Genomic DNA, 72,089 nt, shown 5'->3' with positions numbered 1-72,089 from the left:
AGATGCAATGTCAATCATCATGATGTTATGGTTCTTCTTCTCAATAATATCTTCAACTGATAATGTTCCAGTGGGAGTTTTATATTCTTCATCAAGATATTTGCATCTTGAATCACTAATGATAGCTAGGTGAAGCCTCATAAGTCCTTACCATTCAGAAAAGTTGTCTCTGTTTAGCTTTGGAATCTCTCTCTTGTAAGACATCCTGATCTTTAACTTAGGTCCTTAAAACCTTCTTTGTAAGCACCAAAAGCTCTGATACCAATTTTTGGAAATATAAGAGGGGTAACTAAGAGGGGAGGGGTGAATAAATTACTACTAAGATGAATATGAGATCCCTTAGATGTCAATTAGAATTCAAACTAGTAAAACTAATTATTGCTGATACTAGGTAAAGACACAGAAAATTGTTGTAACTTGGTAAATGTAGAGTGTGAATTACTTTAGCAGTTCTTAAGATGTTATCAATAATTACTTGCAAGTATGAAATAAATAACATGAACAAAAAAGACAACATGATTTAACATGGAAACCCAATTTGGAAAAAATCACCAATGTAACTAGTTACTATTTTTCACTCTTCTAAAGTGAGCCCTGTTAAGAGCCAACCCTGTTAAAGGTTGCAAAACACACTGTTAGGTGTGACCCTATTAAAAAATTTAATCCCCATGTTAGGAGTGGCCTTGCAAAAGGTCTTGAAATAATTTAATGGAATTGCTACCTTGTTAGAGGATTTACAAATGGTTGTTAAACCAACTTTGTTAAGAGATTTTAGATCACTGCTACAATGGTTAGAGAGTAACAATGAAATGACCTAATTGTGGTGCAACTAAAGTGCTGATTACAGATCTCTACTCTGGTTCATACACTATCCTTCTTGATCGAATAACACTTTTTTTCTCCACAAGGATATCTGCTTATCCTTCAAGTTTGCTTCCTCTCTTTTTATCTCTTTCAACTTATTTAACTTGCATCTCACACACATTGAAATCACAACTTGACCTTTTACTTATACCTTCTAGATTCTCAAGTTGGCTCAAATACAAATTAGAATAACCAATATTCATCACCATAGTTGGCTAGAATCAATAGGTACAATAATTAAGCTTTACATGCCAAAATAAAAAAATCCTTTGGTAGCCGACCTAGCTCGGTAGAAATTGATTCTGAAGTGATTTTCTATGTTAACCAACAGAAGCTTAGTTAACACTACAAACTTAGTAAAGTCCTTTGGTAACCAAGTGAACTTGGTTAACACTAACTCTATTCAACTTTCCCTTCGTTAACTGAGTGAGCTCGGTTAACACTCTTTTTTGCGTAACTTCCTTCAACACCCAAGTGAGCTCGGTAGATACTGCCTTCTGTACATAGAGTGAACTCAAGAACACTCAGTAGACTAGGAAAACTATCTTCATCGACCAAGTGAGTTCGGCATGCACTGAATATCAATTGATATGACATTTGTGTAACATCAAAGACAACACACAATTAATCAATTGTATCCAACAATAGGTTAACCTATGACCCCTTCCGATGTATTTCATGACAACATATTTCTTTAGGTGCCCTAGGACCCTAGGCACCTATTTGGTTGGTTCAAATGCATCGAAAGAGGGCATAGGTTGATGCATTTCATGACAACATATGTCCCTAGGGGCCCTAGGACCCCTAGGGACCCATTTGGTTGGTTCAAATGCATTGAAAGGGGTGATAGGTTAACCTATGACCCCTTTCAATGCATTGCATGACAATATTATATTTAATAATAATAATATATTACCAGATTATATTTAATAATAATAATTATCATATATATTACTATATTATATTTATTATAATAATAATCATATTTATTACTATATTATATTTAATAATAATAATCATATGTATTACTATATATAATAATAATAATCATAATCATAATCATAATCATATATAATAATAAAGTTAATAATAATAATCATAATCATATATAATAATAAAGTTAATAATAATAATCATAATCATATGTATTAATAATAGTTAATAATAATAATGCCCACACTTCCAAAATTTTGGTTTCCCTCCAAAATTTGGGTGGTTTCTCTCCAAAATTTGAAAAATTTGGGTTCGGCTATGAATGCTTGAAAGAATTTTGGTTGCCACTTTTTGGTTACACAATTTGATATCAAGTATCTGATCCGATATCACATACCTGATTTGAAATTAGGTACCCGATTATGCTTGGTATTTACCAAACTTATTTGGTCAACTCAAAAAATGTGTTTGAGAAAGGTTTCACTAACATTTAGACTTTGAGTAGCCATTTGATAGTATTAGTTTCAATCAAAATTCAATGAAACAGAAAAGGGTTTTTTTATAACACTCTCAAGATTCCATCGATATAATTGCTATCAAATTCTGAGTTTGATAATATTTATTAGTTAATTTTTAATGAAGATGATTATAAAGTGTAGATTGACATACTGATTGAAAAATAGCTATAACTTTCAAATGGTATAACATTTTTGAATTCCAAAAGTTGCATCAAATTCTATGCTTCACATAGTATAAGGAATAAAAATTAATTTGATAAAGTTTTCAATTAGTTAAGGTGCTTAGACATGAGAATTTTTTTATTCTGGAAAAGTTATAGTAGAAAATTTATATTTAATTATTTATTTGGAATAAAAATACCCAAAAATATGCATCACATCTGGGCTTGAGTCTACTTTTTATATCTATAATTATATTAAAAAATATTATCATTTGTTTTTGATTAAGGTGGTTAGACATACACCTGCTTTTTATTTTGCCCTATAATTTTTCTAGTACTACATTAAAATCCAAACTTTTGACCAATCAAATTATTTTTTCTCTAGATAAGGCCTTGTAGTTTAGAAACCACATTCAATTTCTTATAGATTATTTTATTACAAATTTTTGATATAAAGTCTAGAACCACTTTAAAATTATGTGTCAAGTTGACATAACCCTATTTTGTTGGTTTTTCACTACCAGTTAAGGCCATAGTTTGGTTGACCATGATCCTACACATACCCTATATTTATGAATTATATCCTAGATATAATAATATAAATATTTATATGTTATAATTAAAATATAATTCTAAATTAGTCAAACTATTAAATTAATATTAAATATACTAAAATAGATCTAATATAAACTTATATTACACATGCAACTAAATGAGTAATTGTGACCCTTCACCTAGGCACATTTATTAAGAAAGTCATATACTAGGAAAAAATGGAGGAGGAGGATGATGAAAAGCAAAGGATAAGGGGAACCATTCAATTTAGAGGTCAGATAAATGAAGACCTAGGCATCCATTAAAGATGAGTGGAATGGAGAATTCACATACACAGACAAAATCCAATTGGCAAGTACAAAATTCACATTAGCTGGAATGGAAAGATAGGAATATGAATAGAAGATGTCAAAACATCTAAACAGGAGATGAAACTAATCGAGGATATATATTGTGGCTTGGAAACACTCTAGTTGTTACTACTACATACCATCATAGGCACATATTGATTCAAGAACATGAATGTGAATGCTTGGATACTAGCAATTCATTTTTTATCGATTTAGATAATCTCATATGTAGATGGAATGGTGGGATGAATTAGAATGACAATATTGAAAATAAGAGTATCAAATCATCTAAGGATTAAAGACCCATCAAATATAAATAACTTAGAATATCATGGAACTTAATAAGAAGATAGCAGGAGAAAGATTAAGAATAAATTTAATTGACTATACTAACCCAAGTAGGGAGTCATGGATAGCAATAAAAACAAAAAAATGATGGGAGATTTGATTTTATTATTTATTGAACACGCTATGAAAATTAACACTATTGTAGTCACTGATTATTAATCTCCTATCGTAAACAATTATTAAACTACCAAAAATAAATTCCTAGCTAATATCAAAAAATAACACAACTACAACTTAACCAATAAAATACAGAAAGAAATTCAGAACACAAAGAATACAATATTTTTGGACAAATTGTCCCTGAAAAAAACCCCTAAGGGAAAACTAGTTCTGCAGATGGAAAATATATTAACTTTAGCAAATCAAGAGATACAAAATTTCTTGCTCCTCACTGGCAGAATTTAGATAACCTCCTAATTTCTCCCACTAATATTCCTCTACTGTTATCCCCAATGCTATCACTTTGCCCTTGCTAACACTTCACAACTATTTGCTATCACTGCAAAATCATTTGCTGACACTGCAAATGCTTTTGCAAATCTTGTTATTCTCTATTCTATTCTATTCTCCAAATGCCTCCCTTGACCCCCTTTTATACTACTTAACCAAGAGGTTTCTAGCTGCTTCTTGATCAAGACAACTCAACCAAGAAGCTTTTAGTTGCTTCCTAACCAAGAAGTTTCTAGTTGCTTCTTGATTAGAACAACGTAACCAATAGGTTACTAGTGGCTTCTAGAAGGAAGCAATTAATTACCAATATTTGTCATAATTAACAATTATTTTACAATTAATCACATATGGATGAACAACTATCCAGGTTACCTAAAAGTAACACTCCCTCTTAATGAGGAACCTATTCTGCATGACACTTAACTTATCTCTAAAGAAGATGAATTTTTCCCTCCCCAATGCCTTTGTCAAAATGTTTGCTACTTGCTCCTTGGTAGCTATGTACTATAGCTGGACAATACCTCATTGTACATAATCTCTAATGAAGTGATATCTGATGTCTATATGTTTAGACCTATCATGAAACACTAGATTCTGAGACAACTTGATGCAACTCTCTTTGTTGTAGTGTACCATAGTAGTCTCAACCTTCTGACCAAACAAGGCTACTAATGACTTCTGAAGCTATATAGCTTCACATATCACCATGCTAGCTATTATGTATTCTACTTTTTTTGAACTCAGAGCCACATACTTTTTCTTCCCGCTGAACCAAGATACAACTATTGATCCCAAACTGAAACAACACTCTTAAGTGCTCCTTTTGTCCTTTGTACTTCTTACCCAATTTGCATCAGTATAGCCCATCAACTTGATACCTTAAGCTTAGATATATTTAATCCCATACTAAATTGTACCATGTAAGTAATGCAATACATGCTTGGCTACTATCCAATGCATTCTCTTTGGTTCAACCATGAACTGACTAAGAGAGTTTACTGCAAATGTTATATTTGGCCTAGTCTTGACCAAATACATAAGCGAACCAATCAACTATTTATATAACGTGGGATCTAAATCCTTCTTAGATGTATTTACTTTCCTCCAATTCATGATCATAGGTGTAGACATGGCTTTGCAATCCTCCATCCTGAATATCTTCAAGATTTGAATGCAATATTTCCCTTCACTAAGGAAAATCTCTCCATCTATATGTCACACCTCCATGCCTAGAAAGTAGTACATAAGTCCGAAGTCCTTCATCTCAAGTGAACTTGTAAGAAAAAAGTCATCCACATAAATAACAAGAATGAGAATCTCACCACCAACCACCAAATAGTAGAGGTTAGCATTTGCTTCACTCTTTACAAAGCCTATTTCCTACAAGTGTGGGTCAATGCGCTCATACCATGCTCTGGGAGCCTGCTTGAGTCCATACAATGCTCTCTTCAATTTGCACATGTGGGTCTCTTTGTTGTGTGCTACAAAGCATTCTAGTTGTTGTATGTATACCTCCTCCTTTAACTCACCATTAAGGAATACTGTTTTGACATCCATTTGATAGATCTATCATCTCATCTATGCTGCAAACAAGATTAGAGCTCATATAGAAGTATACTTGGCCATTGAAGAAAATGTCTCCTCATAGTCTATTCCCTCCTTCTGAGAGAACCCCTTGGCTACAAACCTTGCCTTGTATTTCTCGATACTACCATCTGCATCGTGCTTTATCTTATAGATCCAACATAATCCAGCTATTTCTCTTTTTGTTGGTCTAGGAACTACCTCCCACACATCATTTTGCATTATTGAGGAATACCACTCAATTGTAGCATCTTGCCATACCTGATGCTCTATAGCCTCCTGATAGTTGGAAGGTTCACTATCCATCAACTAACTAACTAATGCCACATAGTCATTGAACTTGGTTGATTGTCTCTGCTCTCTAGTACTCTTCCTAGGAGCTCCCACAAACTCCTAAGTATCCCTTAATGTCTCTTAAACCTCACAGTTCCTACTACCAACTATAGAGGATGAGATATCAACCTCTAAGTCTTCTAGATGAATTTCTTATTGTACCTATTTCATCATGCTCTATGAAACTTCACCACCTAATCCTACACTTATACTGATAACTGTACTTGTGCTTTTTTGCCCTTGACTAGGCCTTGGAGCTTCTATTGGTTACTCACTCTAATCATCTACTAGCACATCTCTAGATCTTATAAATGCCTTGTCCTCTATGAGATTTACATCACACTTGATAATAATTCTTTTGGTCCTTGGGATAAAAATCCTATATGCCTTTAAGTTTTCATTGTACCCAATAAAGTACCCCCTCTCCGTAGTCTAATCTAACTTGGTATGTGTATTAGCTAGAATATGAAAATATGCCAAACTCCTAAATACTCTAATATGGCTAACATTAGGCTTTTTTTCTATGAAAGCTTCATATGATGTCATCCTCCCTAGTACCTTGCACAAAACCCTAATTTGAATGTAGGCTACTCTACTACATGCTTCTACCCATAAGTAGCAGGGCATATCCTAGTTATGTAGAATAGATCTTGCCATCTCTGATATAGAATGGTTCTTCCTCTCAGCAACTCCATTCTGTTGTGGATTGTAAGTAATATTCTACTGTCTCTTGATTCCTTCCCTGGTACAAAACTCCAAGAAGTTATTTCCTTTATACTTGCCTCCATTTTCTAACTGAAGAATCTTTATCTTCCTTCCTGTTGAGTTCTCCACTAGAGCCTTGAACTCTTGGAACCAATTGAAAACCTCATCCTTGGTCTTCAAGAAGTATATCCAGGGCTTTCTAGAGAAATTATTGATAAAAGTAACATATTACTCATATCCTCTGATAGACTTTGTTGACATTGGTTCACATACATCTGAATGTACTAGATCAAGAACAACTTTAGATTTGGTGTCACTCCTTGGAAATGATGCTTTAGAAAACTTTCCCAACACACATCATTTACATACATCATCATACTCTATGCTCACCTCTGGAATACCTATCACCATCTCACAAAGCAATTTGAGTACTCCATGATGAATATGGCCCATCCTCCTATGTCATAGCTCTCCAAGATCTCTAGAATTACTATTGCTCATGAGTGCCTTAGGAGAATCAAATTGCAACCTATAAAGGTCACCACTCCTGACTCCAATAGTTATGACTGATTTCTAATTCTTGTGCTTAATCAACACATGTGTCCCTCTAAAGAGTAAATTATTACCCATATCCTAAAGAATAGATATAAATATCAAATACATACCTAAGCCTGGCACATGCAATACATCATGAACTAGAATTGTCTTTCCATTCTCCCTCTAAAACTGAACAACCACTTTCCCAATTAGGTTGAATTTGGACAATTTTTGCATAGAAATATGGATATTGGTGTTCTCCTCCTTATAACTAGAGAACTATTCTCTAACTCTTGTCATTTGAAATGAAACCCCACTATCTATATACTAGATAACCTATGAGGTTGGGCTTACCATACAAGCTATAGTGCAAACTCATCTTCCATTCTACTAGAAAGTTTGTCTACACTTACTAAAGCTTCCACCTACTTCTTTGCCTTCTTCCTTTCAGGGAAATGAATGATATAGTTGTATATGCTACTTTAGTATGTTAGAAACACTAAATTAAAACAATCAAAAAGCATTTGCATAGAAATTTATCATAACTTCATGAGAGACAAAGTGAAGTCCTCAAATGAGAATATGAGCCATGGATAGGCTCTCTCAATGAGGATGATCACTTGATGTAGAGGTGTGTCTAATAGCTAAGATGGCTTGATTATGTATGTATGCTCAAATGCTCAAATGGGCTTCAATGGAGGATTTTGGATAGATTTTGGTGAATGGATTTGATGTAAAAATGGCATTATGGCTTTACTTTCTAGATTGTGTTGTTTTTGCAAAGGGGAAGGATCCAATTTATAGGCAAGAGGCTTGAGGGATGGAGGGCTAAGATGGAAGGAAAGGAGAAAGCTTACGGAGGGCTCAGATTGAATGAGAGGAGAGCACATGGATTGTGCTTTTTTACAACCAATCAGGGAGTGACACATGTCAAAGGGTGAGAGGATGGAGGAAAGGGCAAGGATGAGTCAACAAAGGAGGCTCAAGGGATAATATCTTCATAAAGACCCTTCATAAGTGCTTTGTAAGAGCATTGAAGGAGAGTGTAAGAGATATTTGAGGGTCATTTATGTTGGAGGGTGAGAAATTTCGACTTGGGTTGGATTAGGAAGGTTTTAAGCTTGCTTAGGATTGTGCAAATGATTAGAGGATGGATTAGGATGGTTTAGGATTAGCTTAGGGATAGGCAAGTGGATGGAAATAAATGAGGGTGGGTGAAGGAGGAGATATTTGTTAAATTTGGCTTGGGTTAGCAAGTCTTAACCCATGTTTAAGGAATGTGACAAGGTTAGGAGGGGATTAGGATTAGGATTAAAGATAAGGATTGACATCTTCTAGAAGAGTCTAGAACTTCCTAGGATGAGGATAAAAAAGGTTTTTTAGAAAATAAATAAAGTTTTATTTATTTCAAGGGTTTGGGTTGAGGAGATATTTATTAAAACATTTTTAATAAACATGAGGATTAATATTTAATCTTAATTAAATATTTTGAGTTGGGATTAGGGATAGGAAATGATGGGATTAGCCTTTAATTGAAATTAAAGAAGGATTAGAAGATTTTGGAAGAGGTTAGTGGTCTTAAGGAAATTGGCCAAGTTTTGGGCAAAAAATAAATTATTTATTTATTTTGAGATTTTTGGTCAATTTATTAATTAAATAATTAATAAATAAGGAAATAATGTTTAAATAAGATTTAAACATTTTTGGGAGGGATTCCTTAATTAAATATTTTTAATTAAGATAAAAGGGATTTAATGGCATAAAAAATTAATTAATTAATTAAATAATTAATTAATAAATGATGATGTCATCAGGGACTTTTTTCAAAAAATAAAAATATTTTATTTTCTAAAGGATTTTTAGTTGTCTACAATAGTGACCATACTCGTGATAGCCAAAGAACTTGACCTTAGAAAGGTCCTTCTTCTTCTTTTCACTTTGTGAATTTGATCCTTTGCTAGATATCTTCTTTGCTTTCCCTTTCCTTGCTATGGCTACATTCTCCTATTCCACTTCACTTTTCTAACTCTTGTTGGCCCCATTGACAAGACTTAGTCTAAACTCCTCCTGAGTGAAATTAGTCCATAGTTGATCCCAAATTGGTAATGTATCTCATCCACTAAAAAGTTGAACAAAGACACTCCACTATTTAGAAATCCCTTTTAGGGCTATTCTCACTAGGTCATCATCACTGGGACTATCTCCAATAGTTGCTAACTCATCCTTGACAAGTATAAGCCTAGTGAGATAACTTGTAACATCTTCTCCCTAGTTCATCCATGTATTCTTTAGCTTCTCTTTGAGAATCATCTTCTTGTTGGTGGTAGCATTCTAGTATAGATTCATAATGACGTCCCACATCTTATTCACTATATCTAGCTTCGAGATATGTGTAACAACATGATCCTTGACACCATCAAGGATTATCCTCCTTGCCTTGGCATATTCTTTCTTGTATGTTGCAAGCTATGTAGCATCTTTAGGTACAACTATACTAGTGGTAGCATAATCTTTGATACCATTCTTTTCCAACAATAAAGAAATTTTGGCCTTTCAGACACCAAAATTTGAGGCACCATCCAATCTATCCGGATCTCTCAAACCAGTTGAAGCCATCTCAAGGGATTAAAGCAATAATTTTGAAGAGATCACACTAGGTTATATAAACCCTTAATTTCTTTCCTAGAGAAAAACTCTTCTACCCTCAACACCACTTTGATACCATGTGAAAATTAACACTATTGTAGTAACTGATTATTAATCTCCTATCGTAAATTATTATTAAACTACTAAAAATAAATTCCTAGCTAATATCAAAAAATAACACAACTGCAACTTCACCAATAAAATACAGAAAGAAATTGATAACACAAAGAACACAATATTTATGGACAAATTGTCCCTAGAAAAAACCCCTAAGGGAAAACCAATTCTGTAGATGGAAAATATATTAACTTCAACAAATCAAGTGATACAAAATTCCTTGCCACTCATTGGCAGAATTCAAACAAATTCCTAATTTCTCCTATTGATATTCCTCCACTGTTATCCCTAATGCTATCACTATGCCCTTGCGAACACTGCAAGGTAGTTTTCTATCATTGCAAACTCATTTAATAACATTGCAAATGCTTCTACAAATCTTATTTTTCTCTATTCTATTTTGTTCTCCAAATGCCTCCCTTGACCCCCTTTTATACTACTCATCCAAGAGGTTTCTAGTTTCTTCTTGAGCAAGACAGTTCAACCAAGAAGCTTCTAGTTTTTTCCTAACCAAGAAGTTACTAGTTGCTTCTCAATTAAAACAACCTAACCAATAGGTTACTAGTGGCTTCTAGAAGGAGTCAATTAACTAACAAATATTTTTTGTAACTCTAAGAATTATTTTCCAGTCAATCACATATGGACTAACAATTGTCCAAGCTACCTAAAACTAATACATGCCTATAAAGATCAACAAAAATTGTATCTGAAAGTGCATTCACTCTTACAAACATTTAGCTAGATGAAAAGTTCTGGTGAGAAATGAGAATAAGAACTATACTGGACAAAATTATTTATCACCAAGAAGAATATATGCATTTCAATTGGTTCTAGAATGATACATAAACACCACATATCATCTTTGTATTGCTAAATGAATTTTGATCCATTTATTACCATTGTTGACTTCTAGTAGGCATGTAAAGTCTATATTTCTCATTTAATATGTAGTGGAACTTATACTATCTAGAAACACAATCAGGAGTAATCTTGTATGTAATCATTGACATACCTAGCTGGAACCCCAAATAAGTATACTCAACATTCTCAATCATTCTACAACATATCTGCACCACTAAAGATATTAAAACAATGATATTTATATGGAGGGTTTATATTAGCAATTCAAAACAACACTATCTCATATACGTCTAGATTTGGATTTCCTAAAAAAGGTTATATATTAGCTTCATCCATTTTAAAAATCCAAATGCAAGATGGTAAGAAACAAAAGGATAAAAATCTAACCTAACAAGGGCATCATATGAGCATATTCTTTCCTTGCACATTCCATCCATATTTTTTAATAATATTATAGAGTAACAAAATCAATAAATAAATTTTTCCAAAGTTAATTAGTCAAATTGCAAAGAAATTTTAGAAGGGATCATTACATTATCTTAATATAAGAAGATATTAAAGAAGGGGATATTACAATGGTATCAAAGCATGATCCTGCTATCCCAGAGGGTTAAATTCAACATACAAAATTATTCGTGATGCAAAGAGAAAAAGAATAACTCAAACATAAAGTGTTTTAACCTTGTATAATTACATTTAAAGAACATAAAGTGGAATAATATACATGGTACATAATGAGGCTCATATAGTTGTAATACAGATTGGAAGCAGAAATAAAGATAGTTAAGAGAATAAAATATATATGAACACAAAGATAAGATTTTAGAGATCATTTAGAGAGCATATAGTTAAATAGATAAAAATAAATTTATACATTAGTTGTTCAATTCTTACAATAGAAAACAAAAAACCAGTAATGATTGGATTCAAGGATAAATCATCAGTCCAAATTAGAAATGAACTTACATACACAAAAAGAAAAATGATGAGCTCAAGTTCAAGAATTTGAAAACAAAGAATTAGTATCAAGATATATTACGTATCAAACCTATCAAAGATGAAATTGTGATATATTTATGTGGTAGACATATAATGAAGTCATTTTATTTCAAACCCAGTAACAGAAACATTCTCAGACCCAATTAAGTGACCAAGATGTATCATCTATTGCGGATCAAGCAAGGTACATGCAATAGAAGATATTAGATCATATTACGACTTGGTTATGAATCACTACATAAATGAATCCTCATTTGGATCAAATTGGAAAGAAATATTAAGGGAAGAACATTCTAAATTGAATTCCATAATTCATAGTATGGAATCAAGGAAGGGAGCCAACCTCTTTGAAGGACTTCACAAGATATTCTATAATTGAATACTCTTAAAGAAATGAGGTAGGGATATCGAGTGTTCTCTAAAGGATAGTATATACTGTTAAGGAAAATCACATGCATATGTAAGGATGTATACACCTAGAGTGGGTATCCATAAGGCCTAGGATGAGGAAGAGCTCCCTCCTAGGAAGAATGGATATATCAAGATTGATTGTCTGTAAGGTCTTAATGAAAGGAAGTAATGTGAGAAGATGGTGCTTAGTGGAGAATAGTTCTATTAATTAGAAACCCAAAAGAACTCCCCCAAGAGCTAAGCATCTCATCACAACTCCTCCTTAAGAAATGGCTCAAATTAGATTACGATCTTATATTTTATTTTTAATAAAATTTTCTTGTTGTAGTGCTAATACATGATGTAGGTTATTTGATAAGGAACTAGTCACCACCAACTTGGGTAGTAAAGACAACAATCTATACTTCGAGTGTATGATGAAAAATATTTTTCTAAAATATCTCCTAACCTAGGCTTATTTCAAATTGTATGATTAATTTTTTTTTTGTGAAATATCTCCTAACCATGAAAATATTGTGTAGTAGAGCGTGAAATGAAATCTACCCCACCAAATCTTACATGACACAATTGTGGACTATTCTTTGTTGAGACAACTAACAACCTAGCATGGGTTTTCTGCATCAAACTCACCTTGAAGCAATATATACTTCTAAAGGATCTTCAATTATTCTCTTTTACTGAGTAGCAAATCCAAGGGCTCTCCACATCACAACCCATTTTTTGGGTCTATGGTTTTAAGGATATTTAATAATTCTCTTCAAAATAAGGTCATATATTTATTCATTATCAATAAATATATATGATATATTATATATAACATGTAAATTGGAAATTAATCAATGAAGAAATCTAATGTAAAATAATTATTTAAAATATGATGTATTTTATCATAATATGAATTTGAAATATATATAAAAATTAATATAGTATACTGATCTATCATAAATACGATAAAGTGAAGTATATGTATATTTAGGAATACATCTTCAAAATATAATAATATAAATATTTATATGTTATAATTTAAATATAATTCTAAATTAGTCAAACTATTCAATTAATATTAAATATATTAAAAATACCTAATATAAATTTATATTACACTAGCACCTAAATGAATATACTAGGAAAAAAGGGAGGAGGAGGAAATGAAAAGAAAAGGATAAGGGAAACCATTTAGTTTAGAGGTTAGATAAATGAAGACCCGAGCATCCATTAGAGATGAGTGGAATGGAGGATTCACATACATAGGGACAAAATCTAGTTGGCTAGTACAAAATTCACATTAGCTGGAGTGGATAGATAGGAATATGAATAGAAGACATCAAAACATGTGAACAAGAGATGAAACTGATCAAGGATATACATTATGGCCTAGAAATGGCCTAGAAACACTCCAGTTGTAACTACTGCATACCATTAGAGGCACATATTTATTAGAGAGCATGAATGTGAATGCTTAGGTATTAGCAATTCATTTTTTATTGATTGAGATAATCTTATATGTAGATGGAACAGTGGGTTGAATTAGAATGACAATACTGAAAATAAGAGTATCAGATCATCTGGAAATTAAAGACCCATCAAATTTAAATAACTTAGAATATCATGGAACTTAATAAGGAGATAATAGGAGAAATATTAAGAATAACTTTAATTGACTATACCCACCTAAGTAGGGAGTCACATATAGCAATAAAAACAAAAGAATGATGGGAGATATTTATTGATTTTATTATTTATTGATCATGCCCATAAAGATCAACAAAAATTATATCTGAAAGTGCATTCACTCTTACAAACATTCAACTGGATGAGAGGTTCTAGCGAGAAATGAGAATAAGAACTATACTAGACAAAATTATTTATCACCAAGAAGAATATATGTGTTTTAGTTCTATCACATCTTGCCCTTGAATTATTTTCTTTTCTTGCTTATGTGGCAAATAGCCAAATGTTGACTTGGTCAAGATGGTCTAAACTTGATTTAAGATAAATGAAAGTTAACATCTTAGATTACACCAAAAATTAAATGAATTATTTTAATATGGAATACATGGTTTGTTATGTTATGATGATGATGCCATAGGATGTGTTCTTAAATGTCATGATTTAATAGAAATGTGATTATGCTAATGTATTTACTTCCTTACTAATGATTATGTAATTAGGATGTGATATATTGATTATGATGGGTATTGACTCATTGTTGGTTGCGAGTGTCTGAATAGATGTAGGAATCATCATGACGAGAGTGTGGTTGAGGTAGAGAGGGCTAGCCTCTTGGAAGGGGATGCATCGGATGACCATGCTGCCACACACACACACATCACATAGGATCTCATGTTATTTTTCACTACATTTACTAAAGTTAACCTTGAAAGTTCAAAATGAATTCTAGACATTTCATTCGATTGGTTTAATGAAAGATGTTTAGATAGACTATTAATATATTAAATCACTAACAAAGGACTTTGATGTTTTATTATGATATATAAATAAAATTTCTATTTTCATTTCTATGGAATAGGAACTTAGAAGTAATTTTTTTAAAATATGTGTGTGTGTGTGTGTGTGTGCGCGTTCGCACGTTTGCATGCGCTCATAAAACAAAATTTGTTTAAAATGTTTCATTCTTTTAAACTTTCAAAAAAAAAAAGAAGACAATTTTTATTTATTTTACAAAAGATAGAATTAGGTCAGTTATTTTTTTAGGGACTTTTTTTTAAAGAAAGGAGTTGGGAAGCATGAACGATAGTGATGGACTAGAGACAATGAGGCTTTGGTTAGGCATGAAGTCTTGCTTAGTATGCAAGTGGCACTTTGTATCAATTCTCTCTCTTTTCAAGGGAACATACCACAAAAAAAAGAAACACATTTAAATCTAGACCATTCCTTCATGCCAAGGTGGTAGCTAGACTTGGAGAAGAAGGGCATTAGCAGTGGACAAGAAGTAGTAAAACTAAAGGAAACTTTAGAGGAATTGGAAGCATAACATTCTAGGTTCTTTTCTTTAGTGGAAATTATTAATTTCTCCTTGTTGTAGAGTATGGATGGTTTTGTTTAAAAAAATGCATGATTCTTGTATGGTTGCATTAAAATAACTTCTCATAAATTCTTTGTGGATTATGTGTTTGGAGTGTTTGATGGCACATGGTGTTTCTCCATGTATATCTGCTCATAAACCTCTAGCTAGGGTTAGCCTCCCTTAACACAAGTGCCTAAAATGAAAATGAAAAGGGTTGAAAGTAAGAATGGGAAACCTTTTGTTATTGTAAGGAAATTATAAGATGTAATGACTATGGCTTAATACCATTGTAGATTGGGACTGTATCTCTTTAGCCGATAGGAGAAAAAAAACATAGAAAACCACATGACATCCAAAATTGTTGGTGATGTACACATAAAAAAACTAAAAGGTCAATCTCCTACTATACATAATATGAAGTGAAAAATCCTATTTCCATAATAAATACAAAAACCCTAATATTTTTTCTACAATCTAGCCTATACAAATATGTCTAGCAGAACCCAATAGTGTCAATCAAAAGTTGCATGTTGATAAACTATTTTTGATTGTTCTCTTATGTGTGATATCCTATCATATATCACTACTTGATATTCTACCCTGTCATTTCTCACCGAGGTTTTATTCTTAAGTTTTCTAAATTTCAATTTATAGAACTGAATAGTTTAAAGGTAATTTCAGTAAGCGAGTCAATTTCAATGCTACAACAAAATTCCCTCTAATTGTTGTAGAAGACCCCTTTTGACCATAGATTTTGATCCAAAAGTTTTTGGAAAATACCACTATGCCAAGAGTAAAAAAATGAAACCATCATCACAAATGAGTTAACCAGGCCATTTTAACAGCTTAGTTTTAGATAATTGTTTCCTTCCTTTGCAAAATCGTCAATTAGTTATTCTACCGAAATATTATGAAACAAATATTCATTTTATTTTTATTTCTTCCATGATGGATTTGGCATGTTATTGTAGAGCACTTTTAACAGTAAGAAAGATACCTTAGCAAACTATTGTTTTGTTCCAAATAGTTTCAGCTTCCAAAATGAACTGTTGCCAGTGTTTTTGGTTGAACCAGTCTAATTTTAGCATTCATAATGTTAATTAAACTATGGTATCTTTCCTTCATTTATTTATCTACAATCGAGTGTTTAAATGAAATTGTAGTTGATTCTTTGAGACTTAATAGTATTTCTTTCAGCATTGTTGTGTTTGATTGTACCATACAAAAAAATCATATGTGCTTCAATTAGTCGCAATAGTTTTCCTTTCAATATCTTAGTGCTTAACTAAATCATAAAGAAAAAGAACATATGAGTGTTATACTGTTGCAATAATTTAATCACTAGAAGACCTATACTAAAATTCTATGATCAAAACAAATCTTTAGTTTAGAAATGAAAATATTGGTAAGTCTCTAGCCCATCATCTAGAAGTACAATACAATCAACATTAGTTCAAACCTCTTGTTGTAAGTCAATATGTAAACATGTGTTTTCCTTCATGGCTAGGTGCGATGTAGCAATATTGGGAAAGATAGAATAGATACTTCATGTTTAGTTTCTTCTATCTACCAGTTCTATAGAATGGATACATGTTGTTCTTGTTTCTTCTACCATTAAATCTAGCTCTATAAGTTCTTGGCCAAGCCATTTGATTTTCCACATTTAGTTATGTGGCCTAGATAATGCATATATGTGTTTGACTATGCTTATTTGGTTTTACTACATATGTGTAGATGTGTAGTGTTATCTTTTATTCCCTGCTACATTTTGCGTTTAGGATGCTAGACACATGGTTGCATGTAGTATGTTTCATGGCTGCACTAGATCCATCTGATCCATCTTGTTCTAGGAAGCTAGGCTTCTCATGCCAAGGTTAGGGCACTCTTCATGTTAGGAAGAATCCTAGGGGAGTACTCACTCTGTGGTTGGTAAGGTAAAAATGTCTGGGCCACACTTTCATCTTAGATAGTAGATGGATGATATCCTATGGATTTGGAGACATGTTATGTTGAAGGACACAACAGGAAAGGACAACTTAGTTATTATTGTATCTTTCATCCTTGAGATGAACTAATCTAAGTAATTGTATATGAGAGCAATGCAAATTATAGAAATTGATGTAAAATTTTGCACTATAATAGATGTATGTTGGATCAGCAACTTGGTCTTAAATGATAATTAGTTCTATGACATAACATGACATGTGTTAATGTGATTAATCATCACCATCATGATGTAATTATGAACATTCTTTGCATATTCTAAAGATGTAAAATTGTAGATCAGCATTTTAATGTTACATTGTGCTAATAAATTATTTGTTAAATTAAATAGTTCATGGATAAATAGTTTGACTTTTCCACATTGTTATGATTGGTTCTTTTCCATTCTTTCCATGATTTTGATGATGTGGCATCTTTAAGTAGGATATGGTTCTTACAAGTTGGTTCTGGAATGATACATAAACACCACATAGCATCTTTATATTGCTACATGAATTCTGATCCATTTATTACCATTTTAAAATTCCATCAGGCATGTAAAGTCTATATTTCTAATTTAATCTGTAATGGAACTTATACTATTTGGCACACAGTCAAGAGTAATCTAGCATGTAATCAATGACATACCTAACTAGAACCCCAAAGAAAAACATTCAACATTCTTACTCAATCTACAACATATGCACACCACTAAAGATATTAAAACAATGATATGCATGTGGAGGGTTTATATTAGCAATTCAAAATGACACTATCTCATATACGTCCATATTTGGATTTCCTAAAAAGGGAATATATTAGGTTCATCCATCTTAAAATCCAAATGCAATATGGTAAGAAAATGAAATGATGAAAATCTAACTTGACAAGGGCATCATATGATAGTATATATTTGATCATATGAGCATGTTCTTTCCTTGCACCCTCCATCCATTTTTTTCAATACCATTATAGAGTAGCAAAATTAATAGATAATTTTTTCCAAAGTTCATTAATCAAATTGCAAATAAATTTTAGAAGGGATCATTACATTTTCCTAATATAAGAAGATATTAAAGAAGGGGATATTATAGTGGTATCAAAGCTTGATCCTACCATCCTGGAGGGTTAAAGTCATTATACAAAATTATTCATGATGCAAAGCGAAAAAAGATTAACTTAGACATAAAGTGTTTGAACCTTGTACAATTACATGCGAAGAACATAAATTGGAATAATATACATGGTACATAATGAGGCTTGCATAGTTGTAATATAGATTGGAAACAAAAATAAAGACAATTAAGATAAAATATATATGGACACAAAGATAAAATTTCAGAGATCATTTAGAGAGAATATAGTTAAATAGATAACAATCAATTTATACATTAGTTGTTCCATTCTTAGAGTAGAAAAAAAAATAGTAATAATTAGATTCAAGGTCAAATCATTAGTCCAACTCAAAAATGAACATATGTACACAGAAAGAAAATTGATGAGCTCAAGTTTAAGAATTTGTAAACAAAGGATTGGTATCAAGATATATTAAGTATCAAACCTATCAGAGATAAAATGGTAATATATTTTTGTGGTAGAAATATAGTGAAGACATTTTATTTCAAAGCCAGTAAGAGAAACATTCTCAGACCCAATTAAGTGACCAAGATGTATCATCTATTGTGGATCAAGCAAGGTATAGGCAATAGAAAATATTGGATCAGATTATGATTTGGTTATGAGTAACTACATAAAGGAATCCTCATCAACATCAAATTGGAAATAAATATCAAAGGAAAAACATTCTAAATTTAATATCATAATTCATAGTATGGAATTAAGGAAGAGAGCTAACCTCTCTAAAGGACTTCACTAGATATTCTATAATTGAATATTCTTAAGGAAGTGAGGCAGGGATATCAAGTATTCTCTGAAGGACATTATATATTGTTAAGGAAAATCATATGCATATGTAAGGATGGATACACCCAGAGTGGGTATCCATAAGGCCTAGGATGAGGAAGAGAACCCTCTTAGGAAGAATGAATATATCAAGATTGATTATCCGTTAGGTCTTAACGAGAGGAAGTAATGTGAGAAGATGGTGCTTAGTGGAGAGTTTTCTATTATTTAGAGACCTAGGAAGCACTCCCCCATGAGCTAATCATATGATCACAACTCCTCCTTAAGAAAGAGCTCAAATTGGGAATTACGATTTTATATTTTATTTTTAGTAAAATTTTCTTATTGGAGTATTGATACATGATGCAAGTTTATTTGACAAGGAACTAGTCACAACCCACTTAGGTAGCAAAGACATCAATATAAACTTCAAGTGTATGATGAAAAATATTTTTGTGAAATATCTCCTGACCTAGGCTTATTTTAAATTTTATGATTAATTTTTTTTTTTTTTTGAAATGTTTTCTAACCATGAAAATCTTATCTGTAGTAGAGTGTGGCATGAAATCTCCACCACTAAGTCTTACATGACATGATTGTGGACTATTCTTGGTTGAGACACCTAACAACCTAGCATGGGTTCTCTACATCTAACTCACCTTGAATTAATATATACTTTTGAAGTATCTTCAATGATTCTTTTTTACCTAGTAGCAAATCCAAGGGCTCTCCACATCAAACCATTTTTTGGTCTATGGTTTTAAGGATATTTAATAATTCTCTTCAATATAAGGTCATATATTTATTCATTAATCTCTATTACTTAAATATTTGAATTCATTATCATTGATAAACTTTAGCCTCTAATCAATGTAGTAGTTTGCACGTCCAAGTCATATTTTTGGGTCTCATTAATCCCTTTTTATCTCTTATTTAGAGGATCACTAATGAGAAAATATGTCTTTTACTCAGTATGCGACACATATGAAATTATATCTATCCACATTAATTAAGATTTTTAATCATTTATAGCCCTGATAAGATGTAAATATTAATTTCAATAGTTAATTACTTTAATTTTGAATCTTGTTAGAACTCCCTAAAAAGTGTTATAAGTTTTGATTAAGATAAAAATAAGTTTTGAAGGGGCCCCAAAACCCTATACAGAAGACCAAAAATCCTACATATTAGCATTACATGTCTAGCAACTCGACATAGATCAACCATGGATTGTCAAGGATAGCTCTATCCAAGACCAACAATAGTTAAAAAAAGATAATCATTAAGTCCAAACTATCTAAAAGGGATAAAGAAATCCCACCAACAAAAATACTAAAAGGAAAAACTAAGTTTTTTCTTTACTTCTCCTCTTTTTGGGTCAAAGTATCATATTAAGATGAGGAGAAGACTTCTTCAAATGCTTTCCAATAAATAGGATCCAATCCTCCTCAACCATCACCTTATTCAGCTAGGAATGTGGCTTCATAGATCCAACACAAGGCTACAATCCCATGATTGGACCAAACCAATACCACCAACCACAAGACTAGGGCCAACCTTGGCCTTTTTTATTACTGCTTTAGTTTCTTCATGTTGGACAGAATGAGCATCATCAATGCTCCATTGTTTAGCTATAACAAGTCTAGAAATTGTTGTAGCCTAAAGATTTGAATCAGTCATATTAACCAATACCTCTTTTTGCAAAATAGAATCAACAACCACAATCTCATCCTCATTTCAGATAGCCTGCTCCTAAACCAAACCAATGGATCTTTGCATCCCATTTGTAGGATTCACCTCTTCCTAAGCTATATTTTTATAATTGGATAGTGTTTCAAAGATGCTCCCTTCCACCATGAAGAGAGCCTCTTAGATTTAACTTTGAAAGTGTCACACTTTTCACCAAGTGACCTATCTTGTAACATTTTCTACATCTATAAGGAAAACCTTCATATTCTAGTTTATGATGGAACAACACTTTTGTGTACAAATTTTAATCTCCATCAAAAAACCTTTGGAGGCATCAATGTCAATGAGAATCCAAGAAAGGGTAGAATTCAACATATCAAAAGAGGTTGGACTATGCATTAAGAAATATCCTAAATCTTTACCTACTTCCTCAAGAACAAAATCCATTGATAGATGTAGAGGGAGGAAGGCAGACCCATATAGGTATCTGATAGAAAGCTTGCTAGAAGGATTGAAACCCTTATGCTAGGGCTTAATCATTAAGGAAAATTGACAGAGATTGATCCTTCTATCCTTTGGATTTCAAATCTTGCAATAAAGCACCCATTAGCTAAAGGATAGATCTACACTAAATTGGTAACATGAGGTTCCTAGTACATCATTAACCAAGCATGAAGCCCTACGAGTGATGGAAAAAACCATTTGAATTGACAGATCACAACATCCTCAATTAGAGACTCTATCCTTTGTTCAATATCTGATATTATTTTCCTCACCAAGATTCAAAAAAATAGAGTAGTTAACTAAAAAAGGTTTAGATTCAGTCCTTCTAACAACATCCTCCAAACCTCCTCCAATAGTTAATATTTGGGCCAAAGATGATCCATTATTACTAAGATTAATCACAAAGGTCACCAGAATCTTAGAAACTAGGCATTTCATAGTTGTTGGGAAAGCATTGCCCTTCCCATTGGTCGACATCTCAGAAACACACACAACAATCCCCAACCCAGATCCAGTCTAGCCATCTCTACTCAAAGTGGGTGGATAACAACCCATAAGGAGACATACATAAAATGCACTAGAGATTTTTTCATCATTTAGATGTTGCAAAGCCTCTACACTAGAAGCCTTAACACACACTATGATGTCAACTTCAGGAACTCTATTCAGCAAAATTGGAGATGTAGTAAGAGCCCTAACACATGCAACATGCATCACTAGATTTGTTAATAAATTAACTCACAACAAAATCTTGCATCTCTAAAAAGTGTTATAAGGTGTTCATATCAATTAGTTTAATTTTATGTCATAATGAATAGTGTATAACAATGTAAATAAAAATAGTTGAGAATTATTACTTGCTAAAATGAGTGCTTTGTTGATTACCTCCTTGATGTTAATGAGGGAATTAGTTGATTCCTTCATTAATAAAGATAAAATCTACTTTAATATCATGCAAAATTTTCTTCATATTATTAGCATGGAAGATTCTTGAGATAACCTCTAACAATATTTGTTTACCTAGAAAAGTACTCTACATGTTTGGCTATTATACCTGATAAGAAATCAAATTAGTTACTATAACTCTTTCCTCATATATCCTCACCCTACCTTTGGATAAAATGTGCCTAAGAATGTTACCTTCTTCTACATAATATTTGTTTCAAGGATTTAGGGAAATATTGTACTATAAACATCTTAAGAAAATCAAGTCAAATAAAGTGCAGTGATATCTATCCTTAGAGTATGTAGCATGATCATCTTGTATGCCACCAATATTTTGTTGGGATCATTTAGAGATAAAATAATAGTTACATACACATATAATTAATAACATAAAGGAATAAAATACACATAAATTTAACAAAAGACACAAATATTTAATGTGGTTTACCCAATCCTAGGCTACATCCACCAAACACAGAGTCCAAAATTATTATTTAGTAACTTCAACCTATTAAAATTTTCAATATCCCTTACAACTCAATATTGTTGCAAGAAGGTATATGTTCTCTTAAGAAAACTCTAACCCTAAGTCAATATTACATGACTTATGTCATCTTAACAAGTTATTTTTGAAAAATCATGGATGAGTCAACCTTAGAAATTACTTAATGAGTCAACTCTAAAATGCTTCATGAGCTAACCACCAAAATTCATAGTATTTGTACAATACTTCTAAAAAGTGCATAATACTTGCCTGATTAGTCACCACAAATAAAAAAAATATTATATTAAAAATCTAGATCCAACATTTATTCACTACAACATTTGGGGTCAAATTGCAATGATGGTGTAATTTGTGGTGATTTTCATGTTTTTTTTTTGCAATTGTCCTCAGCACTATTGCAATACCAATGTCAACATCGTAATTGCAATGTTGGTGTGATTATAAACAAAAAAAAAGAAACATGACATTAATCATTCCCATTTGATTAATTATGAAGAGGTGCATGTGAAATATTGTGGAGAGCTCTGAATGAGGGTATAAAGAAGTTACCTAGATGTGCCCTACAATTGCATAGTTGTGCCCTTACTCCACATTTTGCCTTTCTATGTGAAGATCTACGATTTCCTAGTCGTGCCCTTGCTCTACACTTTTTTGCCATGGTATTTTTCTTATAATGCATTCTCCTCATTATTTAGTCTTTCTATTGTTTCATGGTAACTTTCAATATCTTCCTCCCTATATGAGATCTTAAACTTATTAAAATGTTTTTTTGTTTTCCATGACATCAAATGAGCTTGACTATATTGTAATGTTATTTTTAGTGACCTTTGATTCACCTTATTATTTAGAAACTTTCAATGCACTAATCTTGAAGTTGTAAAAAAAAATGATGAGGGATAAAATAATGTTTTCCTATGGGTTCCTCCTAAAATTGCAAGCAAGCACATGGCCTCTAGGGTTCACTTAGTATGAGCGCAAAATCCCTCAAAACATAAATCCATAAAAGAACACATTCAATTATGACCACATACAACATAAGGGTTTGGATTCTTGGTGCTAGACAAATATAGTACCAAAGACAAGATTTTGGTCAAATTCTTCAATGGGGGAGAATTATCAAACCAAAATAACAAAGCTTTATGAAAATGTCAAAAATAAGGAAGTGCATGCAGATATCCTTAACAATCAAGGCAATAGAATGAATAAGGTAATAATAAGTAATAGACATTTAGAAGAATGTTGGTTCTCATGTAAATATTTTGGCATCTTTTCTCACTAGAGTAGCCCTAGTAAATTGCATCTAAAATTTCTCAATTGGCTCCAAATTTCCTTCTACGAACATGTGAATATCTCACCAATAGCTATTAATTTATGCTACATTCAATGCAAAGATAGGAATATTAGAAAGGAAATTTAGATGGACATATGTGTTTTACAAAGGGCACAACATCAAATTCATGGAATGGAAACCTAATTAGATAGTTTAAACCAAGAGTTAATACTGACATGGGTAATGATTAGAAATTTGCTTGTAGAGTTGATTCATAGACAAATCTTCAAATGGATAGGCAATGCATTAGGTGGTATTTTAGGGCTAGAAATCAATAGAATAGATTCTAAAGAGGTTAAACTTCTTATTAATCTTTGAGCTAATAGTAAAAAGATTGAACCTATTAGAATTATTAACAACAAATCCATCCATGTAATTTCCCCTAAACTCTATCAGGAACATCACTTTTAGTAAATAACATTATATGAGGAAGATTCAAGGAACACTAATGACAGAGCCAATCACCTATGTTCATAGAACATCATGATTGCAAAAGATATTTCCACTGTACACATCATGCATTAAATATGAAGGAAACTATTAATAGGGGAGGGAAAGAAAAAGTTTTCAAACAGACTCAATTAGCCAATCAAATTAGTGCTCCACAAAGAGACATTGGAGAAGGAGAAAGTATTGGGGAGGACCAAGATATTATACATAAGTCCCTACTAATCACCACAATATCAAAGAAAAATGGGGGGTGACCACACAAGAAAGAAATGCTATGCATATGAAACAACAAAAAAATGAGTTAAGGATAGTGGATGCATTAATGAAGTCCAACCAGATAATAACATTGAATAAGATATAGAAATATTAGGGTAGTGTACAATATGCCAATAACAAAACAACTTCATTGAAGAAGTGAGAAATAATATAAATATAATCCATACACAAATGAAGGATTTATTTTTTGAGATAAGTATAGAAAGAAAATTAAAGGGAAGCATAGGAGTAGATGTAGCACTCACAAATATAAAAAATCACATTTTTCTTTAAACAAAAAGAATTGCTCTTATTTGTGAGACATTGCAATTCTTTAATCAAATTATAGTGGCCAAAGAATTTACCTTGTGTATTTGTTTGTCTCTTCTCATGGCTAAAAATATTCTCTGCTTTTGGTTCCCTTAAACCATAAAGATTCTATCAGAGATTGCACATTTATGCTCTTCCCTATCAAACATTTTTCTAGTGGTGTGATGATTGTCTACTCTATAAAGTAACTCCATACTAGATATGGTCATGCCCAGTGGTCAAAAGTCTATTTTAATTTTCCCTATTGCAAGATAAGTCAGCTCTATCTTTCTTTTTGCAGTTCCAAATTATACATTTTTTATATGGACCTGTGAATAGGGGCATACCAATTATGAGAAGTGTGCCCTATTGTAGTTCCATGTTCCAACTACATTTTACACTTTTTAATACATACTAATAAATCATGTAAAAGTTTTCAAATCAGTGAGTGTTTTTTCATGGACAAGTTGAATGAGACTATTTCTTTGATTTTCTTGTTGGGCATGCATCATGTTGCATAATTAGGCATAAGTCTTTGGGTCTAATCAGTTATAATAGGTATCTCATAGATAATAAAGTGTTTTTTTTAAAGGCACACCTTGATTTCTAGGTTTTTTTTAAAGGCAACTCCTCCACACTGGATGCTTTGCATTAAGTTGAAGCTAATTTAATGGTGACATGTGCTACTCCGAGGTCATTGAGATCAAAATTATGGGTCACAGTATTGTAGATCATATCCACTTTCATCACTTTGGATATGAGTGAAAAATCAATCTATGAAATCTCCATTATGGACTTTGCCCTGTGATTTATCGATTTTTGTACTCCACTAACAATTCGATTAAACTCGTTATTCATGCAATGCCCCCTATGATAGTGCATAGATTATAGTTCAAAATTTGATGTACATTAACCTATAATCAAAATATATGAGAACAAGATATTTGGAATGCATATTCCTAGAGAACATAAATAAATTAAATCTTATAGAGAAGATATTTTAGGTCTACAATCACTATTTATAAATCCTCTTTTATTTACTTATAGTGTAGTGAGAATAAAATTTGGACTTGATAAAGACATGAAAAAATAATGCATTTCTTAAAATTTATTTTTAATTTCTCACCACATTATTTAATATAATTTTTAAATATTCAATTCATCACAAAGGAAAATAAGTGCTTCAAATATATTTAATGATTAAATAAACAAATTTAGATTGGAAAAGTATTTAAGCCTTCATCAAATAAGTATACTTATTTCTTCGAAAAATATATACAAAATCATACAATTTTGAACTCTCTGCATTACGATAAGGTTATGCACAAAGAAATTAGTAGATGATCACTTTAGTAAAGTTTTTCAATTGTAATCTAATGTGATTAATGAAATATATATTCCTCAACTTTAGAAAAAAAAAGGCAATGATATTTTATTATGTATAAAATATAGTAAGGTAAATGAAATCAAATATGAAAATTTATGGTTTGAAAACACAAACTTGAGATGCTTCAATATACATACCTAAGGAATCTTCCAACATATTTCCTTCTAAACATGTATCTCTTTATATATACAGAGAGATATTTTTTAAGGTGCTTATTACATCTTAGCACAACAAAAAAAATTGATCTAAATACATACATATTCCATAATCCAAATAATAAAACAATAAAACTCACTCAACTTATGCTAAGTGACTTACATCAAGATTCTGCACAAAAATAATGCAGACTAGGAAAAATGGGCAGAGTTCACAAGAAATTTTAAAAAAAAATCATAGAAGATAATTTTAGAAAGAAACAAGCCATAACCTAGTTAAATTGGTCTAGTTGTTGATTAGCTAGGTTGATTACAAATTCCCATAGAACTGTCATCAGATTAGGTACAATAAAATGAACAATCAGTTGTTCCCAACTAGCAGGATTAAATACAATTTTCCAACATGATAAAATTACATATGTAGATGCATTACTTGCATGCCAGGCATGAAGCACATTCCCCAATTTATGATGAATGGTTGGATATTAAGGCTCCACATTCCCCAATTATAGAATTAACTTTCTAAAATAAAACCTAGCATAAAATTATCTAAACTTTATTAATTCCACCATAAACAAGACCTCTAACCTTGAAACACACTTCGATATCCTACACCCAATTAATACTATCTATTATTTAAAAAGAATACTGGTTCATTATGATTCACTAACATTAATATATCATCACTACCCTAATCATGTTCTACTCCCAATTATAATCCTAACGCTTTAATCATACTAACAACTTTAATACATACTAATTTATAATATTTAAAGTGCATCTAAACTAGACAAAAGTGCATTGAATACTTAAATTTAAACTAGCATAACTAAAACTACATACCATTTCAATTTATGATCTATTCAAAAATAATAATAATAATGGTGATAATAATAATATAGCTAAAATTAAATTAACTAAAATCTAAACTATTTTATACTAAGATGACATATATTTAAAACATAATAATCAACTTTCTTCATTCAATAAAGCTAAATTTATATTAGTAAAACTTTTACTAATATTAATTTAAAATCTAATAGTTATTACAAACTAATATTTATTAATGTATAATTTTTTTATTTTACTAACTATATTCTAACAAATTTTAATATTAACAAATGCTATTAAAAATAGCATGCTAAAACAAAACAAAACCAAAACATATTAAATACTTAAATTTAAACTAATCTAAACATTAAAAGGATACTAAAGAAACTTATATTTAAATTAAATAAAAATTTGAACTTTCTAATTTTTAAAACTAAACATAAAACACATACAAACCTACACATTAACTTCTAACACAACTAAAATATCCTAACCTCTAATTGCCCCCTATACTAACCTAACCATCCTAACCCTTTTCACTCTACCCGTCACATCCTACCACCCTAGGCCACTTGGCCACTAGCTTTTCCCCTTCCCCAAATTATTGATGCGCTTTTCGAAGTCTGCCCACTCTTTCCAGGGTTGGAAAATGCAGCCAACAATCCTCCAAAAGATGAACCCCTCGACCAAGGGGAGATCAAAAAAGGTTGAAAAGAAATAAGTTTAAAACTTTACAAAGAAATGTGCACACCCTCCAATATGATTTTCTTTGTAATTAATATGAGAACATGCCAAGGAGCCCACGTAATCCAAGGCAAGTCAACCACTTGTTGCAAGGAGGAATTTTATGGGAGAGGTTTATGCTAAGCCGCTTGGGTGGTTCCCAAGGCTCCATGCTGACTAAGAGATGGAATGTGCAGGGATTGGTTTAGACTTGTTTGTCAGGCATAAGCATGATTTGCTACCCTCCCTTAATTTCATTCCTTCACACGTACTCTCAAGTCAGATCTTGGGGGCCTTATTCAATAAGGAGGTAAATGATTTGTTTTATAAGTTTTATAGGTGAGATAGGCTAGAGATAATTATGACATAAAGTTTAGTAGATAGGCCTAGAAAAATAATTAGGATATATTTGAATACTTATGTATAGCTTCCTTTTTTTTAATTTAAAATTCTAATATTAATAAATTTTCAAATGAAAATTTAGAGAATCTTCTAAGGTTCTTTGTTCACAAAAAGGGAATGAATTATTTTTCCTATACAAAGTTGAGCATCCTGGAGGTGGATGTTTGGAGAAATTTTCTTGTTTCCTTTCTCTTTTTTTTTGAAAGTATAAGTATTATATATTTTTTTAAGTGTCTCTTTTTTTTAACAATTATGTTTTAACAAGGAATGCATATATTCTTTCCAAGTTTGATTTTCCCAATTGCTTAGTTTAACAAGGGAGATTAAAAATTTTAGTTTATCAACAATGCACAATTTATTTGTTTTAACTCCATATATATATGAATCAAATTCAAAACTTCAACATAACGTAAGTTCTTCCTTAGCATAATTGAACTTGAAAATTTCATACTTGAAACATCACCATTTTTTCTATTCTTCATTACGCATATGCATAAACAGAAATAACATAAGATTTGAAAGCAAGAATGTTACTAAATCTTTTTCCTTTCTATTAATCAGCCTGGTTCAAGGCTCCATTGGGAAAGAACCAGTAAGAAAATTTGACGTCCTTGCCACTACAACAAGAGTTTAAAATATATTTTTACATCATATTGCACTACAATTTTGAATTCTCTTCTTGGCCCTTAACAAGGGATCCTTTTCAATATCTTCAATACATCACATTGATCATGGAAAAGATGAGAACTGACCCGAGAACAAATCAAACATATCAAGAAGAACAAATCAAGCATTCATTCCCACTCTGATTTGCACAATTGATTCAACATTGAACCAGACTAGGAAGAAGGTGGATTTTTCTAATAAGAGACATCAATCACTATACCACAACATAGCCCTTTCAAGGCTAAAAATTCAAGAACTTCCATTCTTTCACAAATTTCCTTTCGAGGCCAATATTACAAAGATTTTTATTCTTCCATTTCTTCAATTTTCAAAATTCCAAAACATTGTATGTGATGACAAGTAGGGGCCCATAACACCCTACCCTCTTTCCCTCTTCTCGTCATGAGAAGAGACTCTACACTATTGTGGTCCAACTAAAGCCCTTCCCCCATACATGGCCACTTCTTCCCTATCTAAGGGTGAGTAATGCCAAAACAACCCACAAAGTCCCTTCAAAAATCAAGCAAAACATGAAAGAAAAACCATTCAAGAAAACATGTTTCAATCCCTCCCAAGCACACTCAACACATATACAAGCATATAATGAAAAAAACAATGACTTATGCATGAACAAAGCATGAACAACATGAAAAACATGAACAAAAGAGATGAAGGATTCCTACCTACACAATAAGGTTATGCTAGAAAGATCAAGTTTGAGATGAGCTTTTCCCTCCTTTCCTTCAATCTTAAAACTACTCTCTAAAACTAGAGATTGGGAAACAACCAAAAATTCTCAAAGATGCCTCTAAATATGATCCTAACTCAACTAGACATTAGGTAAACCTCAAATTGGAGTCAAGGTTACCAACTCAAGAACGAAGCAATCAATTTTTGCACTCAAGCAAAAATGGGGTTTTTGAGTGACCATAAAAGTCAACAAAAGGGGGTAGGGGAGTGGAAAATTCTCCCAACCCATACCCTTACCACTTGGATACTTAAATTTAATGTTTTTAGGCCTTAAGGATTAACTAGGGACCTATCGAAAGCTTGAAAATTTTAGGACTTACTAACAACCTTCAAAATATAGATTACTCACTAATCCTAATTAGGATAATTAATCTTGATTACTAATTGATTAGCAAAAAGGATCACTAATCTAATCCAACTTAGATTTTTAGGTTACTCAGTTACCTCTAACTATAATGCTAGAATGCATATACAATTCATAAGTGTCAAGCGACACTATAATAACACTATTATGAAACATTAACATTTACTAATTACAAAGTGATACATTCATTCAACCCGTTACACAAATAAAATGTGAACAACTGGGTTTGCATCTTTCATCAGATTTAACCTTGGTTTCCACAATCGATACATAGGGTTCAGTTTTGTTTCTCTATTTAATTTTTCAACTTAAAATATCCTACACACTCATTGCACACATCAGTAGTTCATGAAAATCACATGCACATATATTAAAAACCTATCTAGATAGTCTCATAAATCAGAACATGAATCTTTCATAAAATCAACTATTTAATTCATTTCTACCCACATTTAATCATCTGAAATCACCTAATCAATATAACATAACTTATTCATTAATTTAGATTAAAGTACCAAATTAATCATCATTAGGCATGCATACACCTAATCACCATAGCAACACTAATTAAATAATACTGAACTATCTAAAGCATAAAACTTAATCATTGAGGCATCAAATCAACACCCTTATCATAAGGTGAAAATACTTTGTATCATCGTTAGTGAAATTTTAATGTTTTAACTATTGAGATAATGTAGTAGTTCTTGAATCACTAAGTATTAAAACATGGATATATCAACTACTCTAAATTTCATTAGGATATTCACAACATAAAGCATAACTTCATATCCATTCAATTCTCCTACAATAGATTTAACAAGGAAATTCATATTTAATAAGTATGTGCAAGGAGGGACCTTACAAAGACTCTCTCAAGGGGAAATGGAGATTAAAAGTCAAGTGTAAGTTCTAAAATCTCTTGTACCAGCTACTGTTTTGGAAGATTTAAATGGAGTTTATAGAGATCCAAAGTTAGACAAGAGTAGACCTACTTGCATAACTTGATTTAGTGAGAGGGGAATGTGGAAATTAATGTGGGGTTAGTGATTAAATTATAGAAGAAAAGATTTGAATAGAATAGTAACCAGATAGTCCCACCAAGGGAGGTAAATTCACAAGCTTTACATAGCTTATGCCCTGCATCAATCATGGTAGATAAATACATTTAGCATACTAAAATCGAGAAACAAAAGCACACTAAGACACTCACACAAAGAACTTCCAACACAAAAATCTCTGATGATTCTATGAATATCTCGACACATAGTTCATACAACAATATAATCAAATAAGACCTTCCTTAGGAATACAAGAAGGAATCAAATAGTCTATTTTCTCAAATGATCAAATGTGTGAGGGGATATGAATGGGAGAAAGATAATCCAAATAAGTAATCAATATGAAATGGGAGTTGTGTTGATGTGGTAGATGGAGATATAAATGGAGCATATTTATTGCGGTGAGGTGGGATCATTGGGTGAGAAACGTAAAGAAGAAAGAGTGATAAAATATATTTCATCTTTATATCAAGTTTTCCAACTTACTTATTGGGATTCAAAAAAAAAACATATATTAACAACAAAAAGTACTCAAATGATACCATATGGTCAAATTGTGTTTATATGTCAGGTGCCCTGTAGCTTGTAAGCACATTTTAATGTAGTTCATTGAAGAAATACATGGTGATTTTAATGTAGTTTAGTGAAGAAATACTTTGTTCAATAATTCCACCATCTTCAAAACCATATGTGGAGATATAAAATTAAGTATAACATGTCCAAGATTTTTGTAGATATACATATTAATTACACCAATTTTTTCTTTCAAAACCATATGTGCAAATATAGACATTAAGTACAACATGTCCAATATGTTTGCAGATATACACATTAATTATGCCAAAATTTTCTTTCAAAACCATGAATCATGAATTTTTTAGCTAACATAAGATAATTGATTTACATATGTTGAAACCCAAAGCCCTTTCACGAGCATCCCACATAGCCTTACAGATCATTAGGTATAAGTTAATACACCCCATAGAGATTAATGTCTTTTACCAGTTGTAAAATATCTCTCTCATTGCCACCTATCTCTCTTATTTTATGAAGTGCAATTACCAATGAATAGGTATTTGTCAAATTTGTTTTCCTTGAAAGAGGAAAATGTAGGAATGGAAGAAGGAAGTGAGACATTTAGTATGTCTAAATCAAGAAGATTGACTTGCAGTCAAAACATTAGAAAGAAATTCAATAACCACATGATATTTTTCCTTTCTCAAGGGGGGTCATGTTCTTATGATGATGAGAGTGAAGAAGAATCTGATGTTCCCTTTAGGTACAAACATCTATAGAAACAATGGGTCCCTAATGAACTTCCTCCAGTAAACACTAATTATTGTGTTAGATAGAGGATATATCACATAGAACCATCCTCATTACATGGTATGGGCCAATTTTCCATGGATGGCATAAAGGTCTCTTATAACAAGGTTGTTGAATTCATGGAGTATGTTAGACCTTTCTATTATTACAATAGTTGGATGTTGATTGTTAGATATATATAAAAAAAAGTATGTGTAAATATGCACTCGTGAAAAATTATATGCAACAAAAACTTAGTGAACAAAGTAAAACAATAGCTATATAAATTGATAGAAGGCCAAGAGCATCAAGGAATATTGTGGGATTATAAATAGTACACAACTTGCGTCAACTAAGAAGCAATCCAGTTGCATATTTGAGGTGTGCAAGGGAAGTTGCATATTTTTATGTGTGATAAAATCAATACATGGAGGTGAAGGGCTTCTTATTGATTACAATTTAAATCCCATAGATACAAACAAAGCCACTATCATGGGTGAGGTGGTACACACTATGCACATTTAAAATCAACTCCAATCAATAAATCCAACACACAATTATATTTTTAATTTATTTTTTGCTAACTTAGAATAATAAAACATTTGTTTTAACATGTCTCAATGATTTTTAAAAAAATACATGGCTGTAGTATGGATCAATAGCCATAGGATATGCACAACGATGATGGTTCTCATGAGACTTCTTCTTCTCGATAGGTAAAACTCATAATTTTTGTACAAACTAGATACAAGAAAAATTTTAATGCATATTTTTTATTATGTTTTATTCTTCACTACTATTTTGGATTGATTTTAAATATAGCACTAATAATATTGTTCTCACAAATGAGTGACGATTAGGACAAGGGAAAGAAAAAATTAGTCCATGAGGAGCCACATGATGAGCATGATGAATTCATGACTGATTTTGTGTCAGTTGATGATCCTATGGCTACAATGTAAAAGGTTCTTTGTGATTTAGCAAGAAGGTTAAAGAAATTGGCATCAACTCGACCTCAATCTCCTAATATACAAAAAATAGAGGATGAGTTGATGTACCTAGTTGAGACATATACAATAAGTATAAATGTATTTTTTAATTATAACAAAATTTCAATAATAATTTTTATATTATACTCTTTTATTTATGTCATAAATAAAATGAATATGTATTATTTTTACACAGGATACTAAAGAGGTTCAAGCGCGATGCCTCGAAGGATGATACTTGAGGTGGTTCAAGTACTTCGCATGTTCTATCCTACACTTATGTTTTTCTTGAACAATATTTTTTTTAATAGCTCTAACAATCTTGTTTTATTGTGCTCTAACAATCTCATTTTTTAGCTCCTACCATTGATCCTATGTTCACTATGTCGCTTATTACAAGGAACATAATTGTAGAGGTAATGCCAACTGTAAATTCAACAACACATAGGATGGCCACAGATGTGATGACAACACCTATTCATAAGTAGATTCCTCATTTTCTCTCTCATTTTTCATGTGTTTATTTCATTTGAACTATTATTTCTTAGGGGGAATTTTGTAATATTAGATTCATTTTATGCAGGAGGCGATGAGGACATTCCTAGGTGTACCTATGTTAGATGTACGAGAACACTAAAGAATTGTAATCAATTTCTTGTGAGAAATGAAGATGGTCTTCCCCTAAGAGTAGCCCAACTTCTAGGTACTTTAAAGATTGATCCTTTCTTTTACTATAAATTCTTATACTCATAATCAAATGCACTAACCTCTCGTGTAGTCCCTTTCAATAACCACTAATCCCATTATTATTTTATAGGGAATAATCTATTTTGTGAAAAACTTAATGATGAATGTTTGCATATATTTGGGCTGACCATACGTATAGTGTATCATATTTTGATTTTTTTGCTAGATCATGTTTCCTTTGATCAATTTATTCAGGTAAATTAAAAGGTAGCATCAATTCATTTATGAATCTAACAATTTTTTTCTTTTCGTAAAAGGTAGAATTTGCAAATTAAAGAGTTAAAGGATAAACTCATTGATGCAATGACACCACTTTTTGGACCCAACGTCTTCCAAAGACTTAGGCTCCTTGAGAAAGAGGGCCAAGCTTTGAAGTATATTATGTACAACTATAGAACACAAATGGAAAACAACCCTTGTTATGAGCACCCCCCCATATTCCTATTAGTGAGTGGGAGAATCTTAAAAAGGATGCCACTAAGAAAAAATGAGAGATGTTGGAGAAATGGTACCAATCAAGGAAAGAAGGTATGCCATAATATTAAGAATGAAATTATGCAATAATTACTCTTAATACTTATGTGGTCTAACATATTTCAAACTTCACATAGGTTGCTTGACACATCAAAGGCAACTGAAGCTACAAAATAGAAGCACAGGAAGCACAAGCTTGGCTCGGGTGGATATTCAAAACTTGTTGCATGAATTGTAAGTATAAGTAAATGAAAAATTATATGCAAATATTTATAAATTATAAAAAATTTGGTCTTTATGAAATTGATTACAAAAAATATTCATGATACCAAGAAAAAATGTAGGCCACAAAGTTTTAAATAACTTCTGAAGAGGACAAGAAATTAGCCTACAGATGAGCCTATATAGTCATGGCTGGATGACTTTGAGCAATGAGTGCTCAATGTTCTTCTATTGGATCTATCAATGAGGTAAATAAGTAAATTGATTTTTATTTCAAATTGAATATTGTAGCAATTATTGTATTTGATATTAAGTTCCAAAAATATAAGTTGTTATATTTTTTTTAAGTAAGGAAACAATGATTATATATTTGTTTAAAACTTTAAAGTGAATATATTTAAATGTATTAAAATTAATGATTAACATTTCTCAATACTTGTCTTGTATTTATATGTATATATTGTTTATAAATGCACTAATTATTTACATTGGATTGCAACCTGCCAATCCTGATACACCAGCTAAGCACCATAGAGGCGTTGATTTGAATGTTGATCATAGTACTGAAGGTTTATATTTTCTATTCAATTTTTATTTCTGAATTTTTAATACAAGTATTAAATTGAATTTGGTGTGGTAATATAAACTCAACTATAATATGTGTTGGGATTTAAAAACATCTTGTATTGTAGTTGTAGGAGATGTAGAGGTTGTCCCTAATGAGAATGTTGAAGTTCAAGCCTGAGGGAAAGATGATGTGGTTGGACAAGGTAAAGAGCCCTACAATATTCTTTAAAATCTTTAAAGTCTCAAATTTTCTAAATATTAACCCTTTTATTTGTTATTGTAGAGGACCCACCTTTGAAAAGGATAGTAAGATCACATCCACAGGTGAGAAGAAATATTGATGATGACATGGATATACCTTTGCAAAAATATAGGGAAGGACCAAAAAAGAAAAAAAATGATTCATGTGAACTTATGTAACTTGTTTGATAATGATTGATGTTTATGTCTAGATATTTTATATATGTTCTATTGAATGTTCATGTGAATGTTCTAATGAATATTATGTTTTAAAGTTAATGTGAATGTTCTAATGAATCTTATGTGTTAATGAATGTTGTCATGTGATAATTCATGATAGTTACATTTTAGTAATAGAATGAATGAATTTTAGATGTTAATGGGGAATTTAGATGTGGGGATGGGAGAATGAGCTTCCACCTTCACATGGTTGGCCCTGATTAGTAGAGAATATTAAACTATTCTCAAAATCAAGTGAAGCTCAACACTAAACTATGATTTCATGACAACTAACTATGTGAATCTCTTGGTTTTAGGAAATGCAAAAGGAGACCTTAGTTCAATATGCAATCTCAATTTATATGCATATGACAGAAGATGGAGCTAAAAAAATGCAACAAGTTTGCATTTTTTTGAAGGTCTTTAATTAGGTATTTTAAGTTATATACCATCATGAATATTATAACTTTGACTCTTATAGGCAAGGGCAATGTTCTCAGCATGCAAGTAGATAAATACTTTTTATGTGCTAGCTTGCTTAGGATATTCTCTCATCCATAGCAGCTAGAGTTCTAATGTTCATGATGGTCTATAATTTTAAGAACTTAATAGACCTATTAAATAAATGTAAACATGGTACATTTTTTCAGCTTCACCTATTGTCCATGCATATATAATGCAACTATATGTGCATTTTCAATTCAGAGTGGCATTCACAAGTTTATCAAATCAATGGTATGACATCATTCACATCTACAATTTTGTATTACCAAGTTTACTTAATTGATAGGCTATTTTTGCAAACTATACATATGTTTAAACTTAGTTTTGTATTGTAGAATATTTTCTTAGGATCCATGATCCCTCATTACATAAGTTGCATTGTCCCCCATTAATAAATGATTGAATTATGTTGAAGTACAATCTAACAAGTAGCATGGGTACCTACAACTTGATAGATGATTCCTCTATGGGGGAGATGGTATTATTGGTTAAGCCCTCTAGCTTGGACACTCTGTGGTCTTTTTTCTTTGAAATATGGAGATGTGGAGACCAATTTAAAGATGGCCTAAAAACGAAATGGTTAAGTGTATAAATTTTCTAAAACTTATGTCATTTGTTTTAATCTAAAAGTTATGGCAACTTTTTTAATTATGGTAGCTTTCTAACATTAGATTTTGTTGCTCTAGTCCTTGCTAATGGTGACAAATGGATTGTGCTTGCTAGATATAATGAAAACAAGTTTACTAGGATTGTATCAAAATATGAAGTGAGGTATGTAGTATTTGCTAATTTTCTAATATACATAGATAATGGTCATCAATTTTTTGAAATTGTAGATGAGTTAATTTTTTTTTAAAAATTAATAGAATTGAGCATGTGAATTTTATTATCACATTCTCATTACAAATTTTGTTTTTGGTTGATATGATATGCCGATAATTGTAAGTTTGTATGCAAATGCCAACTATGAATGACTTCATAGTAGCTTGGTTTGAATGTGTTAAGTATCGATAATCTCTTGAAGTTTTTAATTTTAATCTTCTAAGTGGAGTTAATTCTCACATATCAAAGTAAGGATAGAGGTAAAGTATTCAAGACGCAATGACTAATACTAAACCCAAAAATTAAAAAATCTACACAGTCAATTCCAAAAATTAAAAATCTTAATGACTGATACTATTAGAAAGAGACTGAAAGGTGTTGTTTCTTGAATTGATAAGGGTCGGATGTAAAATTTAATGTACTCAATTAAAAAGGATGATATCAACATTAGTGGATTTAAATTTCAACAATAAGGTATTATTTAAATTTTGCATATGGATTTTTTTGATATTTAACTAATTTGGTCTAACTTGTGGAGAAAACCTTATTTTAGACCATGTTCTGACTAGAAAAATTTGAAAGATTGGCTATAGTTAATTTCACCAAATGCCACATGAACCAATGTAAGCATATTGCTGACAATATTCAATGGTGCTATGCTAAAAAAGGATTGGAGTGTAATTTGATAGAAAATGAAGTGTAGTTGACAAGCTTGTTTTCTAGTATATAACTAAAGTGTCTCTTTTGTTTTCATAGAAGTTTGATTTGATTAGCATTAGCCAAATTTTTTGTGAGAATTAGAGGGATATGTGTTTTGTGAGAATTAGAAGGATATATGTTTTGATAGCCATAATAGAAACAAAGAAACAAGAGCAAATGTGTGAACAAAATATGGACTCCTTATGTAGTGCCTGCCCTCGTTCACATCTTTTCTGGACATTGTTGTTGTTATTATCAGACTATGGTAGACTAGTTTTATGTTGATGGATTAGTGGTATTGTTTTGAGACTATCAGACATTATGTTATGGATTCAGTGGTTACATGATGAGATCATTCAGACTTTACATTTCATGTATGGATGATGATCATTATATTGCTTTCAGTTATTGTTGATGATTAGTTAGATGGTTTATTATCTCATGTGTTTTATTATGGATACTTACCCCATACTTGCATGTGTATGGTGTGCGTGTTTTCTTATTGTATGGCATTTCTGATGTGGTTAAGGAAGGGAGTCGTAGTCACTTGCTAGTCGGAATCTACATGATGCACCACTTCCTGCCATTGCCTGTTTAGCTTAGCATTATATATATTGTATGTACATGCATGGTTTTTCTGCAGGTTGCAGGTACCGGGTATCGACTTCCTTGAATTTGCCAGGATGAGCGTACCCTATTATACTATCTCAATGATAAGAGAAGGGAGATAAATTCTCAAGTCCAAATCCCAAACCCTTAAATCAATTTTCCTAGTGAGGTAGGACAAGTATCTGGATATTTTACCCACCAAATGTGTCAGATGACATAATTCATGATTTTTAACCCTTTAGACTGATTTTGTGTGAATTGCTCTATGATGTGTTTTCATATTTTGTCTTGGAGGTCTATGGTGAATTTTCTATTAATTAAGTCTTAATAAATAGATTTAATTAATTAATTAATTATTTTGGAGAAAATTAATAAAATATCATGATATTTGATATGTTGATTATAATTAATTAAATGAGAATTAATTGAGGAAAAAGGATAAAATAAAAGAAAATTAGAAATTAAAATTAATAATAATTATAAATAATAATAAAATTAATAAATAAATAATAATAATAAAAGTTATAAAAATTAAAATGAAAGTTATACAAATTTAAATAGAAATTATATAAAAAGTAAATTAGAGTTATAAGCTTGCCTAGGAGTTAACACACCTTTCTATTTCTCTTATGTCAACAACACGGAGGTTAGTGCATCAATTAAGCACATGGTGTCTACAACCTTATGATTGATCTAGAAGGTTGGAAAAGACGCATGCTTAGTTGGTGACACCTTCTAGTTGTTTCTAGAAGCATTCTAGGTGTTTCCTGAGAGCTCTTTATATTCAGGCATTCCTAGAAGCTTAGACATAGCATTTGGAGAGCAATTGGAGCATTGGAGGACTCGAGAACTCTGAAGAAGGGAGGAGCTTTCTCTGCGGGTTTTCTGAGGAAGAGCGAATTAACAGCAGAATCCGGGTAGATTCTTGTGATTTTGCTTATGCTATTTCATCATCTTGCATTCCCTATCTTCTTCGTGTCTTCCGTATGTTTTTTGAGGATTTTTTCTATTTAATTGTATGCATTCTCAATATGGGTAGTTACATTTATTTGAGAATCTTATATGCATAGATTGAAAAGAACATGGGGCAAGGGTTTAAATTGTAGCCAAGCCATTAGATAAATTTGAGATCAAAAGTTTATAGGAAAATTTTGAAAATTAGAATTTTTAAATAAAATGTGTATATACATGTTTATATTTTTGAATCTGCATACACGTATACATATATATATATATATATATATAATTATATATATGTATACATGTTTATATGCTGTGATGTTTTTTAAAAAAACTCTACATGTATATATATATATACACACACACATATATATATAATATAACTTTATATATATATATATATATATACATACATACATACATATGTATATATACATATATATTTATTCAATTAAAATTTGAATATCATACCATTGATCGAATACATTTTAAAAACGTTAAACTTTGTTAAAATCGAAATCGCATATAATAATCGATGAATGAAACTGCTTATGCGATTTAAGAAAAAAAGTAATATGCATAAAATGGGGGGGGGACGAGACCCACGCCCCCGTTCCCACTATGATCGCAGTGTACCGACTGTCGTAGGTACTGCGACGACAGGGGTACATAGTACCCACTGACATCGCAGGCCCTGCGACCACAAGGTCCTGCATACCGCCAGTGGTACACACTTATATATATGTGTTATAACAGTCATTTCATATGAAATTGATTTTCATTGTTATTAAATTTTCATATATTATATTGTATCAATCAAAAATATTAATTCGATTTTATAAAATGCATTAATAATAATTATTTATATATTTATATGTATGTGTATATATATATATATATATATATCATATGTAAATATGTTATTAATAAATTTGAATTATTATTATATTATTGATAAATGATTTATATCAAAGGTTCATTTTTATAATGGTGAACTCTTGTATAATTTTCAACTATTAAGATTTAATTAATTGTTTTAAATTATTAAATAAAGTATATGAAATTTAATTGATAGTTTGGTGGGGGACGTTTTCAAACAAATATTATAATTGGAAAATGGATTTTAGTCCTATTAAGAAAAACTTTTATCCATCCAAAACAATACATGTGTTAGGAAAAAACGTACAAAATGTTCCTCCATTCATTCTTCAAACTTGGAAACATAAACTGAGACCTCTACATTTAAATTCAAGTTTGTAAATTTAGTAAAACCAAAACATGTTTTTGCATTGTGTATTCTTTATGCTACTATTTTGGGTCTTTGGGTTGACTAGTGTTGACAAGTTATAGGACGTCTACCAGAGGCTTGGGGGTTATGTGATTGTGATGTCATGATGATGTTCTAATCTCGATCTTTATAAACCCAACCATGGTTATGCGATGGAATGCTCTATGTAATGTTTGTAATTACTGATTGTTATAGCTGAGATTCTTATGTGTATGAGACACTTGACTTAATCATATTTTTGGTCATTGATCAGTTATTCTTGGTTATTTTCTAGTCACCATGATGGGACTGTAATGTGGATTTATTCTTGATGATGCCATGTTGCGACATGTTTTGACTCAACCATTTTGGAGTCTTTGATCATTATGATTGAGATATATTTTGGTTATTGAGAACCAATGGGTACTTTTGATTATTAGTGATACTTTAGTTGCCAATAGAGAGCTATTGTGATCATGATTTTCTATGGATGCTTGCTCATGGAGATTTGATGCTTTTATGCATATTTGATGATTTTATTATGGATTATCTTTTGTGATTTTGAGATTTATGATTCCATGAGCTTAGGGTAGGATATCTGCATGTAGTGTCGGGAAGTGGCTTGCAATGGGGGCCGGGGCCCTAAGAGGCTGCCATGGTAACTCATTGTAAGTTGGATTAATAAGTGAAAACATTCACACCTAATACTAATTGAATGAACCTAAAAAGATAAGTGTTTTGGTTCTCACCCATGCCTTGAGTGCTTGTACAGCTAGGATGGGAGTAGAGAGAATGCATGGTTGTGACCTTGCATTCCATAGTATGCCTTGTCAGTATGAGAGGATACTAGTGGTTGCATGAGATCAGTATGGACCCGTGGAGTTTAGGTAACTGCCAGGATAACTTGTACATGATAAATGCAATGCCACTTTTTTGCTTGCATAGTAAGTTCCTACATGTCATTGTGTGCCTCTGAGAATTAGATGTCAATTTTGTGATTGGAACCTTTGAGTTACTATAATTTTAGGATTCTTGGACTTACAGAGATTTGTACTATGTGTTATTGGATAGCTTGTTTGGGACTTGAGATTATTTCCTCAGCATGGTGGGAGTGGACCACTTAGGTACCACACAGTCGGGTGGTAGTGTTTTTCCACTTTTATCATTTGAGATTCATTGAGACATCATGGCTGATGCGTCCTTCATGATGGTGGATATGTATCCTTTCATTGATGATTAGCATATGTTAGATGATGTTATCTTATGCTTATATTTGCATGTTAGATTACTTTCTGCATATGATATAGTATATGTTAGGAGTGACATTCCTACTATGTTAATACCGATGATCTCTTCAGTGATTTTGGAATGTTACGCATAGAGGGATGGCTAGGGCCCATGATGGTCTAATGATGCTATTAACGGTTGGAAGGAACCATGCACTTAGTTTATTATGTTTGATCTTTATGATGGATGTTTATATCTTCTATGATGATGTATCATGTGTATCATGTGATTATCTTTACTTTGATGTATCATGGATTAGAATAGGATGATGTACTTTATTCTACATATGTATATTCTTTTAAGCTTTTCATACCCTATGACATGTATAGTGGATGATTGAGCATTTAGAAATGTAATGTATAAACATTGGACTTATCATTATTATTTCATGTGGTTGTTGTATTAGATGGATTCAATAATGTTAGTTGACTTAGATGTAATTCAATGTTAAGGGATCTTCAAAGAATGTAATCTGTTATGTTTACTTTCAAATGGACATTGCTATTGCTTCCATTATTGTGCATAAGTTATATGTGGTATTTACTTTCATATTAAAAAAAATAAAAAATGCTACCAAACTTAGTGAAATTCTAGGTTAATTCTTTGGATCCTTTGGCGGGGCATTACACCTTATTTGTGCCACAAATGCATAAATACAAAATTCACAATTACTAACCCACATGGGTGCCTTCATTACAATATTTTGCAAGTCAAGCTATGAACTATCACCTAGAGTTGTTCTAGACAATGTTCGAGCCTTTCTTAAATAGGCAATTTTATGCCACCTGTGAAGGTTCTAGACATTTCTTAATACCTAGGGCCGAAAAACCCTACCAAAACATATAGAGTCAACCAAATACATCTTTGACAGTTATTTTAGAAATTTCAAGTAGCCCACCTTTGGAAGGCCATAAGTCTCAAACCATTGCTCCGATTGGCTATTCTAATCACTTTTCAGAAATGCCAACTTCTAATCTACAGGCTTGGAACTAAGTAAGTGCTCTTTTGTCAAGTTTTTGAACCTCACATAGGCACTCTAAGGCCTCTAATGGTGAGCTCGAAGATTTTTCACCAATTTTTTCCACCAAAAATCTACAATAACTTCTTTGATACTTAAGCTAGAGAGATGAGATTTTTATGGTAGGTTTATAAGTCTAAAATGAACCTTCATGTAGTAAATGAGAACATTCCAATCTCATATGAAAAGCTCACTAAAAATAGTACACTCCCAGAAATAGAAAATCCCCTATTTACTAGTCCTTATTTAAATAGAAAAGATTGAGAACAAAATATTTTTATTTTTTGGGTGATGCAAGATTGCTCTTACACTTAGGATGCTCTTGCATCAGACACCTAGGGTAATTTGAGAAGTGACTTCGTTATGTCTAAGGTGTTTTGAGGAAAACCAAAATAGTTAAACTCCTCCCTTGCTAGCCATGATGAATCCTCTATTGGCCTCCCTTTCCATTTGACTAAGCATTTCTTATAAGTTCTATTCCTTGTACTTTTACCAATATGAGTCTCCAGTATCTCCCCAATCTCCTTTGTAACTAAACTAGCTGCTAGAATACTCCATTGCACTTTTGCAACTTCATCTCCATCACCTCTTTCATAATACTCTATCAAATTAGAAATGTTAAATACTAGTGAAATATTCAACTCAATAGGAAACTCCACTTCATAAGCATTTTCAAAATCATACGTTTTCATTATCTTGTATGCCCCAAACTTCTCAATCTTTAGCTTATTATATGTACCCATTAGAAAATACTCCTTTCTCAAATGAACTATGACTTCATCTCCAATCTAAAATTTCTATTACCTTCTTTTCACATCCACCTTAGCCTTGTACCATGTATTCATCTTTATGATGTGCTTCCTCACCTCATGGATGTTTTTCAAATGTTCAATAAATTCTTTTGCTTCAGCACTACTTATCCCTCCTTTATCCAACTCCAAAAATTTAGAAGCATTTTTGGGACTACTCCCATATACAATTTGGAATGGTGATTTACTAGTACTCTTGTTGATAGAATTATTGCATGTGAATTACACCTATGGTAAAATCAAATTCCATCCTTTTGGCTTATCTACAACCAAACATCTCAACAAGTTTCCCAAACTGTAATTCACAACTTTTATCTATCCATCAGTCTATGGATGATATGATGAACTAAACCTCAAATCTATCTTCAACTTCTTCGATAATGTACGCCATAAATACCCAAAAAATTTGGTATCTTGATATGAAACAATACATTTTGGAAGACCGTGTAGTCTCACCACTTCTCTAAAAAATAATATAGCTACATGAACAACATCACTAGTCTTCTTGCAAGGAATAAAATGTTCCATCTTTGAAAATTTGTCAAACACCAAAAAAATAGAATCATGCCCATGCTGAGTCCTTCGTAATCCAAGAACAAAATCCATGATGACATACTCTCATAGCTAATCTAGTACAAGTAATGGATGATACAACCATGTATTCTTCTTCACTTCTTTCACCATCTGACATACTCTACAACTCTATACAAATTTCTTCACATCTTGTTGCAACTATGACTAATAATAATTCTTAGGAACCAAAGAAATGGTCTTATCTCTACCAAAATGTCCAGCTAATCCTCCACTATACTTCTACTTGATGAGATTATCTCTCATTGAACTTTTTGAAATGCATGACTGGCTTCCTTTGAACAACATACCATCCTAGATCATGAAATCCAACCACTTTGTCCTGTCAAGTGTAATAGGTTCTATACAAGCCTTCCATGCTTCACCAAAGATAGGATCATCTGGATACAAAGTACTGAGTTCCTTGAACCCAACCATCTCTATCTACATTTCTATCAGCAAAATTTTTCTTCTACTAAGAGAATATGCAACTATGTTAGACTTCTCCCACTTCAAATGCTTTTGGTTTAATTTTCCTTGACTATTCAAATATTGCAAAGCTTGATGACTAGTATACAAAACAAACTCCTTAGGAAGAAGATAGCATCTCTACTTCTTCAATGCTTGAGCTATAGCATAAAATTCTTGATCATAAACAAAATACTTTCTTTTTACATCATTCAACTTCTCACTAGAAAAAGCAATAGGTCTACCTTCTTGGCTCAAAACTACCCCTATTGCAGTAGCACTAGCATCACAATCTACTTGAAACACCTTGTTAAAATTAGGAAGTGCTAAAACAAGCTACTCAATAACTTTCTATTTCAATAGATTAAAATTCTTATCTACTCCTATAGTCTGTTTAAATTCTTTCCTATCTGCTCTCATTGTTTCAGTCAAGGGTCTACAAATATTGCCAAAACTTTTTATGAAATTTTTGTAAAAACTAGCTAGTCCATGAAAAGATCTTACCTCTACCACACTTCTTGGAGTAGGCCATTCAAGGATAGCCTTCACTTTCTTTGGATCTAGTTTTAGACCTTCTACTAAGACTACCAAGGACACCAACTCCTTCTTTACAAAATTGCACTTCTTCAAGTTTATGACCAAATTTTCTTCCCTCAACTTATCAAGCACCTTGTGAATATGGATCAAATGCTCATCCAACGTCTTACTAAAGATCAAAATATCATCTAGGTAAACAATGACAAAATTACCCAGAAACTCCTTCAGTACCTCATTAGTGAGCCTCACGAAAGTTCTCAGTGTATTGGTTACCCCAAAAGGCATGAATAACCACTCATATAGTCTTTCACTTGTCTTGAAAGTAGTCTTCCACTCATCACCTTCCCTACTATGAATTTTATGGTACCCACTCTTTAGATCTATCTTTGTAAAATACTCAGCTCTACTCAAACAATCCATAATATCATCCATCCTTGGGAATGGAAATATGTACTTGATTGTGATCTTGTTGATAGTGCAAGAATCGATGCACATCCTCCATTCTCCATTCTTCTTTGGTGCTAATATGGCTTGTACAATGCATGGACTCAAAACTCTCTCAAATCAACCCCTTTTGAAACAACTCATGAACTTGTCTGTTCAACTCTTCACTTTCTACTAGTGTCATTCTATGCATTGCCTTGTTTGAAAAACTAGCTCCTAGAACCACATCCATTTGGTGACTGATCTTCCTCATCAGGGGTAATCCAATAGGTACATTATCTAATACAATATCAAAAAACTCTCCCAACATATTTTCAACTTTTGCAGGTACATCCTCTACTTCTTCTTTACTATCTTTTGGAATTATAGAAAAACACAAATGTTCATGCTTCATACCTTTGAGAAAATACTTTCCGTCAAAAAAACATATTCTAGCAGTACTACATACCTTTTCTTCTTTATCCTTCAATGACTTCAACATATGTTTCACTCCATCTTTGGTTAGAGTGTAGGTATTTTCTCACCCATCATGTACATCATGCCTATCAAACTACCATGGCCTACCCAACAACATATGACATATGTCCATAGGTATGATATCACATAGTACCTTATCTTGGTAACTTCTAATCTTGAACTTCACTAAGCACTGCTTATTGACCATGACCTTGTGGTCATCTTGCACCCAAACAATATGATATGGACATGGGTGTTTATGTCTCTTCAACTTCAACTTTGTGACCATCATTTATGACACCAAATTTTTAGTACTTCCACCATCAATGTGTTGGAATTACAATAGGAAAGGTAAAATTCTGGGGGGGGGGGGGGGGTGAATCAATGCTTTAAACTTTGACCCTTAAAACATTCACCACACATCCATCTCATACATTCAATAAGTAAACTAAAATACCATGTAAAAGCATGTAAACTAGTAAGCATTCACACACATATGACACAAGATATGATTACCCTAAAACTGTCCAATGACACCATGTATTACTACCCAAAAACACTTGTTAATTGCGGAGGGCTGACATTTGGCATTTGCATGTGCATATTGTACACTCTGTTCTTGTTGCTGATCTTTCTCAACTATTGCCTAATCATCTACATTCATTTCAATACCTCCCTCAATTGTGCCTTCATTATTGTCATCATCTTCATCATCTTTAACCTCAATAGGCTCTTATTCTCCTACTTTGATCGTAGCTAGCCCATATGTAATTTTCCACATCTGTGTAGTCTTCCTTACAACATCTTCTATGCTATTTTGTAATATACTGAATGCTCTATATTTAGGAACAAATCTAACAACATATTTCTTTATGGCTTTAGCAATTTGTGCCTTGCTAAGTTTAGGCATAACTTGAGCAAGGCCAATTTCTCTAATTTTCCTTTTAGTATCAAAACAATAGTGCCATTTTTGCTCAACTCTTGCATATAGGCTTTTAGGTATGGAGTTGGAAATCTCTAGAGGAGCTTTCTTGAAAGTAGCCATCATGGCATATATTACCTCCTCCACTTGATTCTTTTCAACTTTTCCCAGATTCTCAAAATCAATGTGAGAAATTCCTGATAAATCTGCATTGTTTCTAACATTCTCACATAAGTTGTCTAGATCTGAAGATGGATTATGACTTACCACTTGGAATTGGCTACTATCATTAGATTCAATTCTTTCTTCATCAGTTTCAGCCTAAGAAATGTATTTTATCCTTGATCTTTTCTATGCTCCACCTTCCTACTCTATGGATTTGGTTTTCTCTTTAATCTTTTGTGTAGTGACACATGCACTAGCCCGTGTGGTAGGTGTTATAGGTTTGGGTTGGCTTGGTTTAGCAACCTTCTTGGGTCTTGTCATTGTTTGTGCCTTAACCTTTCTCTTCTTCTAATTAGTAGGAGTAGGTGCTTCCTTGGCTTCTTCTTCCTTGGAACCTTTTGTAGTTTTTGTTTCTTCCTCTCACCGATATTCACCCTTTCCTTGTGTTAATGCAAGTGGTGCTTGAATCTGAGTATTTTCTTCCTCTTCATCTTCCTAGTTGACACCTGCACCAAAATTTTCTTTGAGTTTCTTTACCAATTTATCCTTCTTTTTGATGACAGAAGCAATCTTCAACTCCATAGTAATAATTGATTTGACCATGTCATAGTTACCAAAAGCTTTGGCATCTTTGTTTACTTCTTCTACAATTAATGTTGTTATTGTTGCAAAGGCCTCATCAACATTAATTTCATAGCCCAATATCCTCAACCATCTTACTCTTGGAATTGTTGCTTGAATAAATGTGTAATCAACATCAACTATGAAACAATCATCATCATAATGTTTTTCCACTAATGATACTGGAATCCTTAATCTCTTCTTCATGGATTGCTTGAAGTCCTCAAAATAACTAGTCATTACTGACTCAAAATTTTCACCTAATTGTTCAATGAACTCTCCTATTTGAATTGCAATAGACCTCTTTGTCTTCCATGCAATAGTACCAAATGTAGGAAATATGTTTTGAACATAAAAGAAGATACATATCAAAATAGATCCAAATTTACAATGAGCACTCTTTGTTTTTGTTGGTGTAAATAATTATTCACTATTTACACTTACTTAAGTTTACTTCGGTTAATGCATTATTTTAATATTTATTTATTAGTCACCTAGGACTATGTGCACTCTTGTGAGTTCTCATGTTGACAACATGAGTTTGCACCTCTTTTATGCACATGGTGAATACAACATCTCCACTTAAGATATACTTTGTCATTCTTATCTTATCATCTAGAATGATGGATAAGATGTGTGCTTACTTGTCATGCTTATCTTTTCTCCTAGATCTTTCTAGAGACATTCTAGGTGCTTCTTGAGAGGCCTTTATATATAGGCACTCCTAGCTTATTTGTACATACAATACAGAGCAATGTAAGAGGACATACTCTGATATATTGATCATACTCTTTTTTGATCTACATTTGTGCTTGTATTTGAGTTCTACAATCTTGGGTAAATTTTTCCCTAAGACAAATTCTTACATGGTATCAGATCTTGGAGAATCTCTCTTCACATAGCTATTTGAGACCATTGTTGCTCCATCACCTCAGCTTGAATCTAGAGTATCACAAAAATTGGGAGCATCTAGAACTAGATTTGACCTCACCATTGCATTTGAAACTTTGATTTGGTGAAAATTGACTATAAAGTTTCCTACCCTAGGCCAAAGTAGATTGTGAGGAAATTTTTTTACAAATTGACACCTAAAGGATCGATTTGCAGAATTGGTATGATCATTTTAGATCTGTACATTTAATTTTTAGATCTACATTTTTTTTCATTTGCATCTCTACTTATTTTTTTGGATTTGCATTATTTTTCAGATTTTTTTGGCCATCAGGCTATAGGAGAGATTTTTTGCAGGTGAAGATTGGTGCTTACTGGTGCAAATTAGATATTTCATCACATTTAGAAGGTCAAAAAACCCCCAAATTGGATTTCCTTTCACCCAAATTGAACATCTAAGGCAAAATATAGAGCCATTTGATTTTTAGAGACATGATGGTGACAATTTAGAAAAATAACAAGAGCAGCGATTTTCAAACAGTGATATCTCCCTCATACGAACTCCTTTTTGCAAGATTTTTGTTTTTGTTTTGGGGTAGAATTTCATGATCTACACATTTGTGTAGGTGGTTTGAGATCTCTAGTCCTAAATGTTTTTGAAACTTGCAAATCCTAATTTATGCCACTTAAAATGCTTAGTACGGGCTCATTTGGACTCCAAATTAGGTTCCCTTTTTTGGAAGTGTATTTTTTTTTTCCTAATTTCTAGATCTATAATCATATTATAGGTTCTATGGATAGAAATACTACTTTTAAAAATAAGCCCTAAATTGGCAAGTGGCTACCAAGTGCCTAAAACATTCATTAGCGGGGGGTTCTTTGATTTTTTTTGCATTTTGGGGGGTTCATTGATTAGTTCATCATGGAAGAGGAAGATTTAGTTATCTTGAAACCAAACAACTATCATGAATGGAGTCAATTAGTTATCCCATATTTTAGTCAGCATAATGCACTACCATATGTGAGAGGGCTTTTATACGATGAGGACACATGTTCCATCCTCTGTCGTGCACTCTTTCTCTATAAGTATATGGAAGTTATGGATACACTTGATGACTTGAAGTCAAAAGATTTATATGATATTTGGATCCATCTTTGGGAGACATATGGAGATCCACACATTCCTCCCTTTCCCAAAGATCTTTTACCTCTAGTTGTAGTTGCATCCTCTCTAGATGAGATCACACCTCTAGATGCTCTTGTTGCTCCTCCTGATCCTATTTCAGCCATAGATGCTTTAGATTCAGCACAATAGGCACCTTCATGTCTTCCTACTTTACCTTCATGTGACAACTTGCTTCCAGGCATTGTAGTGCTATTCCTAGAGTCTCACATTGAAGATGTGGAAGACATCCTTGATGATGTTCATCATCTCTTTGAGGTGAATTCTTCATCTATTTCCATAGGAATGATTCATGTACTTCAACACAATAGGGTACACTTTGTCTTCCAGTTCTAGCCTCAGGTGATGACTTCTTGACTACCACCTCAGGTTTATTCATTGAGTCACACAATGCAAACTTGGGAGACTTCTTTGATGATATACTGCTTCTCTTTGATGAGGACGATCCTTCTACAATTGTTGTGAGGGCTCACTTAGACCCTCATGTTCATTCTCTATGGATAATTATGTACAACAATTGTTGGAGGTCTCTTTATCATTTGAGGAGACATATTGTTCTTTGAAATAGGTTCTACATCACTCCTTGCTTGATCTAAACTTTTTCTTAGTAGTTTTGGAAGGAGCCACCATCAATATCAACACAAGGATAGTTGAGCAGGTTTTAGAGACACTATTCATCATTGAGATTCTTTCCACACATAGCTAAAGCATCTCACCCATACCTCTACCACTATTTCTTCAAAAGGGGAGGAACATCATTCAACGGTAATGTATTAGCTTCTACATTGGAGCATTTCTCACTAGTCAACACCTTACTTTTAGGGAGGGCTACCTCATCTCCTTCTTCTTTTTTGAGGGGACTTTTTTCCTCTTAGGGGGTTTTGTCCTTCTCCTATTTCTCTCTTGTATATACTTGATGTATGTTGTAATGGGGGGTTTTGATTACTCCATCCATCCGTGCATCCTATTTTCATCTCTCTTTTTGGGGGAGTGTTTTTCCCATGAGGTTTTCCCTCTTTCTCCACTTTATGAGAGATTGCATTGCATTTTTATTATGTACATGGGTACCTAACATGGCCTCATAGCTGGGACCCATTATGTATTTCATCCTAGTTCTTGTGAACTTAAGTGCATTCCCCTAAGTTGCACTTAAAGGGGGGTGTTGATGTAAGTAATTATTCACTATTTACACTTAAGTTTTCTTAAGTTAATGCATTATTTTAATATTTATTTATTATCCACCTAGGAGTATGCATACTCTTGTGAGTTGTCATGTTGACAACATAGGAGTTCACACCTCTTTTATGCACATGACATCCACAACACAAGAGTTAGCACACTAATTAAGCACATGGTGTCTACAACATCTCCACTTGAGATACACCTTGTCATTCTTATCCTATCATCTAGAATGATGGATAAGATGTGTGATTAGTTGTCATGCTTATCTTATCTCCTAGCTCTTTCTAGAGACATTCTAGGTGCTTCCTGAGAGGCCTTTATGTATAGACACTCCTAGTGTGTTTGTACATACAATACAGAGCAATGTATGAGGACACACTCTAATATATTGATCATACTCTTTTTTGGTCTATAGTTGTGCTTGTGTTCAAGTTCTATGATCTTGGGTGAATTTTACCCTAAGGCTTATTCTTACAATTTTCTTGATTGCTCATAGATTTTCAATCAATTATTGTAGCTACAGCTTGGAAAGATCATATGTATGATCCTTCTTCACAATCTTGTAACCCATATCTATTGAAATGTAGGGTACACTATTCAATTTGTTTGATTGGTAAAACTTATGTGAAATTATCCTTACTAAAAAATCTATTAGAGGATCTATGATGGTGTCTATGGTCATTCCTCTTTTGTTTTGCACAGCTCCCTTGTTCTTTTCAATAACTTCTTTGGACTCACTTCTCATAGTCTTTGGCTGATCTAGGGTTGGATACCATGTTACCCTATGGATTATTCTCTTTGAGATTTTGATTGGCCCATTATCTAACCACACTAAAATATCATGAATTCTACTCAAAACAATCCTAAACCATTTAGTTTTGAAAATATTAGGGAAATCTAGGGCACAAGTTAACCCTTTCTTTTCTACAATCTTGAAATCTTCCCTTAACACACTATTTTCACATAGTTTTCCATATGCTTCTTTGATTTCCATTTCACCAATACTACGAATCTTACAAGTATAACATTTTCTAACATCCCGAGTCATTAAAACTTGTGGTGGTATCATAGATAATGCACTAGAGGGATCTTGTTTGTATGCTATGTCTAGAATGACCTTGAAAATAGGTTGTTTTACCTTGTTACTAACCAACTCAATGTTTAAAACTTCTTTTCCCTCCACACCTTTTTTCTTTCAAAGAACTAGATGCCATTTTACAAAACTAGGGTTTACAAAATTAGAAATAGCGTAGCTCGGCACATGACAAATACCTTGCAAAATATGATGAAATGACATTGATTAGCTATTCAAATCTCCTACAAATTCTTTAGATGTAATTTCTAGATTACCTCTAGCTCTTCTTTCCCTCTCAATTTTGAATGATGTTAAATGTGTAGAAATTGATCAAATACTCCTTTTAAAATGCTGCAATTAATTCAAAGTGCTTACACAGCTGTAAGCTCAACATCAACTAATTTTTGGCTCACTAAGCATACACTAGTATTTCAATTCATTCGATAACCATTACAGGCTTGAAAACAACTAGCCAGTCTATTAGCTTAACATCCTTTAACATTTCACTTGGCAATCATAGGAAACTTTTCATTCTTAGTAGTAATATGAACAACTTAAAGATTTTGTTTTTAAAAATTCCTAATAACACCTTGCATCTCTATTCATGCTTATGTAATCTTTTCAGAACTAAATCCTTTGGAACTGATGTATGATATAACTTTTGAATATCAGTCCCACATACCTCTTGATTTCTTAGTTTGATGAGGTATGATCACCTAACCCATTGGGTGAAGTTATCTCTTCTCCACTTTGATGTGTTGCAATCCTCCTTTTTCTTCCATGTCTTGTTCATTTCATTTCTAATATTTTCAATATCTACCTTGCCTATGTCTTTATTAAACTCATAACTTGGTGCCTTTGACCTTGTTGGACAATATCTATTGATGTGACCAATCTTCAAATAGCTAAAACATGTGGTCTAACTCAACCACCTTTTGTAGTCACTCCTGAAGTGTGTTCTTATACAATTCTTAGGAATATGTCCATACTCTTGATAGTAGTGACAATTATTATAATCCCAATTATAAAAGTTGTCATTGTTCTTTACCTTTGTTTGCTTGTTTGATGACCTCATGGGTTTGGATCTACACTCAAAAGCTCTATGTACATACTTCTGATAGTTATAACAATATCCTTCAAATCTTTGAGTGTGCATGGTCTTGGTTTTGTATTCATGTTCTTTGATGACCTTTTTTGTTGCACTTATGATAGTGACCCATGCTCTTTTGCTTAACATTATGATTTACAGTCTTACTCCTACAGACAATGGTAGTATGTCCTTTCTTACCACATCTATGACAAGTAGGTTTGGAATTCTTACCTTTGTTACTCCTTTCTTCAACACTTTTGGGTGACTCTTCTTCTTTAATACTTGTATATTCTAGTCCAGATGTATCATTGTTGGGTCTAGGGGATCCCATTAATTGCTCAAAGTACTTGATGGCTTCACTAGGTTTATTAATTTTTTTAGCAAATTCCTTTTCCCTTTTTAGGTCATTGTTCAATTTCTCAATCTGTAGCTTCAATGTTGTTATCTCAATGTCTTTGGCATTCAATTCATGATTGGCATTCATCATTTGAACCAAAGTTTCCAATTTCATGTTAGCAATCTTAGTTACTTCTGATGATATCTCTTCTAGTCTACTAGTCAAAACTATTTTATCATCTTCAATCGTGGATTTGTCTTCCATAGCTTTCAAGCTTTCTTTCTCTATTTAGTCACCTCACAAAGTAGTATGGCTTGTGATTCTTTCTCTAACTTGAGATTTATGATTTCTTCATCTTGGGCTCTATTCTTTTCCATTAGATCTGCAATTGCTGCATCAAATTCAATAGAGTCTCCATTTGCAAATGCCTTAGTAGTATCTATCTCTTTGTATTGTGTTTCATTTTCCTCAATAGAAATTTCCTTCCTTCTCTTTAAAGATTTCTTTAAATATTCTCTTGCTTCATTCAACTGATGTAGAATGAGATGTATTTCAATCTCCTAGTTCTCAATGATCTTTTCCAACTTGTAGACTTCCATTTCAAAGATCTTTTCTCAAAGCTACAAAGCTTCACTTTCAGAGAACAAGGTTCTGATACCAAGTTTTGGAATTACAATAAGAAAGGTAAACTTCTAAGAGTTGGGGTGGAGGAGGGCTGAATCAATGCTTTAAACTTTGACCCATAAAACATTCACCACACATCCATCTCATACATTTAATAAGTAAACTGAAATACATGTAAAAGCATGTACATCTAAAGTATGTAAACAAGTAAGAATTCACACATATATGACACCAGATATGATTACCTAGAAACCCTCCAATTAGAAGGTAAAACTAGGGTGGTGATGACACCCACAAATCTTCACTACTGCAGTAATAAAGCTTATCTAATGAAGGTTACAATGTTTGATCATGAGACATGATCTAACCTGTGAAAAGTCTACCCTATTAAAAGCTTACAAAGACTAGTAGGTCCTACCATGTTAAAGGATTTCAACACCCTATTAAAAGTGTGCCATATTAAAGGACTTTAACTCACAATAAAGTAAGCATCTTGTTAGAGGATTTCAATACAACATGTTAAGACTACTATGTTAAGAGATTTAACTAATTCACCTGTTAAAATGTCTCAACATTGATCCTATGGTTAGAATTTTGTTGCTTGATGACAGATCACCTCTAAACTAATGTATTCTTGATCCTTCTTGATAAGATGTCTCTCTGCTTTTCACTATTTTCTTCCTCTATTCTCCTTTAATTGATTCTACAATGCAGTTTTAGATCATAATACCTTGGTCACCATGAATGTCCTGGTTTATGAATGCAAAACTCTCCTTGATCATTCATTCATTCCCTTTCACGTTCATAGATAGTTTAGGGTTTTTCCTCCTTAAGAAGACCTAGGTGACTTAGGGTTAGGTATGAATTAATGGCTATAATTCATCCATTTTGCTACTTAAACCTTCCCTTTACCTAATTGGATGCATGTAATTCATAGGTATTCCAACTTAAGATTTGTCCTTATCACCAAAATATTCATAATTCAATCTGTAAGTCAACTCAAAAATGGTTTACATAATAGTTTGTGTCAATACAAACAACTATGAAAAAACTGTGTTACTCAACATTTGAAGTCTCTGATGCTCAACATATACTGATGTCAAAACTTTGACTCGACATCTGAATGACTTAACATGCACTGCTTGCTCGGCTCCTAAATCACTCAACATATACTATCTACTTGGCACTTGAGTGACTTGGCACATGAGTGACTCAACACTCACTATTGACTCGACATGCTCTAAGTTATACATGTTTTGCTTGGCATATACTACTTGTTCAACATGAATTAAGGAAATGACTAAAGTGTATAAACACTCATCAAAACCAATCTCAAATCAACACAATGATCACATCACAACACTTATCTTTATATCCACACCTTGTGTGAAACAAGCTCCATCTTTGATAAGGTTTATTCTCACCACTCAATAGGACTCTTCTGTTAACTAGGACTTCTCCTCTCTCAACACTTATCTTTATATCCGCACCTTGTGTGAAACAAGCTCCATCTTTGATAAGGTTTATTCTCACCACTCAATAGGATTCTTCTGTTAACTAGGATTTGGCATCTCAATTAGCATGTGCAACTTTGGCCTAGCCTTCTATTCTTTGATTTGTCCTTCCTTGATGTTGGGAACATTCAAATTCTCTATTCCCTTCTTCTCTATAGAAAAAAAATTTCCCACGAAAGCCTCCTCTTCTAGATCCTTGTCCTCTACCTCTTCCCCTATAATCTCTATTATTTTGATTATGGAAATGATTGAAATTTTTTGCCTTTGGTTCTAACTACTACTTCTAGCCTCATTCTTGTTCTTCTAATCATCATTATGACCTCCATAAGATCATCCACTATGACCTCTTCCACTATTCTTGTTGTCAAACTTCTTGCTCAGCTTTTCCTAAACTCTTAGGAAAAATCGGTATGCCTTTTCAATACTATTCATTCGAACCAAACTCAACTCATTCTGAATACTTGGCCTTAACCCATCAAGATAACAAGGCACTTTCTCCTTATTAGCTTCTACATGGATAATTCTAATGAGAACTCAATAGAACTCTTTGGTATACTCTTGAATATATTTTCCCACTTGCTTCAACCCTTGCATTTTCTTCAACAAATCAAGCTTATAATCCATAGGAAAGAATTGTCACTCCAGTTTAACTATCATCTGATCCCATCTATAGATTTTTTCCTTTTCCTTTCTATTTTGCTCCATCTGAACCTCTTGCCACCATATTTTTGCATGTCTCTTCAATTTTGGCTTCACAAACTTGACCCTATCAGGATCCTCAATATCTTCATACTAAAAGTTCTAGGTTTAGAAATACCTCTACTTCGGCATTTTCTTCTACTTTTTCCTAATCCTCACTTTCATCTCTTATGGATAGATTTATTCCTCTGTACATTTTTCTTCCAATGCTTGCATTTGTCTTTGGAGGGCTCTAAAACCCTCATGTGTACCACCTATAGCTCTTCCACCATGCTCTCGTTGTGGAGGCATTTTTGGGCTTTCACTGAAACCCTAGTGCAAACTATCTCACAATCAGTAATCTATTTACACGTGCAACCCAAGCATGGTCCTAGTGTGAACTACCTCATAGTCAACATTCTTTCCACACACTCAAGAACTCTAGCTTTGATACCACTTGATGAAGGGTGTTCCCCTTAATACCGTAAACCATAACAGAAATAAAGAAACAAAAAAAAATGCGTGAATAAAATATGGACTTCTTATTTGCATCGCAAATACAAAATTACAAAATTCACAATTACAATATGTTAACCCACATGGGTGCCTTCATTACAGTAATCTACAAGACAAGTTGTGAGCTATCACCCAAAGTTGTTCTAGACAATGTTCAAGCCTTTCTTAAATAGGCAATTTTATATTGCCTAGGAAGGTTCTAGACATTAAAACTTAACACCTAGGGCCGATAGACCCCAAAAAACATATAGAGTTGGCCAAATACATCTTTGATAATCATTTTAGAAAATTTAGGTAGCCAAAGTTTAGAAGGCCATATCTCTCAAACTGTTGCTTCAATTGGCTATTATAACCACTTTTTGGAAATGACAGCTCTTGATCTACAAACATAAAATCATGCACGTGCAATTCCATTGATTTTTCAGACTCATCTGGGAACTCTAAGGCCTCCAATAGTGAGCCTAAAGATTTTTGCAATTTTTTCCACAAAAAATCTGCAATAATGTCTTTGATACTTAAGCTAAATCAATGAGAATTTTAAGGTAGGGTTATAAGTCTAAAATGAACCTTGATCTAGAATATAAGAACATTCTAAGCTCATTTGAAAAACTTACTAAAAATAATAAACTACTAGAAATAGCAACCTCCTTGTCTACTAGTCCTTATTAAAATAGAAAAGACTAAAAACCATGATGATTAACCTCCTCCCTTGCTAGCCATGATGAATCTTCTATTGGCCTCCCTTTCCATTTGACTAGGTATTCCTCATAAGTTACGTTCCTTGTACTTTTTCCAATAAGACAGTCCAATATCTCCTCAATCTCCTTTGTAACCAAAACTAGCTGTTGGAATGTTCCACTATGCTTTTGCAACTTCATCTCCATCACCTCCTTCATAATATTCTATCAAATGTGAAATGTTAAATACTGGTGCGATATTCAACTCAACATGCAACTCCACTTCATAAGCATTTCTAGAATCATGCCTTTTTACTATCTTTCACTGTTCAAACTTCTTCATCTTCATCTTATTATATGTACTCATTGGAAAACACTACTTTCTCTAATAAACTTTGACTTCATCTCCAATCTAAAATTCCTTATACTTCCTTTTCACATCTACCTTAGCCTTGCACTATGTATTCATCTTTATGATGTGCTTCCTCACCTCCTCATAGATGTTCTTCAAATGTTCAAGAAATTCTTCTACTTCAGCACTACTTATCTTTCCTTTATCCAACTGTCATGATTTAGAAGCATTTCTGGGACTACTCTCATATACAGTTGGGAATGGTGATTTACTAGTACTCTTATTGATAGAATTATTGTATGTGAATTTCACTTGTGGTAAAATCATATACCATCCTTTTGTCTTGTCTCCTACCAAACATCTCAACAAATTTCCCAAACTATGATTCACAACTTTTGTCTATCCATTAGTCTATGGATGATGTGATGACCTAAACTTCAAATATGTCTTCAAATTATTCCACAATGTATGCCAAAAATACACAATAAATTTGGTATCTCGATTTGAAACTATACTCTTTGACAAACCATGTAGTCTGACCACTTCTCTAAAAAACAATTCTGCTACATGAACCACATCACTAGTCTTCTTGCAAGGAATAAAATGTACCATCTTTGAAAACCTATTACCACCACAAAAATAGAATCATGCCCAGACTGAGTCTTTCATAATCTAAGAAAAAATTCCATGTTGACATCCTCCCACAACTTCTCTGGTACAGATAATGGCTGATACAACCTTGTGTTCTATTTCACTCCTTTCGCCATTTGACATACTTTGCAACTCTATACAAACTTCTTCACATCTTGTTGCAACTGTGGCTGGTAATAATTCTCAAAAACCAAAGCAATGGTCTTATCTCTACCAAAATGCCTAGCCAATCCTCCACTATGTTTCTCTTTGATGAGATTATCTCTCATTAAAATTCTAGGAATACACAATTGGCTTCCTTTGAACAACATACCATCCTAGATCATGACATCTAACCACTTTTTCATGTCAAATGTAATAGGTTCTTGTTGTCACTAAGGTTTTCACCCTTGTCCAAAGCCTATGCATGAGGACAACCTAGTGAAATATGGAAACAACCTCCAAGCTATGGGACTTGAACTGTGAGATTGAGTCTCTAGAGAAGGCCAACTTCCTCTTACTATCAGGGTGCACCTAACTACTCTTAGAGAGGAAAAGGGAGAAGGAGATAGCATATCCTCTGAGCAATTTTCTGTAGCAAGATAGTGCCCACCGTGGATCCAAATTGATCTGATGATCATGAAGACTCACCATATTACTGCACTCTGCTCTTAAAAATTTTGGGCCCACGAACCAACATGAGCACACTTGGCATCCAACTCGGCCCAATCTAGTACCATCCCTACAGTTCCATAACACTCGATCCCACCCTACCATGCGTCGTCGAGGTGTTATGTTGCTATGGGTAATATCCTTGCAGCTTTCCATAGTGAGATAGCACCCACCGTTGATTTTTTGAGATCTGGTAGCGAGCAAGATGGATCCAACCTATTAGTATACCAACCAATAAGAAACTGGCCACATGCCAACCTCTCTGACAAGTCCTCATTGTTTCATCTCACGGGAAAGCATTGATCATTGATCTCCATGAGATCAACGATCATGGAAGATCCTCATAATATTGTGCTTCCCTCCTCAAAATTTTGGGCCCTTGAAACACTTGGCAACCACCTGGCACAACCTAGCATCTTCATCTTGGCGTGACCTAGCCCCACTGATCCACATGGCATAATGGTGCTATGTCGCTATGGGTAATATCCTTGTAGCTTTCCATAGCGAGATAGTGCCCACTGTTGATTTTTTGAGATCTATGGTGATCAACAAAATTGTACAACTACACATCGAGTTGGGTAAGTGGACCAATGAAATATCACCATTGCACTATGACCCACCTGACAACTACCATCGAGGATGAGCTATAATATTACTTTGGAGAAGGGTGGGCCCACGATGTCATCTATGCCACATGTTGCTGAGGTGCTATGTTACTATGGATAATATCCTCACAACTTTTCATAGCGAGATAACGCCTACCGTCGATCTAGACTGATCTAAGGGTGAGGAAATCTTCATGTGTTCGAAAGGGGCATGGGTCCAGGTAACTGCTGACATCAACGAACTACCTAGCTGGTGATGAATCAAAGCCTCATTTCAAGCACAATCATCCTTCTACATTGGCTGGGGTCCCACCATGTGTGCCAAATTTCATCACTGATATCTGACAGGGCATACTTGGGACCCACCTTCCTTCTGATGTCATCGTAGTAACACTTTTCATTTGGGCGCTATTTCGCTAACAACAAGGAACACAAATTTTTTGATAATGCCATAGCATCCACCGTGGATCTAGCAAAATTCAACATCAAAGAAATAACAGGGAAAAGGGAGGACCCACCTGAAATGCAGCCAAAAGGCACTATGTCGTTATGGAAAAACAACACGCAACTTCCCATAGTGAGATAGCGCCAACCGTTGATCTATCTCGATCTGATGATGGGGACTTGCGGGCCTGTAGAAACATTAAAATGTGTAGGGAAAGAAATATCATAAGGTTAGCATAAGGTATTTTGTGCCCTTTTGAATATTTAAATATTTAAAACTTGTGAACTTTACTACGTTGAATTCAAATGTGGTGATTTTGGCGAGAAGGAAAAGATGACCAACAAATTTGGTGACTCAGAGGGGATGCAAGCCAGCTATGTGTAGACCAGTGACCTCATGCATCCATTGGGCTACATAGTCAAAAAGATGTGGATCTTGTGTATGCTATGAAACCCTAACCCTATCTCTAAGAGGAAAACTCTAAAACCTTTGTCTCTGCAACTGGAACCAAAGATGAAACCTTCTTTCTGCAACCACAAAACTTTGAGAAAATTGGCTATCTCATAGAGAGATAGCTGTGCTTGTGCACTTCTTGGAAAATCAAGGAACAAATTGGAAATGAAACAAAGCTAACTATGTACATGGAATCTCAAACCCTCAGAAACATGGCTTTAGATAGATCCCATTGACTGGGATAGGCAGAATCTCACCATCAAGCTTGCTTAACTAGAAAGCATTGACCTATTTATAACTTTCAATCAGATAGGGACCACTCCACAGTGTTTCAAATTTCAAGTGCCTCCCTAGTTTCACCCTATCTACATCCCATTTCAAAACTAAATAACCTCTTCTAAAAGTTCTGACCCTAGCCTTCCTATCAAAACTCTTTTTTACCTATTGCTGGTGTGTCTCTAGGGTCTGCATAGCCTGATTTCTTTTCTCTTCCAGCTCCATCAACTCTACCATTCTTACTGTCATGGAATAATCTTAAATCAAATCCAACTAATGAGCTAGCTCTAGGGATGGGAATTCCAATGAAATTGGAAGCCTTGCTTCTCTGCCGTAAACTAACACAAATGGTGAATTCCCTATTGACCTTTTAGGCATTATTCTATCAACCAACAGTGCAGTCTTCAATTTTTTATGTCAACACCTCTGGTTATTTTCTATTGTCCTTTTCATGATCCTAATCAGGTTCTTGTTGGAAGAGTCAGCCAAACCATTACCCTAAAGATAGTAATTTGAGGATGTGCTCAAATAGATATTATGATACACTGCCCATGCAAAAATCTGAGTTCCAATAAAAGAATTTGCATTATCTAAAATAATGGTTGAAGGGGCACCAAACCTAGTCACAATTCCATCAAAGAACACAACAATTGAAGATTCAGTGGCATCCTTCAATGCAACTACCTCTGTCCATCTGGTGAAGTAATCTATAGTAGCTAAAATCCATTTGTGACCTGAATTAGAAGGAGGATTGATAGGGCCTATGAAATCCAATCTCCATTGAGCAAAAGGTTGGTCCACCTGCATAGGATGAAGGCAAAGAGTTGCAAGTCTTTGTTTTCCAGAGAAGAAGACACATTTTTCACACTTCCTCACATACTTATGACAATCATGAAATAGAGATGGCCAGTAATAACTAGCCCTCATGATCTTCATTACAATTGTCCTTGCTGAGAAGTGGCCACCATCAGGACCATCATGAAGCTCTTTGATTATTCTTTCAGCTTGGTCTATATCAATACATCTTAATAAGGTTCCATTAAAATCTCTCCTGAAAAGGATACCATCAATTATGACATAAGGGATTGACTACAATCTATACTGTCTGCTTTTAGCTTTGTCTAATCCTTGAGGGTATCCATTTCCTAATAAGAAATTCATCATATCATCCATCCAACTCCTTGGGTCACTATTTCTTACCTCTTGTTGCTCTGTCAGTATCATAGCAGCTTCCTCATCAGGTTCTTGAGATGATAACATCTATTTACACAATCCTTTTCCTCTTATTAGCTTAGTGACTTGGATGTCAACATCATATTCCATTACCTTTGTAATCCAACCAGCTCTTTTCTCACTAACATCTTTGTTCAAAAGGAATTCCTTCACACTGGCATGAGGTACTAACAAATGAATCCTATTATGGGACAGGAGATGTCTAAATTTCTTTAAAGCTCTAATGACTGCAAGGGCTTGCTTCTCTACATAGTTGTATTTATCTTCATATTCTTTAAGCCCTTCACTAAAGAAAGCTATGGGCTGCTCATCATCTTTATCATTTCTTTGAATCAAAAGAGCAAAAATGCTTGACTCACCACCTAGGGTATAAAGGATAAAATCTTTCTCAAAATTTGGATTCATGAGAGTAGGGGCTGAGGCTATGGATTTCTTGATCTCTTCAAAACTTTCCTTCCCTTGCTTGGTCCATGCAAAGACCATACCTTTCTTGAGCATAGCTGTAAGAGGTTTCACCATGGTAGCAAGGTTAGGGATAAATCTTCTCACAAAATTTATCCTACCTAAGAAACTTTGCAGCCCTTTCTTGTGTTTAGGAAGAGGAAGGGTGAGTATTGCTTTTGTTCTCTCTAGATCAATGGTTAAGCCATCCTTAGATACAATATGTCCTAATAATTTTCCTTGGTTAGTAGCAAAGACACACTTGCTTGGGTTAAGGGAAACTCCAAACTCTCTGCATCTTAAGAATACATGTCTTAGATGATCAAATGATCTTCTACATCCTTTGAATACATAGTGATATCATCAAGGTAAACTAAGACAAACTTGTCAATCAATCCTTTGAAGGCCATCTCCATTTCCTTCTAAAATATAGCACCTGCATTGGTTAGCCCAAATGGCATCTTACAATAAGCATAAGTACCCCATTTAGTGGTAAATGAAATCTTGTATCTATCAGACTCTTTAACTAGGACTTGATTGTAGCCAAAAAATCCATCAAGAAATGAAAATCTCTTTGAACCACTGACCTTGGACAAATTCTACTCCATAGAAGGGAGAGGATGGTGATATTTAAGGGAAGCTTGGTTAAGGTTCCTAAAGTCCACACACAATCTAATTTCTCCTTTCTTCTTCCTAATAGGGACAAGGTTTGCTACCCATGATGAGTGCTTGATAGGGAAAATTATGTGGGCCTCAATCAACTTGGATAACTCCTTTCTCATTAAGGGTTCAATCTTGGGATTCACTAGTCTCTATTTTTGTCTTACTGGCTTTACATCATTAATTAAATCTATGGTATGCTGAAACAACCTTGGGTCAAAGCCCTTTAATTCATCATATGTCCAAGAAAATAAATCATTAAATTCTTGACATAGATGAATAAAATTTTCTTGTTCAATTTTAGAACATACCTTCCCCATGTTTAAGGACTTTCCATCGATAATCATGGCTGGAGTGTAGTCATCTTCATCAGCAGCTAGGTTCATGGCCCTACTTCTTGCTTGATCATCAGGATTAAAAACACTCTCTAGAGTAATGAGACCTTTAGGCAGCTTGTTGGAGCTGAGGTTAATGATTTGGTCACCATACTGATCCTGCAGTCTTGACTGATTTCTCTCTGAAAATTCTGCCTCATTCTCCAAGAAGTTAACAATTTTCTCATTAGATTCAAACACTTGCCAATGGATGTTGTTATCATGGATAGCAAGCCTTACTACCACTTTGATTTGTTGCTTCTTTGCCTCCTCAAGATTCCCTGGCACATCATAAGATGCACCTATTGCTGTAAGTCTATCAACATGTCTATTTTCTTTTCTAGGGATGCTTAGAATATTAAATGCATTGAAACCTTCAAGAAAATCCCATACCCTATTTTTATAAGACTTGAGCAAACCATTCTTGGTGGTATTGTGATTTCTCACTTGATTAACCACCAACTCATTATCTCCATACACCCTTAAGGCTTGGATTCCTCTTTTTTAAGCAAGTAGAAGACCTTGAATCAAGGATTCATACTCAGGTACATTATTAGTGCAATTGAATTGGAGCCTAAAGGAGAAGTAGTACCTTAGTTGTGCAGGAGAAATCAACATCACACCAACCCCTGATCTATTTTTATTTCTTGATCCATCAAAGTACATACTCCATATCCCACTCATATCTTCTTTAGTCTCCACAAGATTGGGAACTAGACCATCTTTCTCCAATATACAGTATATACTGAGACCTGTCTCAAGGGTTTCTAACATAGGGTCAAATTGATACACATTAGCCCATTCATCCAAGAAAAAATTAGGTATCTCTACCAGGGGAGTGGCGGGCTCATTCACTATGTCACTCTCATACATCTCTAGGATAGGGCAATTCATGTTGATGGGGTTGGGGGTGTAAAATTTAGTATGATGGAGGGCTTGAAGCTCTGCTTTGATTGAAGCATTGGCTCCATATCTCATTTTAAAAGACATATATAACCAATTAGAGGATATGAAACCACCTATTTGGGTAGTAAAGTCTCTTCACAGACAGATGGTAAAATATGGCTTGACCTCAGCAGCAGAGATATCTTGGGTTACAATACAACCAGGGCATGCATATAAGGCCATCTCCACATTCCTAAAAATCCCTATAGTCTTGACAGTACTATCATCCAACTATAATACATCCCTAACAATGGGCTCATATTTCATTCCCAAAGCATCAGCAACACACCTAGGCATCACTAAACTAGTAGCCCCTAGATCAATCATGCAATTATGGACTAGTTTGCCCCCTATAATTAGAGAAACATAGAATGGAGGAGGTCTAACCTTTTTACTTGTTTCTCCCTCCCTTGATGGTTGTACTAGGCTTGTCGTATTTTCCATATTGAATGTCTAATCCTTTGGTTCAATTCTTTCCAATACTTGCTGCAGTAACCTCTTTTGCATAGGTATAGTAGCAACAACATCCCACATGGAGATATTCACATTTGTCTTCTTCATTTGATCTACTACATTGAATGGTATAGCAGGTGTTTTGGTAGAACATTTGGGAGCTGTGATTGTATGAGGTTGAGATGGAATAATCTCAGGATCACTTACATCCTTTCTACCATGATTTTGCCTTTGCTGCTAAAAGGTACTTGATTGATTATTTGATGCTTGCTCATGAGATATCGCATTTGAAGTTGAGGCCTGATTGGGAGGAGGGGGAACAACATCTTCTATAGCTCTTCTTTTGCTTCTAGTGTTATGAGCAATGAAATCCTAGTTTACATTACAATGCTCCTCCATCTAATGATTCATAAAAGAGTGATTGCCCTGTCTTTGGATAACTGCGGCATCTTTAAATTGGTCCTCCTTGTATGATTGTTTTGCTACAGGTTCTTGGACTGTCAAAGCAATAAAATATTCAACCTTCTAACACATACAATAGGCATAGGAGTAGTTACAGGAGGGACAAAATTCTTGATCTTGAGCCATATTGTTTTGAGGGACTATGGCCTTATTTTGGTTTACATTTGAGGTTGAAGCATGGCCACCCTGCCTACTCTGATCAAAAGAATTGTTCCAATGATTAGGATTTGGAGGCCTACCACTGCTTGGAGTTTGATATTGCAATTGATGAGGCTTACTACCTTGAGCTTGTTGTCTTTCTAAAGTCACCACCTTGTTGCTTACTTTCTACATCATAGAGGAGTTATCCTCCAACTTCTTCCCATAATCTTGCAATCTTTTCTCTAGGTTCTTTTCTCTTTTATCCATGTTCTGCATAAGAGATTGCATCATCTCTTTGATTTCATCTATCCCATTTGAAGATGTGGAAGCTTGAGGGACTGGGACAAGGGATTATGATGTAGAAGTTGTGGGAAGAGGAGCCATTGATGGTTGATGATTTGGAACATTAGGGAAGAAAGGCATAGGAGGCCTTGGAGCTAGCTTACCTCCTTGTATTAGGATGTTCTATGATTTTATTGCTATGTCATAAGCATTAGGCAAGGTATCTCCTCCCATAGTTTGGATTGTAGTGACAATATCATTGTTAAAAGTTCTAAGGTAATGCAAGAAGGCATTACTAGGGGTAGGCTTCACTGAAGTAGGTATTCTATCCCATGTCTTTTGAAATCTATAATTAAAATTAGTCATACATTCATGGGGGGCTCTTTTAATAGTAGTCAACTGCTCTAAAAGTGACAAATAGTCACTTTTATCCTCAAAATTTTTGCACAATCATGCTCCTAATCCATCCCAATCTGTTATAGAACCATGAGCTAAAACTCTATACCATTGTAGTGCTTTTCCTTTCAAGGATGAGGCTAGGAGCCTAACTACAACACCATCCTTTGTAATATAATGGATATTGTAGACATTTGAAACCTCTTGAATGTGTTCTGAGGGAGAGATAGAAGTTTCACTAGTAAACTCTGGTATACTTTTGAGGGCAACTAATGGTATGTCATGTCTTTGGGCTAATAAGAGAGGTATCCCACCATTAAAGGTGGCAAAAGTATTAGCTGTAGGAAACACCATATAGACAAGTGATCTATTGATATGTATTGATGGTAGTCTAGGTTGAGATCTAATAGCAAGAGGAGTAGATATAGATCTTGTAGGTATATTTGTTACTATTACACTCCTAATTGGTAATAAAGATATTCTAGTCTTCCTTCTTCTGGGGTTTGAAAATGAAAGCTCTTGATACTGAAACTTACCTCTAGAAGATGCCCTTGTTTCAGCTCTGGGCATGAATCGCTACAACTTTGGTTTGGAACTAGATATGTATTTGAAACTTAGAGTCACCAAGTACTTTGAAGAATGAGCCTCTTGAAGGCTTAAACACCAAAGCCAGTACTATCTCCTCGGTATTGATCTTGAAATCTTCCCTTTTGACACCAGTAGGCTTGAAATTTTCTGAAAAGTTGTCCCACTAGGCATGCCAAAAACTATTGTCACTTAGGTTTGCACCCTTGTCCAAAGCCTATGCATGAGGACAACCTAGTGAAACATGGAAACAACCTCCAAGTTGTGGGACTTGAACTGTGAGGTTGAGTCTTCGGAGAAGGCCGGCTTCCTCTTACTATTAGGGCACACCTAACTACTCTTGGAGAGGAAAAGGGAGAAGGAGAGCATGAAAGAAAATCTACCTAATCTAATATAAAGAGGTGATGCACCAAAATAGAGTGTTCAGACCAAACTCTGCCCATATATGCACTATTGAACCAGAATAAAACTATGGATATACACATTCAGACTTGCTTTAATCTAATAATCACATGAAAATTAGAAGACCAAGATGAATGACACAAGGAAAGAGAGATTCACTTATATTATCATTCATAGGCCAAGGAGATATAGTCATGTAGATCATAGATCTCTACAAAACACCAGTAAAAGGTAAAGAGTTCTTGCACTGTCATACCAATGGCTGAAAGAGATAAGATAGAAAATCATGTAGTTTAGAGGCACAAGGTAATTTACACCAAGAATCTGCAGAGTAGTAATAAAGAAAATAGAGAAAAGTTGACCCTACAAAATTCATAAAATTTTGCCTTTATAGCTCAGGCATAACTGGGATGTCATCCAACTGTAATTACTTTGCAACAACCTGCCATTACGTCTTGCAGAGAACAATCATGAGGAAAATCTTATCTGGATACGGATCCAGATGCAATGATATCTGATCTTCTGTGTCAAATAATGCCTTGAGAGGACGGAAACAATGCCATAATAGTGCTCTGACTAGGTAGATAGGTTGGATTAGGGGGTAGAGTGTTCCTCTTTGTTTTGTATTTACTCTAGGGTGGTTGGAATTGATCATAAGATCAGATTATGCAAAAAACCTTGGTATCCCCTATTCCTCATCCATGAACCAGTGTGGTCAGTAGGTCAACATAACCCTAACATCAGAATGAGCCACATGGACCAACGATCTCTTTTCACTTTGCCACCCACAAGGTCTTCCTAAGGTTGACCAATCTTTCTTTACTAACTGCACCAATTCCTCAAATTCTGACTACGATAGTCAAATTAACTGCCAGCACATCTTACCATTACTGCCTCCACCAAACCCACTAGGACACATGTCATTGAGGTGCTATGTCACTATGCATATCCTTTGAGCAATTTCCCATAGCGAGATAACACCCATCGTGGATCCAGACTTATCTGACAATCGTGAAGACTCGCCGTATTACTGCACTCTGCTCTTAAATATTCTGGGTCCATGAACCAACATCAACACACTTGGCATCTGACTCAACCCAATCTAGTACCATCCCTATAGTTCCATAACACTTGGTCCCACCCTGCCATGCGTCGGTGAGGTGCTATGTCACTATGGGTAATATCCTCGCAGCTTTCCATAGCGAGATAGCACCCACCATTGATTTTTTGAGATCTGGTGGCAAACAAGATGGATCCAACCTATCACTATACCAACCACTAAGAAATTGGCCATGTGCCATCCTGTCTGACAAGTCCTTGTAGTTTCTTCTCATGGGAAAGTGTCAATCGTTGATCTCCACGAGATCAATGATCATGGAAGATCCTTATAATATTGCGCTTGCCTCCTCAAAATTATGGGCCCATGAAACACTTGGCAACCACCTGGCACAACCTGGCATCTTCATCTTGGAGTGACCTGGCCCCACTGATCCATGTGGCACAATGGCACTATGTTGCTATGGGTAATATCCTTGCAGCTTTCCAAAGTGAGATAGTGCCCACCATTGATTTTTTGAGATCTATGGTGATCAACAAAATTATACAACTGCACACCGAGTTGGCTGAGTGGACCAATGAAATCTCACCACTGTACTATGACCCACTTGGAAACTACCACCGAGGATGAGCCACAATATTACTTTGGAGAAGGGCGGGCCCATGATGTCATTTGTGCCATGGATCGTCGAGGTGCTATGTCGCTATGGATAATATCCTCACAACTTTCCATAGCGAGATAGTGCCTACCGTCGATCTAGTATGATTTGAGGATGAGGAAATCTTCATTCGTTCGAAAGGGGCATAGGTCTAGGTAATTGCTGACATCAATGAACTACCCAATTGGCGAGAAATCAAAACCTTGTTTCAAGAACAATCATCCTTCTACATTGCCTCGAGTCCCATCGTGTGTGCCAAATTTCATCACTAATATCCAACAGGGCATACTTGGGACCCACCTTCCTTCTAATGTCACCACAGTAACACTTTCCATCTAGGCACTATTTCACTAACGATGAGGAACACAGATTTTTTGATAGTGCCATAGTGCCCACCATGGATCTATCAAAATTTGGCACCGAAAAAACAATAGGGAAAAGGGAGGACCCACCTGACACGCAGCCAAAAGGCACTATGTCACTATGGAAAAACAATGCACAACTTCCCATAGTGAGATAGTGCCAACCGTTGATCTATCTCGATCTGACAATGGGGACTTGCGGGCTTGCAGAAACATTAAAATGCACAGGGAAAGAAATATCATAAGGTTAGCATAAGATATTTTGTGCCCTTTTGAATATTTGAATATTTAAAACTTGTGAACATTACTACATTGAATTCAAATGTGGTGATTTTGGTGGGAAGGAAAAGATGACCAATAGTTCTATAAAAGCCTTCCATGCTTCACCAAAATTAGGATCATCTAGATAAAAAGTATCGAGTTGCTTGAACCCAACCACATCTATGTGTATTTCTATCAACAAAAGTTGTCTTCTACTAAGAGCATCTGCAACTTTATTAGACTTACCACTCTTGTGTTTCAAATCAAATGTATAACTTTGAAAAGACTCAACCCACTTCAAATGCCTTTGGTTTAATTTTCCTTGACTATTCAAATATCGCAAAGATTGATGATTAGTATACAAAACAAACTCCTTAGGATGAAGATAGTGTCTCCACTTCTTTAATGCTTGAACTATAGCATAAGATTCCTAATCATAAACATAATACTTTCTTTTTTCATCATTCAAATTCTCACTAAAATAAGCAACGGGTCTACCTTCTTGGTTCAAAATGGCCCCTATTGTAGTACCACTTGTTGGAAATAATCAAGACTAGCTAGGTTATTGAGAGGGGAGGGGTGAATTAATAACCTCAAAAACTTTTAAATTAATTCAGCACTTAACCATATAAATCATTCACCTTCATTCTTCTAATCTATTGCATGTATGAGAAAACATAAACATTCATAACACATGAACATAGTATTTTGGTGACCCAAAAACCTTCCAAATAGAAAGTAAAACTAGGGTGGGGATGATACCCACAAAAATTCACTACTGCAATATAAAGTTGGCCTATTAGGGCTTACATTGATGACTTCTAATGATCTACTTTGTTAAGAGCAATTTGGACTACTAGGTCCACCTTGTTAGAGGTTTTATAAACATACAACGAAGTATGCACTTAGTTAGGAGATTTATACAAAGACTATTAAGTCTACCCTATTAAAGGACTTGGAAAACTGATTCACCTATCAGGATGAAATAGTAGATCTAACTTAAAACTTGATTACTGAATAGATCTTGAAGTACAAATCACCTCTTATGACTGATATGTCTTTTCTGCTCCTTAATGACCTTGCTGAATACTCTACTCTACTATTGATTCACATTCACTCTTCTCAAATATTACATCTCCTTTTCTTGACTTACTTATTAACATCTCATTTTAAATGATACAATACATTACATATACACCATTTCAATAATTACAATTGCAAGGTTGGCTAAAACACAAGTAAAAAAACATTACTAAGTTGGCCAAACAGTAGAAAACTCAAGCTCTTCAAGCTGACTTGGTGACCTTCTGATACTGAGCATCCACTGCATTACTTGGCATCATCATGCACTTGGTAGAAGTAGAAGCTTGGTCCATACTAATCACACAACATAGCTTGGAACTTGGTAACCATTAGAGACTCGATAGATATAGTGTCACTTGGTAAATACTAAAACCTTTGTTTACCTTATTGTCACTCGGTAAACACTACACATCGATCACTCGGTAGAAACTAACTTCATATCACACAAACTGATAACTTGGTAGACACTGTGAAGCTCAGTAACCACTATCTATTCGATGAACACTTTAACTAAATTGGCCATTCACTCAGTAGCTTCAGAAATACTTGGTGTAAACTACTT

The sequence above is a fragment of the Cupressus sempervirens genome, chromosome 8 (assembly GCF_028749045.1).
Source record: "Cupressus sempervirens isolate cs-2001-9-10 chromosome 8, ASM2874904v1, whole genome shotgun sequence".
NCBI classification, from domain to species: domain Eukaryota; kingdom Viridiplantae; phylum Streptophyta; class Pinopsida; order Cupressales; family Cupressaceae; genus Cupressus; species Cupressus sempervirens.
This window is presented reverse-complemented; position numbering follows the sequence as displayed.